The sequence below is a fragment of the Hevea brasiliensis genome, chromosome 3, assembly GCF_030052815.1.
Source record: "Hevea brasiliensis isolate MT/VB/25A 57/8 chromosome 3, ASM3005281v1, whole genome shotgun sequence".
NCBI classification, from domain to species: Eukaryota; Viridiplantae; Streptophyta; class Magnoliopsida; order Malpighiales; family Euphorbiaceae; genus Hevea; species Hevea brasiliensis.
In genome coordinates, this window is record NC_079495.1 from 111,553,917 (window position 1) to 111,608,828 (window position 54,912).

The window sequence follows — 54,912 nt, forward strand, 5'->3', positions numbered from 1 at the left end:
TTGAAAACTCACCTCCCCACTCCTCACAGCCGCCGCAGCCCCAAACCACCCCGCCCATGCATGCCGACCGATCGCCGGCCCATTCTGATGACGCCCCGATCGCCACATACAAGAAGAGAAAAGCGAAAAGCATTAAACCACACAAATCAACGGGCGGCGTCAAGAGGAAACGACCCGAACCGGCCACACAACAACCCCCAATCACGCCTCCGATGCCTGCCGCACCTGATGTCCGACGTGGCATCCCAAAGTCGGCGGTCAAGCGTCCCGGTACATCTAAAGGTAACTTTGCAATTCCCTCCTCTTTGTCTACTGCTACACACTGGGTATTACCTCAGGACATGAAAGAAATAAGGCAAGAGTCGTAGCTCGACAAATGGTCCAAACTCGGTATTTGGATGTGTCTACACTTAAATCCTTGAAGATATATGATGAAATGCAGACTCTGTTAGATGTTTTAGGTTGGGTGCGATTTGCACATAAACAGGAACTGGTCTACCCCATTTTAGTGCAGGAATTTATGGCCTCCCTATCCACTAATGAGCATAAAATTGCATTGGATAATGACTTGACAATCAAATTTAGATGCCTTGGTCAAGATAGGGTGCTGTCTATGGATAATTTTCACCATATATTTGGCTTTCCACCTGATGGTCTGTTCAAAATACCTGCTAGCCAAAGGGACTATAATGGGTGTGAATTTTGGCAGCAAATTGCACCTTCAGCAGGTACCTTCAAACCGGGGCACAGTAAGGCCTCCAAGATTGAGAATCTTGCCTTGAGAGTGCTTCAGCGACTAATTGCAAATACAATTTTAGGAAGAGGAACTAGTGTTGGCACAATGTCACAGTATGATTTATTCTTTTTGTGGTGTGCAAAAACTGGCAAAAAAGCTTCCCCTGGTTATTATTTTTGCGTCATGTGATCCGCCAGACTACTAGGGGTATTGGTAACATTGTGTTTGGAGGTTTGGTCACACCCATTGCACATTATTTTGGCTTTAATCCTCAAATTCACAAGTGTCCTGCTCTTCCAACTGGTTTGCTATTTTTGGATGGACCTCATTTGGCCAACCAAAAATTTTGTATAAAAATGACGCCACCAAGCTGTATGAGATTCCTGCACTAACAGAACCACCACCTGGTTCTCCCACTGCAATTAGCTCCTCCTCAGCATCTGAGCGACCATTTGAGCAACCTTTTACACAACCTTCACGCCAAGCTCCACCAACTGCCCAACCTGCTTCATCAACAGCTTCCGAACCTTCCATAGCAACTCTTCTGACATTCATGGAGAATCTGAGTGATGAGATCTATTCTTTTCGGCAAATGACGGATGTCTCTTTTCAGACATTACGAGATTTAGCTGACATATATTTGGATAGAAGTGCTGAAATGCAAGACGAGTTGAAAGTCATGCGAGCTAAGCTGGAGAAGATCGAAACAAACCAGGCACTGATTTTGAGCATCATCTCTCCACAGCAACCACCAAAAACACCACCACCTCCACAAGATGGCAAGGGCAAAGGAGTTCTCATACCTGACTGACCAGCTTTTATTCTCCATTTACATTTCATGTCTTTAATTTCGTTACTTAATTAATTAGTATTTTGAACTTATTTAGTTAATATTTTGCTTGTGTTGTTTTTCCTTTACTTGAACCATTTACTTATTCAGTTTTTTTTAGTTCCTCATAACATACATTTTTCTTTTATATCTTTAGTACATTGCTCACTTGCTTTGATATGCTCCTTCGGAATTTACACTTGATGATTATATTTTTGCGCTTAACTTCCCTATTCCAAATTTTTGTGTTTAATTGATTTAATGGATTCCATTGCACTGTTTCTTTTGCAATGAGTGCAGCAGCTGTCCAAATTTTAATTAAATTGGCTGCACTTCAATGAGGTAACAATTCTCATCTCAGCTTGTGTCACTTTCAACACAAGTTGTGTTATCGCTTATGCAACAGGGTAATAATTCTTTATGCACATATGAGCTATCCATTTTCTGCACATATAACCCAATTATCCCATTTCTTGCACTTTTTTAACATTGAGGACAATGTTCATTCTGAGTATGGGGGAGAGGGTAAATTTTTTGCAAAAATTACTTTTTCCTTTTTCACTTGCATATAGTGACATACTCATACTTGTACATATTCACATACATACACTTGCATATAGCTTCATATACTTAGTTATGCATACTTAGTTACATATAGGTTGACTATACATTTACACTCATGCATTTCATTTATTCATTTAAAATTTTTGAATTTTTTTAAACCAGTCTTTGAATTCCATAAGCCACTTATTCAAGCAATCCAACTTGCCTTTAGATGGTTAGTGGAATGAAAGTTCCAGCTGGGTACAAAGTCTTAAGCATTATTCTTTCTCTTACTTAATAGCTGAAAATTAATACATTCATCTAGGTATGCAGATTCTGATTAGTTATTTTGAGTTTTGAGTGTCTGAATAAGCCTTTAAGGAAGAAAATGGTCATTGTCATCTCACCATTCCTAGAACAAGCATCCTAGATCTTTCAAAGCGAAATTTTTAACTTGCATTTGATAAGAATATGATTTAGGCATTCCTTCATATTTTAAACCTCACATTTAGCCTTAACCTACCTTAATTTCATTTCAACCCTTGCAAACCCCCTTGAACCTTAATTTCCTAATTTCTTTGGAACCCAAATCATTTACCTAGCCATAAAACCTAAACACTACCACCTATTTATGAGAATAATATTTTAGCAATTAAGTGCATAAAAAAAATAAAATAAATAATGATAAAAAAAACTTGGAGGATTGAAACATCTTGAATAGTGCTAGAGTAATTGTGAAAAGTTGATAAAAAAAAAAATGGTCACCAAAATATCCCAAAGGTAATTTTGGGTGTGACGTGAAATAGGGACGCATACAAAAAAAAAAAAAAAAAAAAAAAAAAAAAATATATATATATATATATATATATATATATATATATATATATATTATAAAAGTAGTCCCTTTATTGTGATAGCACTTAAGATTCATTGCAAATTTCTTTCCTCTTGATAAAAAAAAAAAAAAGATGCACTTTGAGTTTCATGATTAATATTATTCTCATATTTTGTTTTCCTTATTCCCTTTCTTTGTTAACACAAATTTACCCTATTTTGACCCCATTACAACCCTTAAAAAGACCTAATGATTTTTTGAAAAATGCTTGTTACATTAGTAGAGTTAGATCTTTTATGCTTGCATATGGGTTTGGCAATATAATCTTCCATACATTACTCACCATCTATTTGAGACTCATTGGCTATCTATTTCATTTAGGTTTGTCTTGGCACAATTGACTCTTGTAGCTGGTTAGTATTTGTTGCTTGGGTTGATTGGTTAATTCTTAGCTATTTTGTAATTGTTGAGAGTGATTGCTTCATTCTTTGTGCTTCGCTGGTGGGAACTTGGAATGTTGGTGGCTAGAGGTAAGTTGGTAGTTTGGATTAATGATTTTTGTGTTTTCAAAGACTGATTCTATTCCCTTCCAAATGAGTTTTAATGAAATTTTGCTTGGGGATAAGCAAGAGTTTGAGTATGGGGGAATTTGATGCATGCATTTTATATCATCATTTAGGTGTAATTTTTGCACATAATTTACCCTTGTTCATAGCTATTATTATAGATATTAGTATATATTTAGTCAATTTTACAATTTTCACACTTCTTAGTTTAATTTTTGGAATTTATTTGTTTTGTAGGTTAAATTTGGAGAAATTTGATGTATTTTGATCAGAGTAGCCATTTGGAGGAGATTAGAGTTGAATTACAAAAAAATTTTGAAATTGAGTAAAAATGGCCGAGAGCGACACAACCTGCAGCACAACCGAGTTAGCTTATGTCGCAAGTTGTGTCGATCGTCAGATATTTAGGCCGAGAGCTACACAACCCGCGACACAACCCGCGACATAACCGATCCAGCTTATGTCATTTTTACTGGAAATGGTTGACGTGGCATTTCCGTTACTCTGGCTTTTTACCTCACTTTCTCTGGAACCTTCCCCCTTTTACCCATTCTAGGGCAGTCCCCTCACCTATATAAAGTCCCCTTTATCATTTTCTTTCCATAGAGAGCAAGGGAGGCATTTTTGGCAAGAATAGAAAGAGAGAAGGAGGGAGCACGGGATTCATTTTTTTTAGCAGCAGCAGGAGCTCGTTCTGCACTTTTCTGCAGCAGCTTCAGCTGCATTTTTCTGGGTTCTTCTATTCCTTAACTTAGATTTCCATTATTTCTTCATTTATACACTTGGGTTTGTCTTGAAACAATGATTTGTGAGTAGTTGTTTGAGATTCTAGAGATGGGTTTGTAAATATTGTTTTGGACTGTGGTTTTGAACTGATTTAGCCATTTAAATGAAGATTGTGATATTTTGATTTATTGCTTGTGAGCTTGTTGCCTTGCTTGATGAATGGGCCCTCATTAAGTTAAGCTTTAATCCTTAATAGATGGACTGAAAAGTGAATATTAGGGATAGATAATCTTGCAATAAACTTTGTTTTCTTGGTGTTAGAGATAAGCTAGGAGAATTAAGGGGACTTTCCAAAATCAATTAGAGCATTAATTGGGTTTTTGTTAGGTTTGAAATACCGTGAAAACAGGGTTTGATTTAATGAAAACCAACTTTGAAATACTTGAAAAAGGTTTCAAAGAACTAATAATTGATTTCCCTCAAAATTGCAATTTTCATGTGTTTGGCTAAATTAGGGATAAACCACATGCAAACAATATTGGACATCCAATCTCTAGAATCACTTTAATTTTTATTGAATTTAGATTTAATTCCTCTCAAATTTCATAAATAGAAATTTCAAATTAATTTTTGGTAATTTAGTTTAATTAATTTTAGTTAATTATTTGATTTAGTTTTAATTCCTCAAATACCAATTTTAATTCCAAATTTCATTTTACATCTTTAATTTTTGTCATTCTAATTAGCTTATACTTTTATTTCCAATTTAAGCACAATTCCTTGTGGGATCGATATCATTTTTTTTAAAACTATACTACTGTGACCCATGCACTTGCGGATTACACACGCATCACTAATATTGTTTCTTTCCATGATCAAGAACAAAGAAGGAAATAAATTTATACATACATATATATATATATATATATATATATATATATATATATATATATATATATATATATATATGTGGAAAAATCAAAAGAATCTTTGGATTTACAAATCATACATATGAAAATTAATATGCAATATAATGAAATTAAGTGAACATTTATTTCAATTAATAAAATTCCGTTTAATTCAAATTAATCATATATAGCAAATTATAATTTCATGAATATAGTCTCAGTCTTATAATGAAAATATCTTCCAAATTGTTGAGAGTAAAGATATGTAAATAAAATAATATTGTTTCTTTCCATCATCAAGAACAAAGAAGGAAATAAATTTATACATACATATATATATATATATATATATATATATATATATATATATGGAAAAATCAAAAGAATCTTTGGATTTACAAATCATACATATGAAAATTAATATGCAATATAATGAAATTAAGTGAACATTTATTTCAATTAATAAAATTCCGTTTAATTCAAATTAATCATATATAGAAAATTATAATTTCATGAATATAGTCTCAGTCTTATAATGAAAATATCTTCCAAATTGTTGAGAGTAAAGATACGTAAATAAAACATACATGACAAGGAAATATTTGAAAATATATAAAATACATTTTATGAAAATGATGAACAATTTTTACTTAGTCCGTCACGGATAAAGATATAAGATGTGGTGAAACTCATATTTTATATTCGAATCTCTTATATTTATGTCTTAAGCTCACAATAAAAATTACATCATCAAATGCTCCAACCCCAAATCACTTAGAAGACTTCAGTAATATAAACCCTAATTAATTAAATATTCCTCAAGGGAAAAATGCACTAGACCAAAGATCATTATGATTATTATCCCAAAAAGGAAGAATCACCTCATCCCCACCAAATCCTATGTGTTCTTGTGGATTGATCCAATTGATGTGCCATTCCTGCTTCTGCATAGCTTCCATGTTCACCTCAGAAGCTTGTCTATCTGCCTCCTGCTGTGTTGCAATATCATTAACCTCCCCACTAGGTCCAGCCCCAGAAGCCAATGCTACACCAACTTGGGAATTAGCCTCTTTGTTAAGTGTCTCAACCCTCTTATGAATCTCCTTCAAGTTTTGATCTATTAACCAGTTTAGATCATTCAAATCCACCATGTTAAGGCTGTTTAGGCTCTTTCCAATCAAGCACTGGAACATAAGCTGTGTCATCTCCTTTTCTCGGTTGTCCTTTCGCTGTTTCTTGAGGTGCTCATTGGCTTTGCAGATCCTTTCTCTGAGGAAACTGTCTTGGTTCACCATTTTCTTGCTTTGCTCCATCTGAGGTATGTTCTCGAACTGAGCCAGCATGCTTTGGACTCCCACAAGAGATGGCCAAACCTCAGGTTGAGAATCATGGGGACTATAAATGATCGCACAAGCGTCAATTCCACAAAGGGTGCTTAACTCGCTCACCTTCTTCATTAGCCCCTTCTTCCTTCTCTTCAAGGTTTCTTTTCTTGCAGAATCATTAGTTATATATGCAAGCTTCACCTTCTTCCTAGTCATGGCGGCAGCAGATCAAGAAAGCAAAGAAAAAACAAAAATATTATGGAAGTTTGGAACCTATTGGTAGGTATCTTGCCCCTTACATTCTATACTATTTGTAGGGCTAGAGGATACCTACATTAGTAATATAGGATTATGGAATTGTTAATTATTGGTTGGTGATATTAATGAGTGATTTTGAAAGTATCATTTAATTACAAAAATAATCTTTGAAAATTTCTAACACAGGCGAGCAAATACAATCATTTAATTAAGTTTATCTTTTTGATTCGTTTAAATACAAATTTTATATAAAAATTAAAAAATTTACAAAAAAAGAAAAACATCTCATTTGTGATGTGATGAGAAAAATTGCATATATAATCATTTAAAAGGTTAATATGGTAATCAATAAGTGGTTGGATTAATAAGATGGTACTGATTTTCAGGCGAATTTCACCTATAAAATCGATAGTTCGAATTTTAAAGTTCTCATTGTTATGTTTAAGTCTACGGTACTGATTTTTAGGCGAACTTCACTTGTAAAGTTAATAGTCAAATTTTAGAGTTCCCGTTCTTATGTTTAAAGCATGTGTCTTTCATTTGTATAGATGTGGAATCTATTTTTATAATTTACAAAGAAGTCTGTCCATTTAGAAAAAAAAAAAAAAATTGTGAGTTGGTAAGAGTTCATTTAATCATTTCTTATTTGATGTTGATTAGGTTTTATTTGAAGAATAGATAATCCAAAAGTGGATCTTAACCGTTAGTTTTTACAAAAATCCTTCACTTGTTGCTTATATTTCTTTTTAGCTATTTTTGCCAAATCGATAGTAATTAATGTTGTTTTAAAAAAATATTTTATTAAATATATTATTTAAATAATATTAAAAGTTAATTTAAATTAAATTTAAAATATTTCAATAAAAAATTAAAAAAATTAAATAAATTATTTAATCAATATCTAAATTTTTTTTTTCAAAAAAAATTGTTTTATAATCTAAACTCAAATAGAATCTTAAAGGTAAATTATCTAATTTAGCCCCTATACTTATTGAAAAAGTTCAATTTAGATCAATTTTTTTTTTCTAAATTAGTTCAAAAGTTTCAATTTAAACTCAATTTAACCTAAAAATTAAATTTTATAATCTAATTTTTTTGATTTTAGATTTAAATTAAAAATTAAGAAGTTTAATTTCTTAATTTTGAAACTAAATTTCTTGATTTATGTAACACCCCAAATTTTTAAATTTATTATTTTGTGAGTAATATTAATATTTTATTTAAATTTTAGGAAATTATTTGAAATTTTTTGGATTTTAGAAATCGGGTTTGATTCCCAAAAAATATAAAACTTTGATGATTTTTAAAAATTAATTTAAAGACCACGTGGCAAAACTAAAAATATATTTGGATTCTACGAATTTTTTTGAGTTTTCTAGAATTTTTTCGAAATTTTTGGGTCTCGTTTTCTGTCCCAAGACAAAGTAAAAATTCAGAATTTTGTATCATGAATCGAACCGGACCGACCTCCCTCCTTCTTTTCTTCTCTTCCCCGCGCGTCCCGACCCTTCTTCCTCTCTCTCCCGTTTTCTCTCTCCTCCCTCCTCTCCACGCCGGCCAGCCACAGCCCCAGCCTCTCTAGCTCGCCGGCCGCCACCTGGAACGCCAGGAAAGCACGCGCGAAGACCACCAGATGTGCAGCGCGCCGCTTCAGCTTCCCGATTGAAATCCAGCCGATCCGGCTACCGATTGGGCCGGGTCTTATGTTAAACACCATCTACACCTCGAGAGCTTTCCATAGACACAAAGAATACCAAAATCAATGGAGCTGTTTGTCCAATTTTTATCCGGGAAGTTTTAACTAATTTCGACTTTTGGGCTAGATTTCTCGCAAACCGTGAACCCCACGAGAAAACCGAGAGTACCAGAGCGCTCCACTAGTCGAGAGCTTCGTGACAATATAAATTTCAAAATTTTCTGACACCGTTTTTCGGTGGGTCCCACAAAACTTCGTAGTATTTTTTCGAGTGGTAAAAATTATATACTAACCCCCGTATTATGGGCTTTGTGTAGGTACCTTCAATTCGCAGAATTTCGATGGTTGCCCAGGTCTGTGAAATTCCGGCCAAACAGATCGACTACCGAAAAAGTCTTAGAATTAGATCGAGATTTTGGCTACCCCACCGTTATTAGATGTCCCGAGCGTGTCTCCAGAGTAGGAATCGACATAGGTAAACCTGAACCTCACTTTTTCGTAATTTTCTAGTGCTTGAATTGGATTAAAAAATCATAAAATATTTGTGGTAGCTCAAAAAAATTATAATTCCTTTTGCATTAGCTTAGTAATGATGCTAAGGACCGCAAGGCAAAGTTTTAGAATTTTTAGAACTCATTTGGGTAGTTTTTGCAAGAGGATTAAATTATAAGAACTAAACTGTAATTTTATATGTTGTGGTTGATGACTGTTTGGATGGGCCCAGGAGGTATTGTGTGATGTAATTGAATTGTGGATATATGGTTTGTAGATATGAAAGTGTGTTTTAAGCCTTTTTGCAGGTTGGGTAGGTCCTAAGTATAGGGGAGACTCTGCCAGATTTTCGGCACGACTTAGGACATATTTAGTCTTTTCTTAGTTTGTATTCAGTCAATTGTATTAAATAATTATAATAAAATTATCAGGTGAGCCGGGACAGCCTTCCTCCTCCGCCCAGCCGCCACAGTGACTTCGGTTGAGTCTGTGAGTAAAATATTAATTTTAATTATAATTTCAATATTATTATATGTTCAAGCATGTCCATGCATCACTTATATGTATATATCTATGTAGTTAAACTCTAGGCACGTTTTATGTTGCATTCACAACTGTTAAAGTGCCATGGATGTTGTTGTGATAATTTTGAGCAGTGTACATGAGTTGGCGTGCGTGTAGTGTGGTGTTGGCTATGGACAGGACGGGTAGACACGGCTTGAGATCTTCGCTAGGACTCGGTCCTTCGGGGTAGACACAACTTGAGTTCTTCGCTGAAACCTCGATTTGGTTTATTAAGCGAAAGTCCGGCTTGAGTTCTTCGCTGGCACAGGTTGGATTAAGAGGGCTAAATAGGGATCAGCTCCCATATATGTATTGTTTGACATTATCGGGTGTGTGAGTGCTCCAAATTGCCTTTTTTATGTGATTTGTATGAAATTATGATGATGTTGCATTTCACTCTACATGGTGCATTAGCTTTAGATAGCTATAGAGATTATGGTTAAAATTGATATTTTACTCTCTGAGTCGAACGCTCACTCCTGTTCATTATTTTTTTCAGGCTACAGGAGGATTATTGTTGTGGTTAACCTGCTTTTCTTCTTCGCAGGTCGTTTATTTATGTTTGTGTAATTCTATTAACTCCTAAAATTTTCACATGTGTTAGAAATATTTATTTGATTTGGGTCTGTAATATAATTTGCCATGTTGGACCTGTAGACTTATTATATGCATATATGTTGGACTAGATGAGGGAACTGAGTTCTCATTTGACTTTATGTTATTATGAGTATGTGAAGGGTGAGTTGAGCTCCCCAATTGATTATATATTGTGTTTACAGGTCGGGTGAGTAAAAAAAAACTCCCGGTTAAAAGGTCCATTTTATGGCCGGACTCTATCCGGTTGAATTCTTGAAATTGGGCCCAAATGGGCCTTAGAGTTGGGTTGAGGAATAGTTAGGCTTATTACGGGCCTCAGGGGCTTTAGGCTGGTCCAAGTCCTAGTGCCGGTCAGGCCCATAAGTTGGGTCGTGACAATTTAAATTTAAAAATTAAGAAACTCAATTTTTTAATTTTCTTTATTTTTGAGCTAAATAGTGCTTGAACTGAAAATTAGATAAAAAGTTAAAAATAAATTAAACTGAACTTTTCCAATAAGTATAGTGATGTAATTGAATTTTAAGCTGAATTTTAGAAGAGAAAAAAAAAATTAAAATTCTAATTTTATATATTGGGTTAATGGTGAAGCCTATTGTCATGGCATTAGCATGATGAGCATCTATCATATTCTAGGTCAAAAATAATTTGATTAATTGCTCTCTAATTTTTATTTTTGGAAATATAAAAAATTAAAGTATCACAATATCAAATTATTGGAGAAATTATAGAAAAAAATTATATTACTTTAATTCATCATAGCTTTATTGGAAATTATCTTACAATAGAAATATATTTATTTCTATTTATCTTGTTATGTTTTTTTTTAAGTATCAAAATAGAAGTATACTTATTAGTGAAATTTAATTTTTTCAATGGCTTCTTTATAATAAAATTATATAAAAAAAATAATATTATCATCTTGTATTGTTTTCAATTATATGCCCATTTAATCGATTTCTTTGCATCTTTAATTTATAAAATTGTGAACAAAATTATCAATAGGCATCAATTTTAAAAGGCATGAAGCCCTCATTCTGATTTTTAAATTGAATTAAAAGTATAGTTTATTAGATTATAGACTCAATGATTAATTATTCTTATTTTATAATTTAATAAGATCATTGATAAGTTTAATTTTTTATTAATTAAAATTAATGCTATAATATTATGTAAAAAATTTTAAATATGTTTATTAATATAAGAAAGTGTGTCCATAAAATCATTGAAAATGAAATTTAGTCTCCCATTTGGATTAAATTTTTAAATATTAAAGTAAAAGAATGGGTTAAATGTAAAGAATATTGAGACATGGGCTCCCATTTGAATTCTATTTTGTTCTCATTTAGGAAGGATTCTCACTATTCAACCAAGTCCATAGGCCACAACCATTAATGGAAGGATAGAAAAAGCCCATTTGATTCCAATCCCCCCTTCCTGAGCTTGAAACAATAAACCCCAGAAAACCAAAACCCCACTTTTAAGTTAATTGCTGTGAATAATCATCAGTTAGCTGTTTCACAAAAATTCAGAGGTGGTTTTTCTCAGATTTTGTGGTATTGGTTTTCCTTATCTTCGATAGCTGAAAAAATGCATGTTTTGGCAATATATATATATCTTCATGGGTTTTCTCTTTTCTTCCAACAAGCTTCCATATATACCAATTTCATTACTGAGAAATCATTTGTGTTATTGTCTCTGCTCTAAACTTTTATTTGTTGGTTCTGCAGGGGAAGACAATGAAAGTCAAGCTCTTGCGTATCCTTCTCATAAATGTGGTGCTTTGTGTGATATCATTATTAGTTTAATGTATTGATTTGATTTCACAATTACAGAAAGATATGCTTTTTATTAGTTTCTCTTTGGGATATCTTATATGGGTTGAGCCGTTGAGGCAACTGGGGGCTTGGGTGAATTATGTGAATCAAATTTGATACACAATCTTACCCTTATTGAGTAACTCCCAAGGTTGCTGAGCAATAACTTTTGTTATGTCTCTGATATTCTGTCTGATTCAGCATTGTCTTGCAATCGAATCTTTCTTGGACAATTGTTACTGTTTCTGGAAGACATAATTTGTTTTATGAGTAAATTTGAGGTAATTATGGATTAAAGATGTCATTTTTATTGCGTTTAGCTTTCTACTGTCAGTGATCTTTTCCATGAGAATATTATTTGCCTTTTTAAAATGTTGGGACTGATCCTGTTACTGGGAGGGAAATCTTCAGTGTTGTTTCAATGTTTAAATATTATTTTGAATATATTTGTTCCCAATTTGACATTTTGAGCTTTCTGAGAAAACAGTTTTCTCTTGACTTATCTTCTTTCTGGTTGTTGACCACTGCTTCCAAACAGAGTATGTTCTCTTTATCCTTTGCATATCTGTTTTGTTTCAAGTGTTGTGAGCTTGGAATTAAACATCTGATACAGGCTAATGAGTTAATGACTGAACTTATGCGTGTATGCTTTTTAATGGTTGGGTTAATTGATACTTTAAAGGTTGAAGAATTCTTGACCTTGTCTTCTAGTTTTAGATCTGTTTTGTCTAGTCTGGCCATTAGAGATATTGGAAAAATATCTGAATGTCTTTTATTAATTTGGTTGGGAGCATAACTATTGTCCCTTGGGTGAAGGTGGCATGCTGTTGCATCGTGGACTTGGGATGCTCAAGATGAAACATGTGGGATCTGTAGGATGGCCTTTGATGGCTGTTGTCCTGATTGTAAACACCCTGGAGATGATTGCCCCTTAAGTAAGTCACTTAACTAGCAAGTTTCTATTTCCTATTTTGCTTTAGTAATTCTCCTGTTGTCAAATTTAATATTGAGGAATTCTTAAATGAGTTTCTGAATCTGCCTTGTTTTACTGCACTCTGAATGCATCTCTTTTCAGTTTGTTACATATATATATATATATATATATATATATATATATATATATATATATATATATATATATATATATATATAATTTTTGCAGTTAAACCATCATGTGGCCTTTGCTAGATTTGTTAAACAACATCCCTGGAGTTGAAGAGTAAAAAACTCATTTTATGTATAAATCTAGAGTCCATAGGTCTAGCCATTTCTACTTAAACAGTTGTAGAAACAAGCAAGCGCACTTTGAGTGGTTTTCAGGCACATGGTCCATCATTGTGATACAAAAAGATGCTATTGCTATCCATTCAACAAATGGTCAATGTGTTTCTAAAAAAAAAAAAGAATGGTCAGTGTGGATATTTGTATGACTGGAAGGTTCAAAATGATTAAGGTAACGAGTTAATTGAGATCAGAAAAATATGAAAGATAGAGGCTGCCATTTTTTTTTTTTGTGTAAGAATAAAAGGTGGAAAACACATTTATGTCATGTACTGTTTATGAAGAGTAGAGATTTGTTGAAACTTCAGTACTCGGACTTCAAATTTTCCAACCTTTAAAATTTAAATTGATTAGCAATTACTTGAGAATGAAGATGATGACAGATAAGATAGGTAACATGAAGGGGGCCTTGTCATTTTAAGAGCGCATCAACATCAGGGGAAGCTTGCTTCTGTTCCTTTTTGTGAGGAAATAAAATATAAGACAACTTTCTAAATATATTTCCTAATCTTAGCTTTACCTTCAGAAGTTGAATGTTTTGTTGCTTATGAATACTTTTTTTTTTTTGCCTGGTTTCTTTGAAGTAGCAACCAACTTGAAGATGAGATTATAACAATTTGCTGTTAAAGCGCTCTTCATAAGCATTAAATAAATAGTTCAACAAGTTCATTTGTTACAATTTAAAGTTATACCGGCAACAGCAAGTTTACATTTTATTAACGATAAGTAAAGCAGGTGTGCCATTGTGAAGTAAACATGCACTACTCAAATGTCAAATGGTATACATTCTACTTAATTTAAATATGGCAGGTGCCTTGTGTGTGTGTGTGTGTGTGTGTGTGTGTGAATGTGTGGAAAGTAACAACCAAATCATTATTACACATGTCAACATAAATCAGCAGGGTACTTATATTTTTCCTTTTTCTGTTTTTTGGCTGTTCTGTCGGCAAGACAATGTTGCGTCATTAGGTTGTCTATTTTTCAATTAGTTGGTAAGATCTCCTTTCTTTTCTTACTCTGATGATGTGTTTATGTAACGTTAGTTTTAATAGGAAATATTAGGAGAATGAATTGAATTATTGTAGTTTTATGATAAGGAGTTTACTATTGGAACTGATGGTCTTCGCTCATCATCCTTTTGTTGCAGTTTGGGGTGTATGCAACCATTCCTTCCATCTTCATTGCATCTTGAAATGGGTAAATTCACAGACTTCTCAAGCACATTGTCCCATGTGCCGTAGAGAATGGCAGTTTAAAGGATGAAGAAATCTACTTCCATCCCAATTTTTTTTTCCCTTTTTCTTTGTTGTTGTCACTATTATTCCTTGTTGGTATCTTTCTTCTGCAGTGAACCATAGAAAGATCAACTTCAGGTTTTCTTTACGTTTTGTTCTTTTAACAATTGTTCCTGTAATATTCAATATCATATTATTGCAACTCTTGTCATTTCTGGATGTGAACATTTGGAGTTTGTTAATAATATGTAATATCAGAGATTGATCTTCCTATTTATTTATTGAGAAATGGATATAGATAATTTGATATGGTTGGTCTCTGAAGATACGCAACTACCTTTGTTAAACACCAAGTGTGACTCTTTGTATCCCGTTGGATGGACAAAAACACATGGCTGAGTGTTGCAAGCTGTGTCAGGGAAAACTTCTGAATTTTGACAATAGTGTTGTTCATTATAATGTTTTATAAAATCCAGGAATGATTCTCAGATAACAATATAACAGACTCTTGGAAGGGGGCAATACAATAATTGGATTTTGCTAGGAATGCAAGAATAAAGCTGGCATGGATGGGATGTTTTGTTCTGCTTCTATACAAAGCTTTCTTCACTTTAGAAAACTAGGGGACTCTCTGGGAAATTCCATAAAATTTACATTCTGCTGGTTGATTCCTGATAATCATTCCAAGCATGTATCCAACCAAAATTCAACACAAGGAAAAGACCCTTATCACATTTGGTCATGAGTGAGTATATTTTTTTTTCTTATTTATAATAAAGAAATACCAATACCAATAATTATTATTATTATAATACAAATCACATTTAAAATAAATTTGAAGTTGAAAAAGACACTAACAGTGACATGATAGTTGACAAGCCATTGTCCTACACACAAAGCGACTAAATCCAATGGCGATGGCCCTTTTTACATCAAATTAATAGATAAAATTAAAAAAAGGAAAAATTCTGTCTAAAAAGATCAGAGACACACACACACAAGAAGGATCCACACGATTACACCAAGTTAAACAGAACTCTCCATCAAATCAAATGGTTATAGCTATCCACCTGTCCAAGAAAAATAAAGAGAGAAAATCCAAATGAGAAAGCTTAATATCTACGCATAACTTTGTTAACTTCTAATGATCACAGCTTTAGACTAAACAATAAGTGCAGGTCATGTCATATGGGGACCCCAACCATCAATCAAGCCTTGTCTAGAGGGGAAAAAGAAAAGGGGCTGTTTGGCAATACTAATGAAATCAATATAATTAGACACAGTGATGGATGCTTACTGAAGATGATGAAGATCATCACTTGGTAATGGCATAAACTGCATAGATAATCCCAGGAATGTACCCAAGAAGGGTCAGGACCAAACAAATCCAAAACTCAGCCTGAAGAAACACCAAATTATACTCAAGATTATACACAATAATCACAGATAATTAAGACCTGAAATTAGCATGATCAGAAAGCAAAAATTAATTTAAGTACCTTGCAACCATACTTAAGGAAGACCCCAAGAGGAGGCAAGATGATGGCCAAGAGGATATCTATGCAAGTAGCAGTTCCCTCATCTGCCATTTTCACTTGTTTTTCTTCAGAAAACAAACCTTTTCAATTGAGTTGGGTTAATTATCACAAACACTTGAAGAACTCTCTGAAAAATCTGCTTCTTCTTTTTTCCTGCTGTGAGAGAGGCTTAATGTTAAACGTCCCCGTATATATAGTATAAAGGCATCCGCTGAATATGCCACGTGTAAGGTGGTGAGTTGGTGGGTAGTGTTCACAGATGCGGTTCCTTTGCTTTGTTAGCAATCAGCATGGGGGGATGAAGCTTTTGAGAATCTCCCACATAACCATAGGTACAGCTAGTTGTATGTAATTAATTCCCATGAACGTGCCACGTGCTCCTTTCCATGTGCTTCTTCTCCTTTCCTTCCTTAACGTTTCAAAATCCGAATTGGATTTGAACTTCCATACCACACCCACTCGCACATTCAATTCCCTATATTATTTTCCCATAATTATTAATTTATTATTACTTTTTTATTATATTAATTTAAAATTTTAGTAAATTTCAAGTTTAAAACTTACTCTAAGTTTATTTAAAATTATAAATTTGAGAAAAATAAAATAGTTTGAATATCTTATCTAAGAGATAATTCGTAACTCTAGAAAATGTACAATTTTGAAACCAAGCGTTCGTAAGGCGCGTGAAGAAGTTTGACCAGACTATTCATTCTTGCCAGACTGTTAAAAAAATCGGACGGTCCGTATTCGTAGGATTTCCCCTCGTAAAGCGGGAACGACGGCGGGGAAAAGGAAACCAATAGAAATAATCCAAGTGTATGTCCACACGTATCCACGTGAAGCCAACCGTCCTAGAATAAAATCATAACCGACCAAAAACGTATCAACGCCTCGGGACGTAAACCGCCATAACTATTATAGTCCCACGTGTGAAGGGATCTCTTTCAGGAGTGCCACGTGTGCAGTTAATGAGGTAAACGCGTAAAGATGTGTGTCCTTACGATGATATCCAGGTGGCACTCAAATTAGAACCTTTGATTAGCTGGCGGAATTTCTATTGTCTTATATCGAAAGTTTATCTGATTTTTCAAGGCTAATTTTAAATCGTCGCTTAAATTTTAAAATTCTTATTATTCTGTCCTCCATTTTTAGTTTATTATATAAACTTCCTTAATTTTAAAACTTATTATATTTTAAGCTCTCATTTTTTAACATTATCACATTTTGGCCTTTATTTTTAATTTACTATCATAAAATCTCTCAATTTTATAATTTATTATAATAAATTTTTTTAACTTTACTTCAATCCCTCAACTTTTCAAATTAAGTATTGTCCACGATAAATTTGAAAAGCAAAAAAAAAAAAGTATGTTGAAGAACTAAGAAATAAATAAATAATGGATTAAAAAATAAACCTATAAAATTATTTTTAAGATTTTTTTTTTTTATTTTAAAAGAAATAGAGTAATAAGATTAAGTTTATATAAGGGATTGAAGTGTAGCAAATTTTAAATTAAAGGATTTTATAATAACAAATTAAATAGAGAGGACATAAATGCAATAATTTCAAAAATTGAAGAATGAATAATAAAAATTAGCCATGTTTAAAATGTAAACTTTTAATTATTTTTAATTTAAAAAATCATTTCAAAAGAAATAAAAATAAATATGATAATGCGAGAATTTAATTATTATTTTTTAAAAAAATTTATCTTTAATAAAGTCTTTATTTAATAATAAAAATTCATTGATAATTTTAAATTTCACAACGTTGGTTAGTGCTATTGCTATAAGCTGAATTTTATATAAAAATAATCTAATAATTTAAAAATTAAATATTAATATCTAGATTTATATATTAATTAATTTTATATAAAATATTTACTTTAATAATGATTAATATTAGGTTTATATAAGATAAGTTTATATTAGACGTTGATAATTCAATTCTTAGCATCTCAAAGAGATGAAACTTGGTGGTGGGCAAGTGAAAAAACGACTAAGCAGGCCTGATTAGGTGAGAGAAAAAGCCGAAACGTGGGCTTGGATTCATGAGTGATTGATTCTGACTACTTTTACACTTGTGGGCTCTGATTAATTAACATAAATATATTATTAATTTAAAGATTATTTTATTATTTTTAATTTCTTAATTAACATATATATATTTTAATAAATCATCCATTAAAATATTATTATCAAAATTATTTATTCGAATTAAATTATAATTTTATTTTAACCTGCAAGCCAAGCCTAATTAAAGAAAAAAAAGGATAGTAAAATGAAGATCACAAACTTAATGAAGCCATGCACATCCATGAAAGAAGAAGAACAGAGGTGGTGAGGAGAGGGAGGAATAATCGGAAACCTAAGGTATGGGTGGCGTAGGGAAGATAACAAAGAAAATCAAGAAAAGCCCATGAGATGAAATTCAAGAAACAATGATTCACAGCCATCTTCCCTCCTCACCCATCCCATAACCTTCCGAAAATCCTTACTCCATCTCCATTTCCTGTCAGCAATGTGTGACCTCTCTTGGGGTCACTTGCCTCTGCTTATATAGTGCTGTCAACTATCAACCCTAATTACTTTTGATATCCACCATTGGATTGGAAGTTGATGGATTGATCTTGGACCTTCATTTCGTTTTCTTGGGTTAGGTTCTTGACAAGAGGAGTAGGTATATCAACTCTTCAAGACCTATGATGGTCCCGTTTTTAAGCTTCTTGGAAATTTACTTGCCTGGTGCTTATCTTTGCCATTATTGAAGCTCAATTTTCAAGTCAAGCTTCATTCGGATTGGCCCAACGTTTTTGGGGATGGACTTTATCTATCTTCTTGCAATCTTTGATTGTGATTTTTTTTTCTAACAAAACCATATGCATGACAAAATATTATAATATATATAGATCAGTAAGATCATAGATGGTAATATTGGGGTGAATTAAATTAAAATCCTTTACATGTAAACCTTAGTTTCCATGAGCAACAGCTGCTTTAGGTTTGGCTGTAGTAATTCATGGTACAGATACCTCATTTAATAATTGAGGACCATGTCGGTTGGGTGCCATGAATCACACTGTTAATTTTGACCTATTCACATCATTTATTTATTTCACTTACAGAAGGAAGCACCGAAACAATTTTAAAAGGATGCAATTTTTCTCTGTATAGAGCCTTGGATAATTAACCTGAGATGTGGAATCATGTGAATCAAGTTGCAGAGGAGGCATATCCCATCTACTTCGTTTTCGACTTGTCTGTTGTTGTTTATAGATCCATAAATAGCAACAACGAGAAAGAATACAAGGGGCCATCAGCCATCGCTTCAGTTTTTTATTTTTTTTTTTATGCAGGTTTCACACCTCTCTCTCTCTCTCTCTCTCTCTCTCTCTCTCTCTCTCTCTCGTTTAACTTATTAGTCTCTGTCACGTAGTAAAGGTATGGGCAAACACCTGCCAAAGAACTATCGGATTTAACCATGTATCATACCCAACAGAGTTCACACACACTGATTGTTTTAAAAAACAAATCAAGAATAGTCCAAATTCTTTTAAATAATAATACTAACATGAATGATATTAAATCTTTCTGTTTAAAGACGATCACAATAAAAGATATAAATTTTATAATAATCACGAGATCTATTATTTGAATTGAATAATAAAATAACTACTTTTTTAAAAAATTTAATGCATATGACATACAATGATAAATTAGGCAGTTGGGTACGTGCATGTAAAACCAACTACAATGAGCTTTTGTTTAAGGGTATGTAAGCACTTTTAAAATTATGATATCTCGAGTTCTATCTCGATTATTTTTTTACGTACGTTATGAGTACTTGCACAATAAAAAGAAGATAGCACCGGGCTGGTTGTTTTCTGTTTATGTTTATCATATAGGTTTCTGCAACAATCCACACTCCATCACACACACTGTCTTCTGATAGAGGTCTAATTATAAAGATAACCGTGCATGTTGGATGAGTGTGAAGTGGTCATGTGCAGATTGCAGAGAATGGTCCTACGTTACAGGAGAAGGCAATAGCCATTATAAAATTATCAGAGAGAGACAGTACTGTTACTGTACTGTTTAGGTCACAAATTTATAAGGCTCCAAAGGCAAGGAGGTATATATAAATTATATAAAAAATAAATGAACATTTATTATTATGTTTTGCCCAGTCGTTCCTGCGCCAGCCAGCTCTAGCATTACATAAAGGGTCACCTGTCACCCTTTCATTTCTTTTAGTTTACATTATCTTCCATGTTTCCCAGGGTTCTGCAACAGACGCTGCTATTAATTCTCTCTCTAAAGCTATACTATCTGCCTCTCTAATTTCTTTTTCATTAGCATAATCTTATTATTAATGATTTAAAACAGATTTATATATATGTTCAGCTCAAAAAGGAATAAGAATATGTAAGTTGTCAGTCAGAAGTTTCAGACTGTGCTGTTGCAGAGGTGACAGTGGCGTCTCAGAAACCTTAATTCTTTAAGATAGTTTTGGACATTCAGTGCAAAAAAAATGGTGCAGCTTAGCCCTGGAAAGAAATATACTTCTAAGAACATGGCCTATTCTTTGTGCTCTGCCCCATAATTAATTATTAATAAGTTTCTAATCACTTGCATGCTAATTGTAAAAAGCTTTCAAGTACTGTTAAATTGATGCAACCCAATCTAAATCTGAACTGAATATTAAAACCATTCTCAAACAAAAATTGAAACTGAAATCAAATTAGATTGAGTTTCTTAAGGTCCAGTTCTGAGGCCTTCATTTAAGATTTCGTATCAAAATCATGGAGGGTGTGCGTTTGGAGTGGGTAGGAATCGTCCAAGTAAAATGTAAAGAAGATGGCTAAAGAAGGTGGCAGAGTAGGACACGTAATGAAGTTGGGACCAAAGAGACGTGGGGTTCATGCTGCTGGGAAAACAAAGTATCCAAGACCCATGGACAACACACTAATTAACAAAGTGGGTCACGTGAAATCCATACATTCTTCCCTTCATAGTTCATTTCCATATGTATGCAAGGTCAATTTTAAGACTTTCTTGGCTATATTTCCTTAAAGGAACATTAAACGAAAATTCTTTCTGAGTAATATATAAAATATTTAAAATTATGTGTCATTCATTCGTCTGTTCAGTTAATAATAATGAAAAATGTTCGATTTTACTGAAAAGCATTTTATAATTATTTATTTTAAATATATTAAATCTAGAAGAAAGAAAGCATTTTTAAAATTGTTTGAAGATAGACTTAATATATAAGAAAATTGCAAAATACTCAAAATATTGAAAATGATTAATTGATTTGGTATAGTTGTCTATTATAAGTGGCTCCCTTTGGTTCATCTTTGCCCCTTTTCCATATTCTCTTCATAATAATTTAGTGCATGCGCCCAGACATACACGGGCGGCTGCCCTAGAATTTGGGGGTCCACTTGGACACTGATAAATCCCTTACCGTGTCAAGAAGGATCCACGTGGACAAAGCCCATTCCTTTTTGTCTCATCCATGGGTCCATCAAATTAAAATCCATCTCTAGTGTGGATTAATAGGGCAATTCTTGTTTCTCTTTGCCTAAGCAAAGAATCAAATCAAGTCACTTGTCCCCAACACTAAAGAAAAAAGGTAGACATACATAGAACCAAAACTCTTTGCTAAATAATACAATCCACTCAAATATGAGCTAATTTACTTCAATTATTTTTTTGTCTACTTAAACAGATCTTAATAAACTAAGTAATAATTGATGTGTTACATAACAAGAGATATTCGTCTTATTTTCTCATTATAAAAGTGAATTATCACGTATAATAAGTAGATGAAGAGATTTAAACTCAAAACCTCATACTCTCTATTCTTTAAAAGTGAAGAAACTACCTTTGATTGCTAAAAAGTAAAAATTAATTTACTTCATTATATCCTAATTTAATTAACTTTTTTATATAACTTCAACTAAATTTCAAACTAAAAACTTTATAGTTTTGAAAAAAAAATTAATATTATTAAACTAAAAGTTATTAATAATTACTTTTCTATATATCTTTTTATCCAATCTCTAAATTAATTAGCTTAATTATGTATTTATCTCATAATCTTGGTGGACCCTTTCCCATCTTCCCCTATCCAAGTATATAAATTTAAGTTTGTGATTTGGTGTCCCTGACCAAATGTCAAATTTGACCCAATGTTATATGGTTAGGTTTAATATTAAAAAAAAAAGGCAATTAGGAGATTATTTATGTTGTAATCTCATGGATTATGTTGATATTGAGAACTAATCATGAATTCCATATAAGTGATTGTCAACTTTAGATGTTTCATATCCCCAACTTACTTATTAATTAGACATTTTTTTGTAAGGTTTAGCTAGCTAAGGCTATGCCTTGTCCTCTTATTAGATTTCAATTATTCATTTGGTGGCTTCTTGCCACAAAATTCAATTGTTTGTGACAAAAGGAAATTAAACAATACCCATATTTTTTTACATTATTGCAATGCCAATATCACATCACCACTTGCACACAAACATAAAATCTCTCCCAAAATGAAGGGCAAGAAGAAGATTCATTATTTATGGACCTATTGTGACCAAATCTAATGGCTTTATTACCCTAAAGCATAATTTTCAAACCTTGATATAATTGTTGTGGAAGGAAGAAAAATGACCAAACTACCCCCCAAAATGTATACACTTAACATATATTGTTTTTTTTTTTTTTGATAAGCACTTAACATATATTGTTTGTTTTCCATTATAAAAGCAAGCATAAGAGACCCACAACCAATTTTGTAGGATAATTTATAATACCATTGAAGATAATATGCCCTATTCAAATTCATGGAATATGGACACCACCACCTACATAATGAGAAGAACTACCCAACTACACAATTTAACATTCCTTCATTCTCCACCTCAACTACCTGGCTTCTATATATAACCCAACATTTATTGACATGAATTCACATAATTGAAGCCTTCCTCTAATAATTTATCTTTACATGAAGTTTAAAATAATCATTAGGTTTAATTATAAAATGTCTATTGAGATTTATCTGAAATAATTATTTTAATATTTATTATTTAAAATAAAATATTTTTATTTTTATATTACAACCAGTGAGAAGTATAAAATATAATAATTTAAAGATTAAAGTACATTATGAAAAATAATTTCATGAGATTTTGTGTAATGGGACCTAATTGCAAATTTAAATGTGGTTTGCTTAGAGTAACAGGCTGAGATGGAACCACATTTAAAACTAATAAAATCAGAAAAATTATTATTTATTATTTATTATTATTAGTATTATTTTTTAAAGAAATATTATTGTTATTGTTAACATATATGTATATATATATAAAGAAAAGGAGAAGGACAAAACCATGGCAGCAGTTGAGGTTAAAAGCAACGGAAATGGGTCAAGCACTTAAACTAAAGGTTGGTATTGTGTGTGTTGGCCCCCTGCAAATCTGCTAACCTTTCGCCGTCTTCTGCGTCCACTTGGCTCCTCTCTCTCTCTCTCTCTCTCTCTCAAACTTCTCTCTTTCTTCGAGCTTAGTTAGGAGCTTTAAAAGATCAAACTTTTGGTAACTTCTATTATGATTTACAACGAAGTTTACACATTTTTAATGCATTTGGATTAGCGTTCTTTTGCTCCTTCGAGGAGCTCCGATTTTCTCAAATTTCCCCTTCCTTCTCAATTGATTTTCTATTGAGTTTCTTCGTTGATTACTGGGTGGCAAGGATTTTGAGCTTTTATTCGAGTTTCAACTGAACTGTTGATGGTGTTTCTCCAGTACTGTTCTTCAGTTTAGAAAAATCTGATCTGGGCTTTTCTGGATTTTAAGTTTAATGATTAGAGAAGCAGAAAAGAACCATTTTTTTTTTCAATTTTTTAAGTTTAAAGAGGCTTAATTTGGAATTTTTTTTAGGATCTTTGGGAGTTATTAAAGAATAGGTTTGACTGGTACTTTATATTTAATTATAGATTTGATATTTATATATAAATCTCACTGATTACTGATAAGGACTGCTGTTTTAAAAAAAGATTATGTTCTGTAAATTATGTAACTGTAAAAGGAGTATTCTTTAATCTTTCCTTTCTTTTATTTCCCTTGTTAGTTATACTAATAACTGGGATTGTCTTATTGTGGGGTTTTTGTCAAGCTTTTATGTCTTGAAAACTTGTTTGCTTCTTACATGTTTTTGGGTTCTTTGAACTTGTGCTAGACTAGTGTTTGGAAGGTACTAATAATGGCGAAGTGATTGAAATTTGCCAGCCCTTCACCATGCCTTTATCTGAGCTAGTATATCGTTTGGCTAAAGGAAAGCTTGATTCTTCTCAGGAGAAGAATCTCACATGCTCAACTGATCTATCTTCTGGGTAAGTTGGATTTCTAAAATTTTCTCAGTTCTTTTTATTTTTGGTATTGGTGTATTTGTTTCCTATTCCATCCTTCTGATTTATTTTAATTACTCTTCTCTGTTTTTGTTTATTTATTTATGTTCTATATGATTTTCTCAACACAGACCTGAGAATGATTTTGTTGAGCTAGTATGGGAAAATGGTCAAATTCAGTCCAGTAAGACTAGAAAGATCCAATTCTCTGGTAGTTTTCCATCTCAAACCTCCAAGATTAGAGATAAACACGTAGGTAATGGCAGCAACACTAAAATGGGAAGATTTGGGGCCATGGACTCTGTAGTAGGTGAAGTTCCAATGTCTGTGCCGTCTGTTGAAATGGGTTTGAATCCAGATGATGACATGGTACCTTGGTTGAATTATCCTATTGAAGACCCTCTACAACATGATTACTGTGCTGAGTTTTTAACAGAATTATCTGGTGTTACTGTAAATGAAGACTCTCAGACTAATTATGCCTCAATGGAAAAGAGAAATTGTGGTAATCAATCAGTTAGAGACCCCCGTGCTGCTTCTGTACATAATTGTTTGAGTTTAGAGCAAGGGCACATGACAAAGGTTTCTTCAAAAGGGGATGTTGATGCTAATAGACCTAGAACTAGTTCCAGTCAGTTAAATCCATCACCATCACAGCAATGCCAAACATCATTTCCCTATTTTAGATCCATAGTTTCAGCTAATAATAGTGAGAATATTAACAATCTGACTCGCCATGCTGCTTCTGGGGATTCAATAGGAGTTCCACCTTCAGGAGGTGGTTTTCCTAGTGTAAAAGTGCAAAAGCAAGTTCCCATGTCGTCTGCTACTAACTCCAGTTTGATGAATTTCTCACATTTCTCAAGACCTGCTGCTCTTGTTAAAGCTAATCTTCATAACATTGGCACAAGAGCTGGTTCTGGAGTATCAAGCATCGAAAGAATGGCTAGTAAGGATAAGGGCTCAATAGCAAGCCATAGCAATCCTGCTGAATCCATACTCGTTAACCCATTTAGTGGTTTACGAAAGGAAATGAGCTCCAATTGCCATCCTGTTACGGGGTCATCCCAGGTTGATGCTAAACCATTGGACCCTAAGCCTGCTGAGGAATCCCTTCCTGCAAAGCAACCTGAGGCTTTGGACCAAGAAGATTCTAAGAATGATAAAAACCATTGCCAACTCGCTGAAAGTGCAACTCAAGGATTGGTAGATGGTGAGAAGACTGCAGAGCCTCTAGTTGCTTCTTCTTCTGTTTGCTCAGGGAATAGTGTGGAGAGAGTTTCAGATGAACAAACACAGAATTTGAAGAGAAAACACCAGGAAACAGAGGAGTCTGAAGGTCCTAGTGAAGTAAGATCAAACATAGGTTTCATATTTCTTCAAATTTTCTCTTTGTATGTTATCTCTGTATTCCATGACTAAAAAAGTCAACAATGTTCAGGATGTTGAAGAGGAATCAGTAGGTGCCAAAAAAGCTGCTCCTGCTCGAGCAGGTACCGGTTCCAAGAGAAGCCGAGCAGCAGAAGTGCATAATTTGTCTGAAAGGGTGAGCAAGAGTGTTCACTTTCAATATTATTCAGAAGATAATGTGTTTGATTATTTTTGGTTTTGCATTCAGCATTTTTGAATTATTATATCTTGATTGGTTTTATTTGGACTTAAACAAACAGAGGCGACGGGATAGGATCAATGAGAAGATGCGTGCCCTGCAAGAACTCATACCAAACTGCAACAAGGTTGAATATCTGAATCTATATGTCTTGCTGATTTTTCTTGTTACTCTCTTGAAATGCTAGAAATTAAAAGATTTATATATTACCTACGCAAAGGCTTGGCCTTGTCAAAGTTGAATCAATTTAACCAAGCTTGTCCATGTTTGTGGAAGTTTAGAACTGAGAATTCAAGTGCATGTATTTAAGGTTTTAGACTTTTATACTAATCTAGACCCTCTTTGGTTTGTGTAAGTTGAACTTCTTCCTCATATTCTTCAAATCCTATGGACATTGAATAGTTGCTGGATAATTCTTTTCAACTTTGCTTCTGTTGACTAAGATTTTTTTCGCTGTAAGGTGGACAAAGCTTCTATGCTTGATGAGGCCATTGAGTATTTAAAGACACTTCAGCTTCAAGTACAGGTAATTTCTTTCTATCCCTCTCAAAATTTATTCCTTCATGTTACAGGAATTGGATAATTCACCTGATTTGGAACATTCACCAACTTTGTGCAGATTATGTCAATGGGAGCTGGTTTGTATATGCCATCAATGATGTTGCCCCCAGGAATGCCTCACATGCATGCTGGTCATATGCTTCCATTCTCACCCATGGGAGCTGGAATGGGAATGGGAATCGGAATGGGTTTTGGGATGGGTATGCCTGATATGATTGGTGGATCCTCTGGTTGCTCTATGGTTCAGGTGCCTCCTATGCATGGAGCACATTTTCCTGGCCCACCAATGTCGGGGCCCAGTGCTTTGCATGGGATGGGAGGATGTAACCTTCCAATATTTGGGCTTTCTACTCAAGGATATCCTATGCCATACCCATGTGCACCCTTAATGCCAACGTCTGGAGGACCTCTTTTAAAAACTACCATGGGACTGAATGCTGTTGGGGTGGCAGGTCCCATGGATAATTTGGATTCAGCCCCAGGCTCCAGTTCAAAGGATTCAATTCAAAACATCAACTCACAAGCTATGCAAAACTGTGGTGCCAATAGCTCAATGAATCAGACATCTAGTCAGGTTTGCAAATTCATCATTGAGTTTAAGTTGCAACTGCATTTTCTTTGACTAGAAAAGTGAACCCTTAAACACGTCATCTATACTATGATTTTATAGAGAAGATTAACATGCATCCTCTGTCCATGAAAGAGCCATCCCCACAGCTCTTCTTCATGTTGGAGAAGGAAAGCATTTGACATATAAGCACAGCATGCCCAAATATTTACATATGAATGTTTCAGTGAGGAAAATTGTTGTTGCGGACAAAGAGGAGATGCTATGGGATGGCCATCTAATAAATTTTCATATTAAATTTTCAACATATAAAATCTAATTCTTGCTTATTTGATAATCAGTTGAAATATAGAAGGCTTCAGTTTCTTACTTCTTCATATTGAATTTTTGTTATTTGTGTTACCCCTTGAAGGAGGTGGTTATGGAAAATTTATTAAAAAAAATAAAAATCATTCTGTTCTGCTATCATCCAATTGATTTGTTTGTTTCTCTATTTTATGTTTAATAACTGTGGATGTTTCTGATTGGTGAGTACAATTTTATGAGATCACATTTTCCTGAAGAAATGTGAAGCTAAGGTTCACTTTTTGTAATGCCAGTGCCAAGTGACAAATGAACGTTTTGAACAGCCTGCTTTGGTGCAAAATAGTGGTCAAGCCTCAGAAGTTACTGACAGGGGAGCTGTGAAGTCAGCCAATGGGAATGACGATGCACCGAATGGAGCCACTGGTGAGTATGCATTTGAACTACAATTAGCTGCAGTTGCCATTTAGTACAAGATTATTTAGTGCAATTTGAAGGGGTAAGACTTATTGTTTGTTTGTATATGCAGCAGGTTGCAACTGACAGGCTCTTTCAATCCTTGTCATTGAAGAGGTCAACCCATCATGCTTCCTATAATGATCAAGCTCAAGCCTTTCATGATGACTCTAGGAACACATAAGCGTGCAGAAAAGGGTTCCATGCAACTGAGTGAAGTAGAATCTTTTCAATGATCATTTGTGCTCTAAATTCAGCACAGTGCAGTTACAGTTGGCAGAAAGATTTTGGTACGTTGGGGAGACTTTATAGCCTTTTCTTGCTTTTGTACATTCACTTACGTGCCAGAAATATGTTTTTTTTAGGTAGATCTTTTATTACAAATTCGTTCAATTAATGAAAAGATAGATACTTTCCAATACATTTTGTGCAACTTCTCTCTCTCTCTCTCTCTCTCTCTCTCTCTCTGTGCGCGCACGCGCGCGCTTGTGTCTCTCTCTACCATTGATTTATACTATGTTCGATGGTCCTGCAAAGAAAGAAAAACAGGCATTAGAATGGAAAATGATCACAGTTTCCACCCTATATTTCCCCCTTCTAAATCTGAACCATGGTCATTTTGACAATTCTAGCATTTGTGGTTGGGATAAGCATAGGTAAGAAAATGCAGTGTCTTCATTTGGTATCACAGCCGTCTCAAGCGCCACATGAAAAATAATTATCTAAAGAGGGGAAATATAATGTCTTATATTCTCCATCCTTTTTTAAGATTGAGGTTATATGTTTTGGTTATTTCTCCATAATCTCTGTATAATAATGGACACATGAAGGCCGTTAGATTTTAGTATCAGACATCAAATTTGATTGTCTAGTGCATTAGATCTTGATGAAACTACCGCAGAAACAGAAATCCCATTCATTCCCATTAATAAATATGTACAATGATTATAGTTACATATTCCTTTTCTTTAAAAATTTCTGATGGAAAAATCATGCATATGACAGCAATAGGTTCATCACTTAATTACCAAGTGGGGCAATAAATTATCATGAGAATCTGCAACTATCACAATGCATGAAAAGAGTAATGTCTCTGGTAGAAATGCTGAAAGATGAAATTGAAACCAGATCATGTATTCACTATGCTTTGCCTGCATCAAGTTGCTTCGTGCAAATATTTCCTATTCAACAAAGAGGTTTTCTTTGCACAATCGTAGGTGATGGCAATAGCGGAGTGACAAGGGATTAAAAGAAGGGCGGGAATCACTGAAATAGCACAAAACGCAAAACCTCAAAAATTATCCCTAAATCTGATAGGTTTAACTTGTCAACTAGTCTTGAAGTATCTAATCTTGTGCTAATGAATCAGCGAAGCCTCATCAAATACAATACTAATTCCATTAGCTAGTAATGCGTACATAAATGTGATGAAAATGCAAAACTGACAACTGTAATATAGGCATCTACAAATCAATCTTCACAACTGAAGAAGTTTTCTGTACTGATCATTACGACAACAGCACACATACATACAAGTGAAAAGAATAGGAAAGAAAAATGGTTTACATAGAACTAAAAATCTATATATAACAATGCAAATTCCACAACCATGTATCTTCATGCAAGCTATTTCATTTCTTTTCAATTATTTGACTTTAATATCACCCTTGGTGTCAGAGGAGAGGGTTTTGAGCTTGGAGATTTACCAATGATGGCTTTCTTCGCCTTCACAAGTGACTGTTTCACCTTTGTTAAAATATTGTTTGATTGTTTTTGAGTAGTCTTGGCTGGAACTTCTCTTAGCAAGTCTTGGGATGCTTTTGCAACATCACCATTCTTGGTAGAAGGCTCTAAATTCCGGGCGTTCGACTTTGCTATCTCCTCAGCATTTTCTTTCCCTACCTTGTCTTCACTGATTTTTGCATTTTCCTTATCTTTTACAGCTAACCCAGAATATTGGGATTCTTTAACTGGTACGATAACAGTTGTAGTGGCTTCATCCAGCTTTCCCTGTATGGAACCATCTTTGCTGGTTTCGACTAGAGCTGGTGTCTCCTCTTTTATGTCTTCTTCTTTCTTGTTTTCTACCACTGGTTCAATCACCTTACCAGTTTTCTCTACCTCGAATGATCTTTCAGCAACTTCAGCATTTGAAACAGCCTCCTTGATATCGTCCACTTTGATCGGCTGAACTAGTTCTTCATTTACCCCTACTCTCTCAACATTCTCATCCCCTGTTATAATAGTCTTTTCCTCTCTCTCTTCTCCACCATTTTTCATTTCCACCGCTGCCTCTTTAGATGGTGCTTCAACTACTTCAGTCCCATTAGTTTCCTCCTTTCTGTTCTCCACATCAGTTATCCCTGCACCATAAGGAAGAGAAGATTCTCCTTTGTCTTCTTTAACGTCAGCTTGAGCTTCCTGCTTAGCTGAAACAACTTGTTCGGATGCTGCACCGTGTTCCTCTTCTTTACTGGTTTTCTCTTCCTTTAAGGACGTGGTATCCTCAACTCTATCAGCCAATGATCCCTCATCTATTGCAGTTTCACCCTTAACTTTTTCTGGGACCTCATATTCTACCTTTGCTTTCAAATCAGCTTCAGCTTCTAAACTTTCTGGTTTCTTAACTTCTTCAATTACAGATTGTTCCTTTGGTTTCACCTCAACTTCAGGAACCACTGATTCTGGTTTATCTACGCCTTCAGACACAGCTGAATCTTCAATATCTATTACCAAAACTGCTTCTGATTCTTTCACAGGAAGAGCTTCTGATGACTCCTGTTGTTTCTCAATTGCTTCAATTGATGCTACTTTTTCATCTTGTTTGACAACTTCAGATTGTTCCTTTGGTGTTACTTCAGGAACTGGTTCATTAATTTCTTTGGATGATGCTGTTGAAGCTTCAATATCCTTCACAACTGCTTCTGATTCATTGATAGCTGGAACTTCTGGGATCTCCTGTTGTTTCCCAATTTCTTCAACTGATTGTGGTTTTCCACCTTGTTCAGTGATGTCAGATTGTTCCTCCAGTTCCACATCAACTTCTGGAACAAGTGATTCTTGTTTATCGACTTCTTTGGGCACTACTTTTGAATCTTCAGGAACTTCTACAACTTCTTCGGATTCTTTAGTAGGAAGAATTGCCAACAGCTCCTTTGCTTTCTCAACAGCTTCAATCGATAATTCCGGAACATCAACTATCTTAGGTTGCTCCTTTTGCATTTTCTCCACAGATTCTGTTGCTTGTTGCTCTTCTTGTACTTCTGCAACACACTCAATAGCAGGTTCTACAACTGGTCGACTATTAACAGCATCACTTGCCGGCTCTAGATAGCTGTGTGCATGTGAACGAGGGATGTCTTGCTCCATCTCAATTTTGTCTTCCACCAGCACATCCACAGCAGAAGAATCTCCAATCTTAACCTCGACTGCCAGAGGCTGTGTCTGTTTATTTTCCACCCCTCCATCCGATTTAGGTAACGGCTTTGTCTCACTTGGCAGCTCCTCAATTTTGGGGTTCTCTACTTTACCTTCCTCAGGTAGAGAAACAGTTCCTCGATCTATAGGCTTTACTTCTTCATTCACCATGGTCTCAACTGGCTGTAAGAATGCAAGATTGTCAGCTATTAACCAAGAATACAGAATGAAACTCCCAAAAATTCAAAAAGAGAAATGTCTTAGAAAGTGGAAATAATTTTTTTGGTGGATAGCTTTAAATATAGAAAAGAAAAAGGAGTAAACACCAATCAAATACCAGGAAAATCCAGTAGTGGAATAAAAGGCATTTAGGCATAGCTATGTGACCATAATAAAGCTCAGGAAGTATCGCATTTCCATCTCTTATGGGCCATTGCAACTCAAGTTGATATTTTTATTTATGATTTTCCAACAGACTGATGACTAATCAAACCTTTTATAATCTTGTCCACAACAAGTTTTTTTTTTTAATAAAAAGATGATTGAACATTTATTTTTGACCCCAAAGACAAATTTAAACTTTTGAAAAAGTTGATTATACAGATATTTCATGCCCAAGAGAGAAACACAGAAGCAAGCCAGAACCTTACAAGTAGTGAATTCTCTGAAATACCTTATTTTCCCAATAATCAAGACAGAATCTTTTTCAGAGTGAATGATATGTTTTCCTATGCAGACTTTATAATTCGACACATGATTATGCAGAACAGGACTTATCAGGTTCTGGAGATTTATGAGTAGGGCACCATTTAAGAGAATTATTTTCTTTCTTCTGCTAACAGTGAACACTTTTCAAAGCTTGACACTGTAGATAGGTTGAAGATTGTATCTAGAACTACCCTTATCCAAAAACATGGAAAATCTAAAAGAAGCTCTAAACCCAATCAAATTCCATACAGCGAAGCAAACATGTACCTTTTAATAATACCATAAAGACATATTCCAACTGGATATTAAAGAACAAAATCTATAAGTTTGATCAAAATCGACCCAAGTCCAAAACAGACCAAAAAAAAAAATACATATGGGTCTTGATCCAACATCATTAAATCACAAAACAAGTTGATCAAAGTAGTCATCAAATAAAAGCTAAAAATTAATTAATAAAAAGATCCCATCAAGAACTCCTAGAAATAATTGATCACTCAAATTATGTACACATTAGACATACCTCGTCAGGACTAGTAGTAGTGGTGGGAGTGTGAAGTGATGTAGTTGCAGATTCAGTAGCCATAAGGATTGAAGGTGAGAGAGAGAGAGAGAGGGAGAGAGAGTGATCCTTCAATACTAAGTTGACAAGAGATTCTTTTAAGTGAGAAAAAAATGAATAATAAAAATAAGTAATATGATAAAAAAGGGGGAAAAAAAGATGATATGGTTGGCAACTGCAAAAAAAGAAAAGAAAAGAAAGCGAAGGAACAATAACAGCAAAGAAAGCAAAACAGTAGTGAGTGACAGACTATCACAGGATCAATCCAATATGAATGATTAGGATTCCCATTTAAATCCTTATTATTTTTTTTAAAATAAAAAATTGTTTATTAATAATCTCAATATCAAAAAAGAAGACAATAAAGAATGGGGTTTGGTTTGGTTGAATGATTAGAAAGTTGGGGGGGTAATTTCCTAATGGCTACCGGACGAAAGGTTCTCCAATGGGGGACCAGAATTTTCTCTCTCTCCTGTTTAACGGTCGAAAAGTTGAAACTTCTGTGGTTTCCCTCATCAGTGGAGAACACAGGTTTCCTTCCAAGTGTTCTGGCCCAGTTGACATCTCTTTGGGCCTTAAATATATATATGGAGAGGCCTGATTCGTTAAAACAACGCCCTTCAGGTTTTTCTTAATCCAATTCTGGCCCAAAATTACTAACTTTATTTCTATGGATTTCTTGGGTCCAATCACAGTATGAAAAGTTGAATCTACTAGGCTTCTTGAGAATTAAAAAAAAAAAAAAAAAAAGCACAATGACCACTTTTTCTTCTTCTTGATTAGAAAAGAGAAAATTCCACATTTTTGTCCTTGAAAAAACATTTGTGAGTGGAAAGTCCATTTGGGTTATGGACCCTTTAGCTGATCTTCCAGTGCAGTGTTTTAAAGGGTAATAGAAAATGGACAAGATAATAATAGGAGTGAAAAAAAAAAAAGAAAAAAAGTGAGCATGGATTAGATATGTGGGTGATTTGGAGTGCCTGTAATCTGTATTGGGATTTCTTGTACGTTCTCCTTTCTGTAGAACTGATTAGACAAGCCTAATCAAAATCTGTAGTATATGCATGCTCTAGTCAGAGCTTTACAGCACAAGTTCCTCATCAATCACTCCATTTTGGAAGACAATGCTCTAAAAATAAGATCCTTCTCCTTCACCAACCCACATAGATATATAATCTAGCAGTAGATTTTCAATTTTCTATTCACCAAATTTGAGAAGAAGTAATGATATAAATGTGGCAAAGAAAGTTGACTATCATTTCCCACTACATAGCAAAAGCAAGCATGTCATTATTGCAAATATGAGGGCAATTTCAACCAGACAGACCTTTCTTTTGATAATAATTGATAGATTAAAGGTCCCTTAAACTTAAGCCTTTTGATCATTGATGTTGCCTTCTAATTAAAGTCAATTTCCACTATAATAATATGAGCCTTCACCTTTCATCTTAAAAGAATATCAAATGCTACTACTAATTACTATACATATATATACTTACATGCTGCAATTAGGATCTTATTCCTCTTCATCAATTCAAACTCACTGTTGAAGCTACTTCTGTTGAAATACCCTTTTAAATGTTTTTGTTAAAAATAACTTGAAACTACTTTTGAGATGTTTCTGCAAAACTGAAGATCAGAAAAAAAAAATTAAATAAAGAGATAGTCATAAGAAGGCAAGACAAAACATTAGAGCCCTAGAAGAGATGGTTTTAGAGATTAACCGTGAATAAACAGTAGTACTTAGCCAAATAATGATTGTTAATGAGATCTTAAGCTTCCATTTATAGTAAGCAATGTCATGATAGGGACGTTCTTGTTTCTGTTATCATCATTTGTTGCTTTGACAAGACAAAAGCTGAGCAAGTTTAGTTGTGAGTTAACTAAAAACTTACCAGATATCCATGTGCTTATGTTTGTTAATGGGCCAATCAATAATAATAATAATAATAATAATAATACATTAAGGTCATCTCAAGAGGACACCCTGCTTCAATCCTATTCGTTTCACTTGTCTCGGACAACAAATTTGAGATGTTTCTTACTATCACGACCCAACCTATGGGTCGGATCGGCACTAGGACCTGAGCCAGCCTAAAGCTCCCGAGGCACGTAGTAAGTCTAACTATTCTTCAACTCGTAACCAGGCCCACGATTTAGGCCCAATATATATATAAAATAATTTAAATTAAACTGTTATAATTTTATTTCGGGCCAACTTAGCCCAATAATTATCAAAAACTAAAATTATGGGAACCCAGCTCAATCCTGTTACATCATTTGCAAACTGTTTAAAACTCATAAAAATTTTTCATTTGTTAATATAAAAACTTAAATTCATGCAGTCCCTGACAGGATTAATGCTACTACTAGTACATGCGGAGTATTAAATTACAAATTCAGAGAATAATAATACAATTAAATAATCTTTTCATAACCTACGAGGAAAGGAACAGGTTATTCTGAAAAAAGGTCTCCTCCTATAGCCTGGAAAAATATAGTAAACAGGAATGAGCGTTCGACTCAGAGAGTAAAATATCAATTTTAACCATAATCTCTATAGCTATCTAAAACTAATTCACCCTGTGAAATGAAATGCAACATCGTCATAAATTTCTTACAAATCACATAAAAAAAGCAATTTGGAGCACTCACATACCTGAAAGTGTCAAACAATACATATATGGGAGCTGATCCCCTATACAGCCCTCTTAATCCAACCTCTGTCAGCGAAGATCTCACGCCGGACTTTCGCTTAATAAACCAAATACGGGGTCCCAGCGAAGAACACAAGCCGTGTCTACCCTGAAGGACCGGGTCCCAGCAAAGATCTCAAGCCGTGTCTACCCGTCCTATCCATATCTAACATTATACCACACGCACGCTAATGCACGCACACTGCTCTAAATTATCACAAACAATATCCATGACACTTTAACGGTTGTGAATACAACATAAAACGTGCCTAGAGTTTAATTATATAGATATATACAGATAAGTGATGTCTAGGTATACTTGAACGTATAATAATATCGAAATTATAATTAAAATTAATATTTTACTCACCATACACCGATGACTATTGTGGCTGCTGGATGCAGGAAAATAGCTGACCTCGATCACCTAATAATTATATTATAAATTTATTAGTACTAAGTCAACATAAAACTCTAAAGAGACAACAGACAACCTAATTTATGCCAGAAATCCGGCAGAGTTTCCCCTATATCTAGAACCTACCCAATCTGCACAAAGGTTCAAATAACACTTCTAAATTCTCAATTTCCATAATCACATCTCATCAACATCACATGGCCCCTCCTGAACCCTCCAAATCAGACAATAGTCATAAACTTGAAAAATTACGTTTTAGTCCCTATAACTAGCCCTTTTGCAAAAACTACCCAAACGAGGTCTAAAAATTTTAAAATTTTGTCCCACGGTCTTTAATAATATTATAAAGCTATTGAAAAAGGAATTATAATTTTCTAATCATCCACGAATATTTTATGAATTTTATTCTAAAGCGACATTAGCAAAAAATAAGCAACTTGGAGTTCGGGTTTACCTATGCCAATTCTGACACCTGAGTGAGTCCAGAATGTTTGAAAATGCTAGGATTGACTGTAATATCGATCACATTCTGAGACGGGCTGCGGGGCTGCTAAATCTGACTGAAAACGCGGTCCCGGCTCCGGTGAGCTATCCTTGATCCGATTGCACCTAAATTAAATCCAAATTGTATTAATAATTATTATAAAATTATTTTTAAATTTTAAAAATCGAAAAAGTTTAAAAATCTCACCAAGCGATCTAGACCTTCTAATTGTCGCCTTTTTCAAACGGTGTCCGATCGGAGCGGGACCGATCCTATCTCAAAAATCTCGTCGTCCTGAGTCTATTGGTGGCCTCAGATTTTCGATCCGGCAATCGGATGGCTAGAAAAGTGGCCGCAAAGCCACTGCCATTACTTTTTCTCTCCTCTTTCTCTCTCTTCGAAACTCGTCAGAAACTCCACCATTCCGGGCATGGCTAGTCGAAAAATGAAGCTGGGTTTGTGGAGAGTTGGTGGCACCTTGGATCGCCGGCGTTGGTGGCCGAAATCGGAAGGAAAATGGCCCACTTCTCTCTCTCTCTCTCTTCTTTTTCCTTCCCTTTCTTCTCTATCTTTCTCTTCCTCCCTGCCATCTGTTGCCGTGGCTGCCACTGCCTGACGCCGTCCTGAGGTGGGGGAGTGCCACCAGTGCCTCGTCGGCGCTGGTGCTGGTCAGAAGCGAGAGGGAGAAGGTGAGGGGGAGAGGGTGACGCGGGAGAGAGGGGAGAGGGGGCTGCTACTTTTTTTTTATTTTCTGTGTTTTTTTTTTTACTTCTAATTACACTATTAGCCCCCTAACTTTTTAGGGGTTTACAATTAGGTCCAAAATTATTTTATTATGTTAAAATTTAATAAAATTCTAGTAATGATAAAAATAAATATATTCTAGGAAAATTTAATTATTTTATTCTCATTTACTAAATTAACTTTAATTAATTTATTTATTTTTACTTTATTTATTATTATTATCTTCCTTTATTTTAAAATCAATTCAAATAAATCCTATAATATTAATAATATAATATTTGCTTTTTATTTTATTTAAAATTTAAAAATTTTGGGTTGTTACACTTACAAAGTCCACTCTCTAATCATTTAAAAGCAATCATATTTTTTAAAGAGTCCTAAGTTGCTTCTTTTGCTAAAAGGGATTACATAGGAGTTTAGCAATAGATGAAGAGTGTTAAGGATTCAACCATACACACATTTACTGCCTTTTTTTTATTATTATTAAACAAGTGGTTCCCCACTCACGCATATAGATGGGATTAATCTATGCTTAGACTGGAAATGATATTAAGGTAAACTCTTTCTAATAAGGATCACTTCAAAATTTAAACCCCTGATCTTGCAAGTAAAGACTATCAATCTGGGGGTTAGCTCCACAGCATTGATAGTTTTTATGGGTTAAGCATTAAATGATGCCAAATGCAACTATTTTTCTGCCTTATCTCCCTTTAAAGTTTATACAATGAACATGCATGATTATACTAGAAAAGGACTTATTCTACGAGTTTGATGCCACTATTAGGAGTAACAGTTATGTTGCTCTTTCTTGTCAATTAGTTGTCTGTCTCAGAACCTACTTAGGAACAGATGCTATTGAGGATAATAGGAAAAGACTTCTCAATTTTCAAGGGCAGATGGACTGTGTCCCCATCTATTTCAAATGAACCATTCAATTATTATCTAATTCCTTATCTTTCTGCTCCTGAATTTCAATTCACATATTTCCCATTAAATGATACACTTAATGTCACACCTTACCCCTCTGTAAGGCATAACGTGATCCCATAGTATACCTAATGAATTACCGACTCCGTCTACCGATAACTCATTAAATACACTGCAAGGGATTTTAAAATAATTTTCTTACTTTTTGAAAGTGGTGAGCTTTTATAGCAGATATTAAAAACATTTATTTGAAGTTTTAAGACTAGTTAAAATTTTTGTCCATTTTTATTTTTCCGCAAATTTAAAAAAAAATTTGGCAGAGTGTCGGCTGTATTTGAGAAAAATAAAAAATTTTACCTGTAGAAAACACTTCCAAATATATCACTTCAACCAAAATCAACCACCAAATTCAACTCAACACAATTTCTCCCAACTCCATAATTCAAATCAATATTTTACAACTCAAAATGTCAATTCAATTATTTCCATAATTAGTAATAATTAAATTTATACACATTGCATTAAAGAAAAATTCATTTACATTCATCAACCCAAAAATTACATTAGAAAATCCAAAATAATATTATTACAAAATCTATACAACTGCTAAAGATCAGATTATACATGTACATACAGTTACATACATCAAAATAAACATTACAATCAGGGTATAAAATTATACCCGATAAAATCTCGAGGATGTAGCTCCCAGATCCTCAGCAGCTCACTCTGCTGCTCTACTGGTCTCTCTATCTGCGACAACAATAAACAGCCATCGCTGATTACTATGACTCAGTAGTGTACAACATACTAAAATAACATTTTATGCATAATTCAAATCACATTTATTCAAATATGGTGCTGAAAATGAAAAGTAGATACAAAAGACAATTTATAATTTTAGTCAAAACAGTCTCATTTCGGAAGTCTCAAAACAATTTTATAAAAATACATAGTTATATCATGCCATCAGTATAATGTTCATCTCAATAGCCAAAGGCTTATGAGGAATCTCAAGGCTAGCTAGCTCAATCTATGGGTACCCATTCAATTTCTTCCTCTACTGGTACACACCTCAACACTTCAGCCAGAGAGGAAATCAAAATTCAAAACTAATTCCTCTCAATAGTCATGCTAGTGAGGCATTCAAATATATAGTCATGACACTGTGGTTTCAAAACTATCTTAGCAATTTACTAAATATTTATTGCCAAATCAAACACATACATTTAAACTTTACAACAATTTAGGTACAATTTGTTCATTTCAATCACAAATTTGCAATAAAAATAAATCACAATTCATTTTATATAATTGCAAAAGAAATTTAAAGACAAATTTTATGTTGTGCGCAAACCTTATGCGAGTCGCCTCTAGGCCTTGACTCGATATCTTGGGTTCTTTCCTGGTATTTTTTTCAACTGAAACACACAATTTTACAGTGTTTCAGTATCACAATTTATAATAAATCCACTAAAGAATTTCACAATTACTTATTTCGAGTCCTAATATGCTTAAATTAATGTTCTTAAAATTTTGCCTTTCGGGATTACTATTCAAGATACTATTCAAGTTAAATTGTTGACTTTTTCATGCTTAATAGGTATGGGAATTCAATTTCACCCACATACCACATTTTGGTTACCTAATTTGTTGGTTTTGGTTGTTTCCTCAAATTTTAAGTCTCTTAGGTGAAATTTCAAAATTTCAGATTTACTGTCCTGTTTTGCACTGTTCCATTGGTCATGTTACTATTGGAATTTGGCAAAGTGGCCTTCATAAAACTTGTTCCTTATTGTCTTAACTTAATTTCCTTTTTGAATCACTCCATTTGGAGCTTGGTAGCCCAAGTTATGACCATTTGAATAACTCCATTGGTCATGTTACTGTTGGAATTTGGCAAAGTGATCTTCATAAAACTTATTCCTTATTGTCTTAACTTTAATTTCCTTTTTGAATCACTCCATTTGGAGTTTTGTAGCCTAAGTTATGGCCATTTGAACATGGCTGGCCGGATTGGTCTAACTCAGAATTTCTGGGCACCTAATTTGGTTCTGGCAGTTTTGAATCACTAACTTTGGATGGCAAAATGACTGGGTTATGGGCAGAATTTGGGTTGGTGTTCTTCATGAAAGTTGTAGTGCTATGTCATACCTTTCCAATGCCACAAAAATCAGGTCATTTGGACCTATATAGCTCTAGTTATGGCCAAATGAACAAACACACTGTTCATTTGGTCATTTTGGTACAGTGGCAATGCACTACACCCGAGTTTGATCTAATTGTTCACTAGGCTATGGTTATTTTCTGGGCATGCTTACTAAATGAAAAATGGTCCATTATGTGTCTAGTTTCATTTCCAATTGGCCTCACACTAATTGGGTTGGTAAATTTTCAGTTTTGATTCCTGAAAGGGACCTAGGTCAAGCTGCTAGAATTTGATCACTAACCAATCCGAATTGTAACTTGGTTCTAACAATTCACACACACCACAAATGGTCACAATTGACCATTTCTTAACTCAAGTAAGGTCAATGGCATCAATTGATCAATTCCACAAATTTTTCCCAATTTTCCAAGATGCCAAGAACCCTAATTACTCATTTATGTAATTCAATGAAATTAAAGTGTATGTACATTGTCCATACAATTAATTTACCTCAATTAGCCATTTAATTTCATCAAAATCACTCAATTCCTAACCTCACTTAGGCTGGCCGAAATCCCAATTCCTCGCCCAACAATTGTTTTCTTTTCATTTTAAGTAAATTTCTTGGTTAATTAAGCCATAAACACAACAAATAAGCTAAAATTTTCAAGTTAAATTACGTACCTCCACTTGAATTCCAATTCTTCACTTCTTCTCCTCTTTTTTTCTTTCTTTCTTGCGTAATCACCTTGTCTAGTGTAGATTGGAAGCTTTTTAGGGTTTAGGGTTGGAATTTATGGGATAAAATCAAGTGATTCAAGCTTTAAAAGCTTGTTAATGGAGGTTGAGCAAATGGTGGGTTATGGGAGTGGCGGCTGCCAAAAATTTAGAGAAGAAGGAGTCATTTTTCTATTTTAATTTTAATGTATTTTATATCTTTTATATGCTTTTGACTTGATCAATTAATGTAGGAAAATTAAAATTATTTATGATGTCACATATGAGCTCATCATGGTGATGTAATAACTTTTCTTCTCTTTTTCTATTTTCATTTTTTTTCATTAGTTTTTTAATTTAATTTTCGATCCTGAAATTTTAATTTCTCTGATTTTATTGGACAGTTAGGTCAGGAGTTTGCCCTTCGCTGGTTCAATCCGGTTTGCAAGTTATTCCATATTTATTTCGGATCCTTGACCTAATTATTTGACCTGCTTAACAATTCTTTTCTGTGATTTTCTCTTTTCCACTGTATTCATAATAGTCCTAAGGACCGCGTCTCACATTTTCCGGTTCAGAATTCGAGTTAAGATTGACCTCATAGTCACTTCCTGGGAAGGTCACCCATTGCTGTGACTCCCGGCTCATTTAACCTCTTGTGTTCTATTTTTCTTATTTATACTTAACTAACTAGTAATTACTAATTATTTATATTCATGGCTTATCTAGGTGTTTTAGATGTGATTCTAATCTCCTTAATTGTCCGAACTGACATCGGTCACTGGAACAGTAAAAATATACCAGGCTATGCAAATAGGGGTGTTACACCTAAGTAGGCCATTATGGTTGCCTAATTATGTCTCTATCTTGCCAATATGTTATTATGATTTACACCCGGTTGAATTATGAAATATCATTCAAACTTCCCACTCCATGCCTTGATCTTAGTAGCTTCAGGTTCAAAGTTACATGTCTATTGACAGTGACACTGACTTCTTTATGCAGAATGCAAAGCCTAAAAGTTGGCAGCAACTCAAAGAAATTCCTTGACTTGATCTCTTTGAAATGAGTCTATTTTGTTTTGTTCATAAATAAAACTATTTTAATGTTAAATGTAACAGCCCAATCCATCTCCAGTCATTATTGTCTGCTTTGGCCCGTGGGCCTCACGGATTTGTACCTTGGGAGGTTTCATTCCCAAAAGCACGCTGACCAGGTGAGGAAGGCTTCCACGTATATGGCCCAAATCTTTTCTTCTCGTTTCCGATGTGGGACACGAATTTTCCACCCTTGTGCGTAGTTGGTTGAACAAGCATGTCCCAACCCCATCCCTGGGTTGTGACAAGCCCACCAGCTTCCGCCTGGTGCGTCCTCGCACCACACACCGTACTAGAGGGAAACCAGCTCGATACCACAATGTAACAGCCCAATCCATCTCCAGTCAGTATTGTCCGCTTTGGCCCGTGGGCCTCACGGATTTGTCCCTTGGGAGGTCTCATTCCCAAAAGCGCGCTGACCAGGTGAGGAAGGCTCCCACATATATGGCTCAAATATTTTCTTCCTGTTTCCGATGTGGTACATGAAGTTTCCACCCCTGTGCGTAGTTGGTTGAACAAGCACGTCCCAACCCCATCCCTGGGTCGTGACATTAAATCTTTCATTTCAAGAAAAAATGAAAGAGATAAAACCAAATTGGAGGCATTATTATCCATATATGCATACTTCTGCAGTTCAGCTTTCCACAAATCTGTCTGTTGTGCTTAGTTAATTTGGCAGCTATACTCTCAACCATTATGTATCAGAGCTTGTAATAACAGTGCTTTTAATTTCCACATTGAAATAATCCAAATTAATTTATTATGACGAAATATATATATATATCCCATTGTCACATATATATTTTTCTATTCATATGATTTTAATTAAGATTTAAGAATGAGAACTCATAGTATGAAGACTCCAATACTGTAAACCCTTATTTTGTAATGAGTATGTGCATTGAGGCCGTGGGAAACTCGATGATGAAAAATTGTATGACTATAAGATATAATTGAAGGCATGGAACTGAATTATTAATTTCGTAGCATGATCTTGAAAAAAAAAATAATAATAATAATATGCTTTTTGGGAAATTAATTTAATTTAAATAAAATTTTATTTTGTTTAAATTTAATATGGGTAGTTCTTAAATGAACCTAATTGAGTTTAATTGGGCGTCATGGGCCTAAGAAAGCCTAGTTAGAAATTTTAAATAGGACCCATTTAATTTATTTTTTAAAAATTAAAATAAGAAAATATATTTTTCTCTATCCCTCTCCTATAAAAACTCTCTCTCCCCCGTTGGCCCCACTCTCTTCCTCACTCCCTATTGGTGCCACCCCTATCCCTCTCTTCCTATTGGTTTGAACACCTCACCCATATCTCAGTCTCATCCAAACTCCTCAATCCCAGTTGTTTAAGTTATCTGAACCTTATCACACTAGGACTTCAAACCCTACCACACCTCTTCCTCACTTTCTATTGGTGCCTTCCCCTTCCCCTCTCTTCCTATTGGTTAAAACACCTCATTCATATCTCAGTCTCACCCAAATTCTGTAATCCTAGTTGTTTAAGTTATCTGAACTTTATCACGCTAGGACTCCAAACCCTATCACACCTCTCTCCCAAAACTCTATAAATACCCCGTTGAAAAAAAAAAAAGAAAGAAAGAGGGAAAAAGGAAAAAAAAAAGGAGGGGGAGGAGAAGAAAAAAAATAAAAAAATAAAAAAGAAAAAAAAATTAAAGAGAGGAATAGCCAAAATTCTTTTAGTTCTTCTTTCTTTCTAGCGATATTTCTTAAAGGTTAGTTCTTTTATTTTCTTTTCAAGATCTATGCCATGTAATGTTTAATTCTATGTTCCTTGTTTTTTTTTTAATTTATTTTATATGTTCATATAGATCATGTAATCATATTTAATTTGAGGGGATACACAACTCTACATATGTTTAGTTTCTGTCTCTTATATTTTTATTATTTTTCGTTATTTTCTGAATCTATAAAAAATTTTGTGAAAATTATATTCATATTCTACACGAAATTCTATTAATTTTAGGCTCAAGAATCACTAAAAAAACTTTAATATTTTGTAAGTTATGGCTGTTTGAAGTTAGGGTTCCTGTAAAATCTGATTTGTAGGATACCCGACTTGTGGAGCCCACATCTCCCTTATTTCTTAATATTTTTGTGTAAATCTAGTGTCTAAAATTAATTTCAGAATCTTATGAATCTTTTCCAATTGGTTTTGCATTCATATCTGTTGTGGTTAATGAGTTATGAATTTTATAAAAAAGTAGTATGATTCTGTCATTTAGAAAAGTTACAATTTTGTAGACCATTCGGCTAGGGTTTTGTTTGATTTATAAATTTTATGATCTTGTATGATATGTAAACTATCTTCTGTAATTTTTTTTATGATTTTTAGGCATGTTTAACTATTTTTAAAAAATTGGATTTCTTGCTACCGTTAATCTGTCAGAATTTGAAAATTGTATATTTATGCATGTTCTTGTATTTTCTTGGGTTTTAATTGATATTTGATCTATTTTTCTGTATTTTTTTAATTCAAGAAGTGTTATGAAGTGTTTGAATCATGTTAGAAGGCTTAGACCATTAGATAGTTGTAACTAATTAGGAATCTTAACCCTTTAGGAGATTAGAGTTAGAATCCAATGTAAATTGTTATTAATATTTTCTTTATTTCTTTTATTTTCTTTAGTTTCTTTATTTTTTATTACAAACAAAATTGGTAAGTAGCCTTAAGGTAAGTACTAAAGAGGGCATTTGTGTGGAGCTTATGTGGAGCTAAACAGGAGTAAGCCAGGGATATCATTGCCATACTAGAAGAGAAGACCCTTTTTTAAGGGTAGCTTGCCCCAATGACAACTGCATTTACCAACAGGTAAGTAGTTATAAACTCCTCGAATAACCATTAGCATGAAATTGTAGTAATAATAGAATTTTTATTTGGTAAATTAAAATTAACTTTGTTTTTAATTTAACCGACTTTTGCATGTAATTAATTTAAATAAATATTTTGTAAATTAAAATTAATCTTGTTTGTAAATTAAACTAACATTGGCATGTAAAATAAATTTAATTTAACACTTGGTAATTGTAAAATAAATTTGCATGTTAGAAATCTTTATTAGGTTGTGATTGTTTAGGCCTTATGTGATATTAGAATAAATTATACATATACATAATTAACTTAGTTCAATTATCCTTAGAGTAACTTGGTGAAAATTGATTAATTAGATTAAATAGAAATATAGTATTTGAAATTGAATTTGTTTGTAAATTAAATTCTCAATAATAAATTAATTTTAGTCATCTGGTAAATATCATTTAAATAATTAGCAACCTCATAGATAGGAATTACTTGTGCATGAAAATTGTGTGTAAACAACAACCCTTTTGTGAATTATTTGCGTTTGTAGGATTAGAATTACATTTTTTAGCATGAAGTTTAATAAATGAATAATAAACAAGACTTTTAGAAACATTAGTAGAGGACTGACACTCGAATTAACGAGGTTAGACCAGGCGTAAGGGGTGCCTAACACCTTCGCCTTACGTACCCACTATCCCGAACCTAAACATTGGGCTATGGTAATGACGGTTGTGGAAACTCTACAAGGAGTAAGTTGTCATCCATGACCCTCAAAAGAAACACTAAATATGTCCCGGTTATTACCCGGGTGGCGACTCCTATCTATCTATGCCTTCATGGCATAAATCCTTAGTACCGTGGTAGTGTTATGGGAAGACGATACTTATCAGTGGTTTGATTCTATTAGGATTGTATGAAATGCATGTCTAGGAAATGTTGTCTAAGGAGGTAGTACTTAAGTGAGACCATTGTAACTCCACCATCTTTCCTGGGCATTACCTGGTGCATTTTATATGATTCCAATAGATGATATTTCGCCTCACGCCCCCCTCCTACAAATACTAGTGATGTACAAGCTGAATGGTTTGCTGTCACATATTCTCATAAGTGATGTCCCACAATACACCTTCCTTATGTGGTTCTTAGTTAATGTGTTGTTGTTGCAGATAAACTTTTGGTCATGGGGACCAAGTGGCACCATTTTCATGGGTTTGAGCTTATTATTTAACCTTCCCAAAGGAATCCCAACTAAGCAACCTGTGAGAGACAAAAACACCCATCAAATGCTTTAGAGTTGATTTTGGATTACATCTGTTTCTAACCATTGTATGGCTGTAGTTAGCAAACATTTTTACTACTTTCTTTTTCTACTTTGTACTTCTTGTCACCGTCAGTGACTGCCAATTAGTAATTGAAAAAATCTCAATTACCACCTTTTTTTTTCTTATTATTTCGATCAAATTCCAATTTAATAAAGCTGAATGATGAAAAAATATTCATATAGCTGACTCTAACTAGTTTTAAATTAAGGTTTAATTGTTATTATTATTGTATTAATTCGATCAAATTCGAACTCAAGATCTCATTATCTTAGAAATAATTTCAATAACCTTTTAATCTCTTACCTAGTCAATCAAGAATTGGTTTCCAGTGTAGTTTCTATAAATACCATCATACATATACAAGACATGAAATCCGTATCCAGCTTCTAAATCCCTAGTACCGAATAAGGTCAAGCAAAAGGTCCTTAACTAGGGCTCCATCCCCATACATTTTCATGGAGGTATCTGCCTTTCTGGTTATGGCAAAAAACTCACTTACACAACAAAAACTAAGGTGATATCACAGTTCTTGCCTCATGACAAATGTGTAAGTGTGATATGGCTAATGTTTTCTATGATAATTCCAAAGAGTCAGCTTTGCTGGCAAATGAGTTTGCTTTCTATTGTATCAATTACAATTGAAATTTTAGGGCTAATTCAGACTATCCACCTCTAGAATAGAATTAAAACAATATATTGTAGTTTCTTCTGTACGAGAAACAGAAATCAAATATTTTATATATTTTAGTAAATTATCAAAGTTTTGGAAAAAAATCTATTAGAATTAAAGTTTAAAGTTTTGAGTAATTGTAACTTGTACTTTTTCATCATTTTGAAACTTTCTCTCATTTTTTTAGTGGATGTAAACTTTATAATCAAACCATCTAAATTTTATATATATATATAAATATTTTATACTATTTAAGTGTGATTATATGCGTCTTAAATCTGTGGGCTGATTATAACATTTTCCTAGAGGATTTACCATTATCTAAAGGGAGGGTTGACCCATATGGTTTGCAAAAGCTTGTACTACCTTACTACAACATCAATGAATAAAAAAATATATATTTTTTTTATATATATTAGTTTGCTTTAATCATTCAAAGACATTGATTCATTCCCTAAAACTGAAGCAACAAAGAGTTGAAAAAAACTAGGAGGAATTTAAGATCAAAAGGTAGAGTAAAAAATAGTTTAAAAAAAAATTCATTGAATACTAAAAAGTAAGACCCCCACCAGATGGATTGGAAGGAAAAAAACAAAAGTAAAAAACAGAGGAAATGGGTAGAGAGAGCTAGAGAAGAACAAATAGAATATAAATGGTAGCCATACTTGAGTTGACTTGAAATAACAGCTCATTTTACAAATAAAAATACATAATGAGGTATGGAGATTATTACAAGCATAATTTCATGGAGATTATGTATAATCAATAATATTACATGTTTTTTCAATCATTAATTATCCCAATTGGATGTCTGAATTAGGACATTGCCAGAGGTCAAGGGTAAAGCTTCATCATAATGTAAGAACAAGTAGGAGACAGGCTATCACAGAAATACAAAATTATAATACATGATTAATATTAATTAATTTCTTATTTTAATTAACACAAACTAAACTACATTATTGTTGTTATCATTCTGGTGGAGGTGAAGGTTCTTTCTCAAGTCTTAAACGTTTTTATGACGATTATATGTAGTCAAGGAATTTAAACCTTTTTTTAATTTTTCCTTTTTAAATTTCATGTTCTTGTATGCCCACATGCATTCCTTCCCCTTCCCTTCCTTAGAATATCTTCTCATCCATGCGGACAATAAAATAATTCATTTGTATGTGTAATATATCTCTTAACAACTAACTTCAAGATATGTAATCAAACAAATCAGCCAATTTCTGATTTCTCTAATCAATTCTCATCAACATTATTATTATTATTATTATTATTATTATTATTATTATTATTATTATTATTATTATTATAAGAAAAGGAGGGCCAAATCCTAAATAAAATCAAACTAACACAAGTGAGAGTTAAAAAAAAAATGCCAATAGTGAGATTTAATCCAACCGTCAATGGTGAGAGCTTTCATTTTTTATCAATCAGGATTCGATCTTCCATTCCATTGGAGAGCATTCTAAAATTAGTTAAAATTCATTAATGCAATATATATATATATATATATATATATATATATGAGAAAATCTACCCTTAAAATTGCTAAAAGAAAAAAAAAAAAAAGTCTTATACATTCAAGTTAGTAAATGTCCAAGGAAAAAGCAAATACTCAAAGTAATAAGGGAATTGAATTTTGTACCTTGATAAGTGTCATGAGCCATATTTATAGAGTTAGGGATGACACCTTTCCATTATAGTCGAAATTTTGCCAGTTCATATCCAACTAATTTCCTCCATATATCATGGAAATGCCATCTGTCATATAGCTATATTTTCAACGAAAATATAGTATATCCTAACAGCATGTGCTTATCTTCTAAGATAATTCATTTTATCTAAATACCTTGACTTATCCTGATTATTCCGTATCCTATCCGAACACTTTGCATCTTACCTGAACATCCTATGTTCTATCTGGACACTCTTACCTTATTCAAATATCCTTATTTTATCTAGATATCCTGTGTCTAGCTATGAGAATTCAAAACCAATATAAAGTTTACTTTAAGGATTATCTCTAATTTTAGGGCATACTATATCTACAAATGGCAATGGGGCAGGTGGGAGGCGGGGATTGCTCCTCCCATCCCCACCCTACAGGAGTTCGGGATTGGGATAAAGCATTCTTTGCCGGGGTGCAGGACGAAGCGAGTTTCCCTGCGGAGAATTTTCTTTTTCATTTTTTATTTTTTTCATTTTAATTTATTAGTATATAATATAAATTTATTTATTAAAAAATAAAATATAATTAGAAATGCAAGTTTTACACATTACTTTAACAATATATTTACATATTTTGTTAAAATTATAATATATAAATATATAAAAATAAATTTTTTTAATAAAAATAATAGTATATTATTGTGTAGGACGGGTTACAACGTTTCGGACCGAGAAAAAGGTCTTCTCGTCCTCGCCCCACACGAATCAAGATCGAATTAGGATCGAAAAAAATTGATAGAATTTGGGGTGGAGCGGGCCGGATTCTTAAGCTTTTGCCATCCCTAATATATCAGGCATTTGCTCATGGTATTGGTATTCAAGAAATTAATTAAGCTGATTTAGATATGGCGTTGTATGATAAAATGATGTTATATTGAGTATGCTACTAACTTGTAATAATTCATCCAAATTTGTCTTCATTCCAAGTATCAGAAGTATACATGCCTTTTTTTTTTCCTAGGAGGACAACTACATTATTGAAATTGTCGTATTTAATTATATACAGAAGTGCTCCATTTTAGTTCCTTATATGTATTATTTTGGCTTTACTCTTGCTACACAATCATAGCACTTAAATTAAGTCATAAATTGAATGAGGAAGACGAAGGAAAAAAAAAAAAAAGGGAGACTGCATTTGAATGATTACTAATATGAATTAATCTTCAAGTTTAAATTATGGGAATGAAGTTATCAGTTAGTTTTAATTTAAATTAGTTTTAATTTAAAAAAATTATCTTGTTATTTTAATATTTTAAATTTATTTTTTAATTAATATATTTAAGAAATTATTTTTTAAATAGCAACTCCATAAATAATACTAAGGATGGGTGTGTAGACTTCTAAGAGTTAGCGTACCCTGCTAAAATTATCATGATTTTATTAAGGGTGTGACTCTTTCCTAAACCTGTATATGTGCGTATTTATTTTCGATGAAAAAAGGTAAAATGTCTACAAATGAATCAATGTAGGTGTGTTCGTAGCGAAAAGTTCAGGACAAATCTGTTAACAGGCTGATCCTTCGAATTTCACATTGATTGTGAATGAGTGTGAATATGTACTTTTAAATATTAGTGTGCCTTAATAAAATTGTCATGATTTTACTGAGAAGCATATCTCTTCTTTAAATTTATATGTGTACATATTTATCTTTGATAAAAAAAATAACTCTAATAATAATACCAAATATATCCATTTCTGTAGCTATCATAAAATTTATTGTGGACTACTATAACTACACATCTTAACTAATTATGGGTATTTCTTGTATCCAAAAAAGAATTCCCATTCTCAGTTGTTGTGACTGATTTTGTAATAGGAATCTTAGGGTAGACTTGGTTTAAAAAAAGGGTATTGCTTGAAAATGAATACCAACTAAAAAGTTACCAAAGAATTTAAAAACACTTGTCAATGAAAATAAAAGGGAAATTGCTCTGTGTTTTGATTGTTATATTTGTCTGATGTTTGCTTCTGTACGTCACTCACCATAAGCATTTTACTTGGGCTTTTTTCTGAGTGTAACAATTATACAAGTTTAGAGAGTGCATCAATGAAATATCTGCCAATAGCCCCACCAGCAGTACCAAAGTCATAAATTCTCTAATTTTGATGGGATACGTGCAAGTCAAAAATTATTGGCAAACATCTGCTTCATGCAAACCAATTGCATCAGAGCCGTCCATGGCTGATACAGCCCCACCTTAGGAGGTGGTCCCCAGATGCTGAGGTGGATCATCCAATGACTGAAGAATAAAGAAGGAGCAAAGCAAAAATCATTTATAAATTTTGAATCCACAATCTTCAATCACCCTCCTGAATGTGACTTTTCTTCTTGAGGTCTTTCCTATTAATTTGATTCCCTACCAGGCTGCCACTTTATTTTCTTAATCTCCTTATCATCTCTCTCTCTCTCTCTCTCTCTCTCTACATATAACATATTCCACCACCCCACTTCCAAGAATCCATTTCAAATCCTGTTCTTCTGTTGCTGACACAAAACTTGCCACGTTTGAAAAGTTTCTCTTGCCAGCATTGCAGGTTCTTTCTTTTGTTGGACTCCCACATGGGTAGGCATTCTTGCTGTTACAAGCAGAAATTAAGGAAAGGGCTTTGGTCTCCTGAGGAAGATGAGAAGCTACTGAATTATATTACCAAGCATGGACATGGGTGTTGGAGCTCTGTCCCTAAATTAGCAGGTGCCCTTGTTTTGTTTCAAGTCTTTCTAGTACAATTACAATGCAACAAACAAAAGATTGCCAGAATACTGAGTCTAAGACCCTTCTTCTCCTTTTTATGATTATTGACAGGTTTGCAGAGGTGTGGAAAGAGCTGCAGGTTAAGGTGGATTAACTACTTGAGGCCTGATTTGAAGAGAGGAGCATTTTCTCAGCAGGAAGAGAACTTGATAATTGAACTCCACGGAGTTCTTGGCAACAGGTAGTTTTAATGTTTATGTATTCTTTCATCATTTTTCCTTTTCCATCCATATGTATCTATTTGGATTTTTGGTAATCAATTCTTTTGCTTTTGTTGTGTGCTGCTTCTTCAGATGGTCTCAGATTGCAGCACAGCTTCCAGGAAGGACTGATAATGAGATAAAGAATTTATGGAACTCCTGCATTAAAAAGAAGCTGAGTCAAAGAGGTATTGACCCCAACACTCACAAACCTCTCTCTGAGGTTGAGAATGATTATAAAGAGAAACAATCCACAAACAACAAAAACAATGAGAAAGCTTCTACTGTATCTAATGTTAATGAACTGAATCTCATTGAGCCAGCAAATTCAAAACCATCTACTGTTTCTTCCAACTCCAAGATCACCTCCAATAATGATCACAACAGCAACTTGACACCCACCGCACTAACCCAAGAATTCTTCCTAGATAGGTTTGCTACCTCTTATGAAAGCTCCACCACCAGTTGCAGGCCATCTGATTTGATGGGGTATTTCCCTTTCCAGAAGTTGAGTTATAAGCCCACTATGGGGCTTTCGGTTAATCCAAATACCAGTATCTGCTTTAATTCAAATTGCTCCTCTTCTGAGATAATTTCTGAGTTCGATTCTTGTATGACACCAACTATTCTCCCATCCCTTTCAAGCTCAATGTTTCAAACTCCTATACGCGTAACGCCTTCGGTTAGTCTTCCATCCGATAATCCTAATTCTGTAGGCTCTTGTGAGGTCAGTGGGATTCAGAATTGGGAAGCCAGTAGCTTCAGTAACAATGGCAGCAGCTGCAGCAATGGAAGTAGTAGCAGTATTGAACTGCAAAATAACAGCACCTTCTTTGAGACCAACACCTTCTCCTGGGAGGAAGCTCACCTTCGCTCTGTTGAAAATGACCAAGCTTTCATCAAATGGTCTGAATATCTGAGTACCCCATTTCTTATTGGAACTACTGCCGTACAGAACCAAACATCTCGACCTATGTACAGTGAAGTAAAACCAGAAACACACTTCATAACAGAAGGGTCAAGTACTAGTTGGCAACAGAACCATCACCATCATCAATATCATCATCATCCACAAGCTTCCCAGCCATCAAACATCTATGCCAAGGATCTGCAGAGACTTGCAGTGGCTTTTGGACAAACCCTTTAGGTTGGTTAATTTGTGTTTAATTAACATGTGCAGAGTCTAATTCAATTATAGAAGAGTTTTTTCAGTTTGAGATGGCTTGGGAAAAAGATATATGTCTTCTTGCCACAGGTGTGTGTGCTATAGGATTTTTCTTTTCATTTTGCAAATGTGTTTGGTACAAAACTTTTTAGCTTTTTCATTATGTTTTAAGTATTTGTGATTAGCCAAATTAAGCTTATTGTATTATTACTTATCCCTTTCCATTGAAAACTGTAGAATTTCTGAATCAGGCTTTTCTGGACATATGCTTCAATTATTCTGCTATTTTCTTTTTCTTGGAAGAAGGGTCGATCTTGCACAGCAAACACGACCCTACTCACAATTGCTTGCGCGTGTACCAATTGAGCTAACCCCAGTTGATTCAATTATTCTGGCTCAAAAGGTAGTAGTTTTTCTGCAAGCAATCCTTAGCTTTTATCTGCAAATGGGAATTTGACAATAATCACTACCTTTGCTTCACCTTTCCAAAGTGAAAATCCTCAAAAGATTTTGACTCTATGGGAAAGCACATATCTCTGAGTATCTTTTAGTTTCTGGGGATTCATATTTTGCTTTTAGTGCCATCCATCTTTTTCTTGTATTGATCCTTTTCACATTAAAAAATAAATAAAAATTCAATGTTGTGTGCTTTTCTGTAATGCAAAATTCAAGGGACCATCTTTTCTCAAATGGGTGTCTATCATTGTCTCCTAGAGATGTAGATGGTTTTCACATTTTGACAGCCTTTAATCCATTTCCATTCCCTCTTCAACATACAGCTGTTGGAAGACAAGAAACTATAGTCATATAGAGTGAGCCTTTAAAATCATCCGGGAAGGGAAATTAGCATAGTTTAGTTTCGTTTCGCCGTTAGATCGAGGATACCATGACTGCAAGTACCAAAAGAAATTATAGTTGTCCTCCTCTGGATTACCTTATCCCAGAGGTATTGATATGCTTACAATTCCATCCCAAAGTAAATAATTGGGGCAAGTAAAAGCCTCAAGCCCCACAGCAGCTAACATTTAGCAATGTAACAATCCTCTTCTAGTCAATAGGACTAGCGACTTCCAGCCTGATAAGGGCCATACATTCTGCCTGCAAACTTTTTCCTTGAGGTACTAACATTATCTCAAAGGGCATTGTGGTGAAGCAAGAAACTTCCAATTCAGTTCAAGGCAATGAGGATATTTAAATATCAGGGAAATAATTAATGTGAGGTGACAATCCATGCCAGTAATCATATTAGGACACTGTCCGCAATGTCCTTGATGTGGGCCTATACTTTTTACTTCTTCTGTGAAGAATAGTAAAAGGGGTCCCTACAATGGGCATCCATTGATGGTGATTCTTTAACAGAGAAAGAAGAAGAATTTAGTGTTTTCTTGCGAAAACCAAGAGGATCACCTGGTAGGATTATTGAGTATATATTCAATTGGGGAAGTAGAAATGATATCTGCAATCAAAGACTGTCATACCAAAAAAAGATAATTAAATATACATGTTTGTGTCCAATAAATTACAAGCTTTTTTTTTTTTTACTGTTTTGATTTCATTTGCAATAAGTAGCTGCTCTGTGATTATCTACCAGAAATTAGTAGAACTTGAATAAAATTTATGGTCCTACCATTCACAAAAGGACATAAATTGCCCCATAACAAGGTTCTAATGCATCAAAGTATCAAAATGAATTAATAGTGGGTTACCATTTATTTATCTCAGACATACGACAAGAAACTTCATGTTTGTCCATGTGCAAACATACCAAAAAAATATTCTCCTTCAATAAAATATGTTCAAATCTTTCTTTGCAAGCAACCCCTCATATATATATACATATATCCTCCAAACACATGTGATCCAAATTATTGGGTCTTCCTACTGAGGCCCTGCAATCATGGGTGCAGAAAAGCTATTGTGCAGAAATGGAAGACTAAGAGAGACGGCAGCAAATGGGGTGGCAAAAGGTTCCTGCAATAGAAAAGTAAACACTTTATGCAATCTTTGCTTTTTCTTGAAATAGTATTATAATAGGAAATTAAGGGTCAATTTTTTAAATGACTTATCAGCGAAAATGATGATCAAAATAGTGATGATGATGATGATGATGATGAAAGTAATGATGAGGATATGTAAAATAACATTATCAGAAGAAATGTGTCGGTGATTTTATTTTTTTAAAGAGAAAGACATTTGCAATTGCGTCATACAAGGGAAATTAAGCCAAGGTGATTAAGATTTAATTAATACTAATAAGACACAAGTTTCAAATAAGATTTGATGGAGAGAGACAGGAGGAGAATGTACCGTTATATTCTTGCATTCACAGTGAAAAGAAGAGGAAAGGGAATCCTGGGCTAGGTTCAACTATTAATCACGAGGAATTATTGTGTGATCACAGAGCATATGCTCTCTTTATATAAAATCATGGATTTCACTCTTTATAAATATGAAAAAAAA

The 54,912-nt window shown here is 33.8% G+C and overlaps 5 protein-coding genes and 1 pseudogene across 17 annotated transcripts; 3 read left to right on the forward strand and 3 right to left on the reverse strand.

The window, feature by feature from the left end:
• Positions 1-5,943: 5,943 nt before the first annotated feature.
• LOC131178560 (agamous-like MADS-box protein AGL80) lies at positions 5,944-6,687 on the reverse strand. Its single transcript, XM_058143510.1, has one exon. It carries the CDS (start codon positions 6,682-6,684, stop codon positions 5,962-5,964), a length of 723 nt encoding a protein of 240 aa, XP_057999493.1. The 5' UTR covers positions 6,685-6,687; the 3' UTR covers positions 5,944-5,961.
• Positions 6,688-11,468: 4,781 nt separating this feature from the next.
• On the forward strand, positions 11,469-14,682 carry LOC110633669 (anaphase-promoting complex subunit 11). 5 transcript variants are annotated; one of them, XM_058144608.1, is made up of 5 exons: positions 11,470-11,606; positions 11,803-11,830; positions 12,428-12,510; positions 12,706-12,824; positions 14,318-14,682. In XM_058144608.1, exons 3-5 carry the CDS (start codon positions 12,431-12,433, stop codon positions 14,431-14,433), a joined length of 315 nt encoding a protein of 104 aa, XP_058000591.1. In that variant the 5' UTR covers positions 11,470-11,606; positions 11,803-11,830; positions 12,428-12,430; the 3' UTR covers positions 14,434-14,682. The 5 variants fall into 5 exon arrangements, with proteins under 5 accessions (XP_058000589.1, XP_058000591.1, XP_058000588.1 ...); XM_058144607.1 differs by having other exon boundaries at positions 11,486-11,628; XM_058144606.1 differs by having other exon boundaries at positions 11,469-11,606; positions 11,803-12,510.
• A 505-nt stretch (positions 14,683-15,187) lies between these two features.
• Positions 15,188-16,331, reverse strand: LOC110633893 (hydrophobic protein LTI6B). Its single transcript, XM_058144609.1, has 3 exons — positions 15,905-16,331; positions 15,703-15,804; positions 15,188-15,475 (listed from the first exon to the last, which is right to left on the reverse strand). Exons 1-2 carry the CDS (start codon positions 15,992-15,994, stop codon positions 15,721-15,723), a joined length of 174 nt encoding a protein of 57 aa, XP_058000592.1. The 5' UTR covers positions 15,995-16,331; the 3' UTR covers positions 15,188-15,475; positions 15,703-15,720.
• Positions 16,332-23,278: 6,947 nt separating this feature from the next.
• On the forward strand, positions 23,279-28,277 carry LOC110634469 (transcription factor PIF3). 9 transcript variants are annotated; one of them, XM_058144615.1, is made up of 9 exons: positions 23,279-23,398; positions 24,191-24,344; positions 24,491-25,709; positions 25,801-25,905; positions 26,030-26,095; positions 26,429-26,494; positions 26,588-27,103; positions 27,697-27,830; positions 27,933-28,277. In XM_058144615.1, exons 2-9 carry the CDS (start codon positions 24,250-24,252, stop codon positions 27,967-27,969), a joined length of 2,238 nt encoding a protein of 745 aa, XP_058000598.1. In that variant the 5' UTR covers positions 23,279-23,398; positions 24,191-24,249; the 3' UTR covers positions 27,970-28,277. The 9 variants fall into 9 exon arrangements, with proteins under 9 accessions (XP_058000598.1, XP_058000595.1, XP_058000596.1 ...); XM_058144612.1 differs by having other exon boundaries at positions 23,293-23,398; positions 24,241-24,344; positions 27,727-27,830; XM_058144613.1 differs by having other exon boundaries at positions 23,293-23,398; positions 24,241-24,344; positions 27,727-27,826; positions 27,930-28,277.
• A 1,004-nt stretch (positions 28,278-29,281) lies between these two features.
• LOC110634800 (uncharacterized) lies at positions 29,282-32,810 on the reverse strand (annotated as a pseudogene).
• Positions 32,811-50,721: 17,911 nt separating this feature from the next.
• LOC110634884 (transcription factor MYB61) lies at positions 50,722-52,702 on the forward strand. Its single transcript, XM_021784061.2, has 3 exons — positions 50,722-51,027; positions 51,139-51,268; positions 51,381-52,702. Exons 1-3 carry the CDS (start codon positions 50,895-50,897, stop codon positions 52,432-52,434), a joined length of 1,317 nt encoding a protein of 438 aa, XP_021639753.2. The 5' UTR covers positions 50,722-50,894; the 3' UTR covers positions 52,435-52,702.
• Positions 52,703-54,912: the final 2,210 nt, after the last annotated feature.

What these genes read in the sequence shown, in the direction of transcription:
- LOC110634469 (XM_058144610.1), top strand. Translation starts at nt 23,306, where the DNA reads ATGTATATATATATAAAGAAAAGGAGAAGGACAAAACCATGGCAGCAG. An exon ending in GTCAAGCACTTAAACTAAAG is followed by an intron (nt 23,399 to 24,240) that starts GTTGGTATTGTG and finishes GAAATTTGCCAG; the next exon opens with CCCTTCACCATGCCTTTATC. An exon ending in CACTTCAGCTTCAAGTACAG is followed by an intron (nt 26,495 to 26,587) that starts GTAATTTCTTTC and finishes AACTTTGTGCAG; the next exon opens with ATTATGTCAATGGGAGCTGG.
- LOC110634884 (XM_021784061.2), top strand. Translation starts at nt 50,895, where the DNA reads ATGGGTAGGCATTCTTGCTGTTACAAGCAGAAATTAAGGAAAGGGCTT. An exon ending in CTCTGTCCCTAAATTAGCAG is followed by an intron (nt 51,028 to 51,138) that starts GTGCCCTTGTTT and finishes GATTATTGACAG; the next exon opens with GTTTGCAGAGGTGTGGAAAG. An exon ending in CACGGAGTTCTTGGCAACAG is followed by an intron (nt 51,269 to 51,380) that starts GTAGTTTTAATG and finishes CTGCTTCTTCAG; the next exon opens with ATGGTCTCAGATTGCAGCAC.
- LOC110633669 (XM_058144606.1), top strand. Translation starts at nt 12,311, where the DNA reads ATGTTTAAATATTATTTTGAATATATTTGTTCCCAATTTGACATTTTG. An exon ending in CATCTGATACAGGCTAATGA is followed by an intron (nt 12,511 to 12,705) that starts GTTAATGACTGA and finishes CCTTGGGTGAAG; the next exon opens with GTGGCATGCTGTTGCATCGT. An exon ending in TGGAGATGATTGCCCCTTAA is followed by an intron (nt 12,825 to 14,317) that starts GTAAGTCACTTA and finishes CTTTTGTTGCAG; the next exon opens with TTTGGGGTGTATGCAACCAT.
- LOC110633893 (XM_058144609.1), bottom strand. Translation starts at nt 15,994, where the DNA reads ATGGCAGATGAGGGAACTGCTACTTGCATAGATATCCTCTTGGCCATC. An exon ending in TCCTTAAGTATGGTTGCAAG is followed by an intron (nt 15,805 to 15,904) that starts GTACTTAAATTA and finishes GTGTTTCTTCAG; the next exon opens with GCTGAGTTTTGGATTTGTTT.
- LOC131178560 (XM_058143510.1), bottom strand. Translation starts at nt 6,684, where the DNA reads ATGACTAGGAAGAAGGTGAAGCTTGCATATATAACTAATGATTCTGCA.